The sequence below is a fragment of the Mya arenaria genome, chromosome 5 (assembly GCF_026914265.1).
Source record: "Mya arenaria isolate MELC-2E11 chromosome 5, ASM2691426v1".
NCBI lineage: Eukaryota > Metazoa > Mollusca > Bivalvia > Myida > Myidae > Mya > Mya arenaria.
The window spans coordinates 56609110-56681198 of NC_069126.1; the positions used below are offsets into that span (position 1 = coordinate 56609110).

At 34.5% G+C, this 72089-nt stretch overlaps 2 protein-coding genes and 1 long non-coding RNA gene across 4 annotated transcripts in view; 2 read left to right on the plus strand and 1 right to left on the minus strand.

The window, feature by feature from the left end:
* Window positions 1-17241: 17241 nt before the first annotated feature.
* On the minus strand, window positions 17242-31136 carry LOC128233460 (uncharacterized). The gene is made up of 7 exons (XM_052947137.1): window positions 31104-31136; window positions 25963-26005; window positions 25259-25578; window positions 24617-24723; window positions 22937-23168; window positions 22476-22588; window positions 17242-18240 (listed from the first exon to the last, which is right to left on the minus strand). The coding sequence occupies exons 5-7, from the start codon at window positions 23148-23150 to the stop codon at window positions 17917-17919; spliced, it is 651 nt and encodes a 216-aa protein (XP_052803097.1). The 5' UTR covers window positions 23151-23168; window positions 24617-24723; window positions 25259-25578; window positions 25963-26005; window positions 31104-31136; the 3' UTR covers window positions 17242-17916.
* A 1370-nt stretch (window positions 31137-32506) lies between these two features.
* LOC128233912 (hemicentin-1-like) lies at window positions 32507-49365 on the plus strand. 2 transcript variants are annotated; one of them, XM_052947791.1, is made up of 14 exons: window positions 32507-32602; window positions 33479-33826; window positions 36040-36381; window positions 36765-37058; window positions 37146-37445; window positions 37657-37947; window positions 38051-38347; window positions 40712-40996; window positions 41266-41541; window positions 41812-42126; window positions 45536-45691; window positions 46361-46406; window positions 46520-46575; window positions 48075-49365. In XM_052947791.1, the coding sequence occupies exons 1-14, from the start codon at window positions 32512-32514 to the stop codon at window positions 48176-48178; spliced, it is 3201 nt and encodes a 1066-aa protein (XP_052803751.1). In that variant the 5' UTR covers window positions 32507-32511; the 3' UTR covers window positions 48179-49365. The 2 variants fall into 2 exon arrangements, with proteins under 2 accessions (XP_052803751.1, XP_052803752.1); XM_052947792.1 differs by lacking the exons at window positions 46361-46406; window positions 46520-46575; window positions 48075-49365 and adding an exon at window positions 43884-43930.
* A 19650-nt stretch (window positions 49366-69015) lies between these two features.
* LOC128236233 (uncharacterized) overlaps window positions 69016-72089 on the plus strand; it is a 4156-nt gene continuing 1082 nt past the window's right edge. The window contains exons 1-3 of the long non-coding RNA XR_008261297.1: window positions 69016-69155; window positions 69750-69875; window positions 71892-72089. The exon at window positions 71892-72089 is cut by the window's right edge and continues 1082 nt beyond it. This is a non-coding gene — a long non-coding RNA (uncharacterized LOC128236233). The remainder of the gene's footprint in view (window positions 69156-69749; window positions 69876-71891) is intronic.

The window sequence follows — 72089 nt, forward strand, 5'->3', positions numbered from 1 at the left end:
TATGACCGCTGCTTTTTAATATTGAAAACTATTCATACTTTGGGTCAACATTCACAGCTGCCATATTCTGCGAAGGAAACTCACAGAACGTATACTCAGCTAAAAAGAATCGGTCGACACGTGTTTGAAAATTGTTCTGCGAATAGAGGATAAGATTAGCAGTATTTTACTCGGCAAGATAAACTACAGGAGCCCTGTATTATAGCTTGTAACCGAAGAAAACTAACATTGGTATCAATCACAATCAAGGTCAATCTTCAATTGTGTTCATTGAGACTACGTCCATATGGCCAGCAGTCATCGCCCCCAGATTATTGCACAATTCTCTGTGAATACATGCAATACGATATTGAACGCATCTTTAAGACAATATTCTTGATAAAAGATTTACAGATTTGTGATTAATGAATGAAATGCCAATTCAATTTATTTACATAGGATCCGAGAAATTGACTGATTTGCAAAATTGTAGACGTCTTCCCAAAATCGGTGGGTTTATTAAAATAAGATTCCCACAAATGACGTTTATAACTTCGTTAGAGCTGCAAAAATTTTGGTATGCATAACACATTCCATACTTTTGTGGGGGGTTTCAAATAAAAAATGACTATTGTTTTACAGTATATATCGCTTTTTAGAGCGATTTGAATTGAATGTTTTGGCTTGCACGTTTTTGTATGGCATTGAGTTCTAGCGTTTATTCTTGTATAATTACAACTTTGAGCAGGTGCAAGTAAATGCTTAAATCCTATTGAATAAAACAACCTATGTGACATTCATTCATTTCTCCATGAAGCATATATAGAATCATGATATTAATATTCATAACCCGGCTACTTTCTTTTTGACAACCTATGACGTCACGTCATAGTAGAAAGTTGTTTACATTAGTAAGATCATTTAATATGTGTATTTTCCATCTTCAAAATATTTGGGGTTAAAATAAAGCACAATTGAAAACTAAACCTTTTAAAATATTGTTCTGGTTTTATGGTTTATTATCAATGACAATAATTTGATTGCAGAGAACTGAAATCTGAAAGTTCGTCTGCAGCACAGAGTCAACATGGCGGTTGATCTGTCAGATTTCGACATGTTGAAAGATCTTTTCGGTAGATTTGAGTTATTGAGCCGAATTGAGTGAGGAATCTGTTGCTGCTGCTGAGATTCCTCCAGAAATAGAAGAATTGATGAACATTTCTTTTGAAGATTTGTCTGAAATTACAAATGAAAATGAAAGTAAAATTGAAAGTTTAGATCTAGGTCAAGTAGGTTTAACAAAATATTGTCTTAGGCAAGGAATAATTGAAGATACATTTCAGAGATTAAACAAGTCGCCTTACCTGAATAGTGTTGTTAATCCGTTTTGGAAATGTTAAAAAAATGAGGAGTCGGCAGCTATAACTGTTCTCATTGTTACTAAATTCAGCTCCACGTGTCTCCACGATGTATTCATACGCATGGGAAGGCTACACGCTACTTGGGACTATCGAGTGATGAATTGTGGTTCTTGGATAATAGTTAAATAAGAATGACCTTTTATTTTTCAATGTTTTTATTATGAGTATTGAATATTATTTTTCTGCGTTTCATTGATGTATGAAGTGTCGGATAAATACATAAATTTATACATAAACACCTTTGCAAATGTATCTCAAAAGGTTGTTTGGGAGTCAGCCCTCATAAATGAAATTGTAAATGTTTATACATCAGGTAACGGTATAATATATATTGAATATAACGTTTGTGGACAAATGATACTAAACATTGTACATTTGCATTTTTAAATGGAACGCCAGTTGAAGTACAGTAAAAAGCTTCCAATGTGTAGGATTTAAAATATATATATAAAAAGACCAATTCATGTCGACGCGGAATCTCATATTCTTGCAAAATGCACCGGGGCCAAATCAATATTTTTGCATTTTTTAAACCGTATGTGCGGGAAAGCCGAAACAGTTGCTTCATGTGGCCGTTTAAATCACAGGTACAGAGTTTAAGCAAAGCTTATAGAAAACCAAAATTCTTAGTACACAATAAAAAATAGGCCAGGTCGTGGTAATTAAAATGATTTAAACTCCATTAATTCCTATGACAACCAGACTTATGTCTACAAAATGTTTGAATATGTTTATGAAAAGACCATCTTAGCAAAGGGTCATGATAATTTTATTCGAAACTTGGTTTTTGAGTTTTTGTTCGTTCTGAATATCATTATGGACTGTGAGAACGGACTTGCAAAGATTTTAATAGCTGCCTTGGCAGATATTCGCTTACACCTTAAATCTGAGTTTTAGACTTAAGACTCAAAGGTGAAACTTTTATTTTTTTATTGTCAAACTGATATCAGATGGGCCATTATGTTAACATTTGCTTGATTTGTGGCGAATAACTTTTTGAGAAATAATATATATTGAAGATAGTTTGTAACATATAAGAAATCACATATTTTAGTTAAACTCAAGATGTTAGCGAATATGAACTTTGTGCACAAAATTCAACAGACTTTTACAAGTATACTGGGTTTTTTTCAATTCTTCGACCTATTTTGAACAGTATACCGTTTAGATGACTGACTTCTTTTTTTACAATAAAAATGGGGTGGTATTAGCCAATAAGAGTTACAAAGAACCCTACAAGAAAGTTTCAGCTTTATTTCCAAAGACTAAAGAACATTCAGAATGTTCAAACAAACAACTTTTGGAAACTAGTTCGCTCTAACATTGATTGTATATTTCCTTTTTGCTTCGTAATGAATGTAATCAATTCTAAATTCTAAGCTTGTCAACATGTGTCCAAATGATCATTGATTTGACCGACAATAAACTGAATTACTTATAAAGCTGGATGAAGTAGCAGTATTTAAAAACATATTTTGATATTTACAAAAAACGACTTGAACGTTTTAATTGAATGTAAAATATTTTAAGGCAATTGTCCAATGAAGCATGGTCGCAGAGAAATGACAATTATATTCCAATCCATTTCTTTTAGGCTAAAACTTATCAAGAACTGATTCTCGTAGTACAACATTGTACTGACTAAAATCAACTTAAGATTATTAAAACTGGTAAGGTAAGCGAAATGTGATAAAATACGTGTATGTAACTTAAAGCTTATTTTATTTACATCGTTTTACAAATGTGTCCCAATTATGCTCGTCAGTAGGGTGATATGATAGGGTTTGATCTTTGTACATTTGGAGAAACTATAGTACCCGAAAGAATGGTGTGTTAACATTAATTATCCTAGGGATCCTCGTAGGGAGGGCGCCAAACAAGCAGACTCACATGCGCATGCTCACTATATATGTATGGGAGTATGGTAAAAACTTATATATAACGACATATAAATAGACAATACAATATCCAGATGGATTTCAATGTCGAGCTAGTAGCTTCCCTTCAACTATACTGCCTTGTACGTCACATTAGCTACACTGTTACGTTACTGCCTTGGACGTCACATTAGTTACCCTGTAACGTTACTGCCTTGGACGTCACATTAGCTACCCTGTAACGTTACTGCCTTGGACGTCACATTAGTTACCCTGTAACGTTACTGCCTTGGACGTCACATTAGCTACACTGTTACGTTACTGCCTTGGATGTTACATGAGCTACCCTGAAACGTTACTACCTTGGACGTCACATTAGCTACCCTGTAAAGTTACTGTCTTGGACGTCACATTACTAGCTACTCTGTAACGTTACTGCCTTGGACGTCACATTACTAGCTACCCTGTAACGTTACTGCCTTGGACGTCACATTAGCTACCCTGTAACGTTACTGCCTTGGGTGTCACATTAGCTACCCTGAAACGTTACTGCCTTGTACGTCACATTAGCTACCCTGAAACGTTACTGCCTTGGTCGTCACATTAGCTACCCTGTAACGTTACTGCCTTGGACGTCACATTAGCTACCATGTAACGTTACTGCCTTGGACGCCACATAAGCTACCCTGTAACGTTACTGCCTTGGGTGTCACATTAGCTACCCTGTAACGTTACTGCCTTGGACGTCACATTAGCTACCCTGTAACGTTACTGCCTTGGACGTCACATTAGCTACACTGTTACGTTACTGCCTTGGATGTTACATGAGCTACCCTGAAACGTTACTACCTTGGACGTCACATTAGCTACCCTGTAAAGTTACTGTCTTGGACGTCACATTACTAGCTACCCTGTAACGTTACTGCCTTGGACGTCACATTACTAGCTACCCTGTAACGTTACTGCCTTGGACGTCACATTAGCTACCCAGTAACGTTACTGCCTTGGGTGTCACATTAGCTACCCTGAAACGTTACTGCCTTGGACGTCACATTAGCTACCCTGAAACGTTACTGCCTTGGGTGTCACATTAGCTACCCTGTAACGTTACTGCCTTGGACGTCACATTAGCTACCATGTAACGTTACTGCATTGGACGTCACATTAGCTACCCTGTAACGTTACTGCCTTGGGTGTCACATTAGCTACCCTGTAACGTTACTGCCTTTGGTGTCACATTAGCTACCCTGTAACGTTACTGCCTTGAACGTCACATTAGCTACCCTGTAAAGTTACTGTCTTGGACGTCACATTACTTGCTACCCGGTAACGTTACTGCCTTGGACGTCACATTACTAGCTACCAGGTAACGTTATTGCCTTGGACGTCACATTAGCTACCCTGTAACGTTACTGCCTTGGGTGTCACATTAGCTACCCTGAAACGTTTCTGCCTTGGACGTCACATTAGCTACCCTGAAACGTTACAGCCTTGGACGTCACATTAGCTACCCTGTAACGTTACGGCCTTGGACGTCACATTAGCTACCATGTAACGTTACTGCCTTGGACGTCACATTAGCTACCATGTAACGTTACTGCCTTGGGTGTCACATTAGCTACCCTGTAACGTTACTGCCTTTGGTGTCACATTAGCTACCCTATAACGTTACTGCCTTGGACGTCACATTAGCTACCTTGTAAAGTTACTGTCTTGGACGTCACATTACTTGCTACCCGGTAACGTTACTGCCTTGGACGTCACATTACTAGCTACCCGGTAACGTTATTGCCTTGGACGTCACATTAGCTACCCTGTAACGTTACTGCCTTGGGTGTCACATTAGCTACCCTGAAACGTTACTGCCTTGGACGTCACATTAGCTACCCTGAAACGATACAGCCTTGGACGTCACATTAGCTACCCTGTAACGTTACTGCCTTGGACGTCACATTAGCTACCATGTAACGTTACTGCCTTGGGTGTCACATTAGCTACCCTGTAACGTTACTGCCTTGGGTGTCACATTAGCTACCATGTAACGTTACTGCCTTGGGTGTCACATTAGCTACCCTGTAACGTTACTGTCTTGGGTGTCACATTAGCTACCCTGAAAAGTTACTGCCTTGGACGTCACACTAGCTACCCTGTAACGTTACTGCCTTGGATGTTACATTAGCTACTCTGTAACGTTACTGCTTTGAACGTCACATTAGTTCCTCCTAAACCGCTTGGCCAATGCCAATAAAACGTAATTGGAGTGTTCATTTAAAAGTCTGGTTCTGAATTTCTTCAATTAAAATTGGTCCATATAGAATAATTATGGTCATGTCAACTGAAAGAAAATAATTTTCCCCTTAGAAATCGCTGGTCAGATGTCCTAATAGTATAAAGCAATAATCTCATTTGATAGTTAAAAAGTGGGTCTCCATGGGGTTCGCTTGTTTTTTACATTTATGGAACATTTGGAGTTCACTTGCTCTGTATTGCAAATGTTCGGTTTTGTAGCTTTATTAGTTAAGGGACTAAATTTATTTTAGTAATTGTAAGCTAAGAATAAGTAACTTTTAGTAGCTAAGACTACGTAGCTATTCTTAGCTTAGACTAAGTAACTAATACTATCTAAGACTAATATCAAAAAAGTGTGTTGAAATGATGAAATTAAGTTTAATCAAGACTATGCGTATTCAGTGAATTGTAGGTCATTCATATAATTTATATATTTATCGTCTGAAATATATCATAACATTGTTTGAATTACTTTGTAAGAGGTATAGACACTGCGTAGACTTGGCCGAATTATGCACAACCATGTGTGTTGCCTTTCGTCGGGAGCTTCACTATACGTTTGAATAAAAATCGCTTATTTTGCAGGCATAAGCAACCTGGCTTACAAGGAGCATTTGGTTATCTTCCCATTTGAAGTGTAGGGCACTGACTTCCAAAGGTTATGAGCCAAAGGCATCAATGATATGATATATTTCAGACGATAAAATACGTTAAAATGTAAATACATGTGTACCATTGTGTCAAGTTAAGAATTACACCATACAACGTTTGAAGTGTGTACGTTAACATAACATAACAAAACATTCCTCGAGTGTGCACGTCGACATTTCTACAGTACTTGTTTGGACGTTTTCCATTTAAATCCTGCAATAAAAAGCATTTTAGAATACTTATACACTCGTTATTATGGAGAAGGCGTCTAGTTTGGGACGTTTTCATAACAAATACGTCAAATATTTGTATGTTGGCATGCCGTGTTTGGAAAATATTGTTTAATGTTCTCAAATACTTTAAAGTCCTTTAAGGTAAAACATTCCGAAATACAATACAATACGCATATTTCCGGAAAGCTTATGAATTGGTGCAGACGGTAGGCTAGGTCTCGAATTTAGAAGCGAGTTTATAACGTAGAAATATGCAAATAATTCGCCTTGCAATACTTCCTGTGTGTTCGATACCATTTGTGTGTTACGTGACAAAATTGTTTTCCCACACTGAACTAGATACCAAGTAAGGTACAATGGCAACTACCCAGACAGCTAAAGACGTCAAAATCTTACTTGATCATGTTTACTTGACTAATATTAGGTTGATAACGGACGGGAGCATTTTTCATAACTACAAATTTTCGGAAACCTTATCTCCAACTATCCAACCGAAAACTAATTGCCCATTTAATGTTAGCTATTGGCACGAATTCAGAAGTCGCTTATCAATCTTGCTTAAATAAATAGAATTGTATTTAAAATAACAATACCCTAGCATACATTTGTCTTACATCAAATATCATCGTTGGGTAAGGTCTAAACAAACACATACCACACAAAACTCCGTGAACACCATGTTGGCGGATTTATCTCACGTACCCACTTATTTATATTTAAACCCTTAAGTCAACATAGGAGGAAACAAAAATATTATTAAATTTAAAGATGCACTCAACATCATTAATCAAATTAGAACTTTGTCCTTACATATTTTTTCCATGTTTAGTATTCTGAACACAATTCAACTGCGATTGATTATAAATGATTTTTATCGTTTCATGTGATCATAAACAAATTGTTTACACTTGCTATTACGGTAATAAAAAATATAATGTCGTTGGTAATAACTCACTGGAGACTTAAACCAAATAACGGGTGCTTTACCATACATTTATGAAGATCTCATTTAAGATATATAACACGAACACAATTGTGCAAAATGTTTGTTATATGCCGTCTTCGTATGGGTTCGGATCTTGAAAGTAATACCCATACATTTAAGAATCATTTTTGTAAATCTAGATAATCTTCTCGATAAAAAGGTTCTTCTTAAATAAACCACTCTTAAGGGCATTCTAAACTGCTTTTAGTGTGTGTTATAAACAGTACCTGGTGGTCTTCTTTTAATATGGCGTCCTTCATAACACTTCCTAGTTATATGGGTAGTTTTAAGATACCAGTTGGATTTTATTTATCTGTATGGCATCAGTAGATCATACAATATAGATTCTGCGTAACAGACTCACTGACAAAGAAGTGTTTCGGAACACGACATACAAACATATATTTAATGAAGGTCCAGCTTTCAAAATTGCGAACGTTGTCAAAACGCCGGGGTCATTGTTTAGCGATGTGTCTTGAAAATTAAAGTGTCTAGAGAAACACGCTACTACCATGCCTTACTTATTTTATTCCACGACATATTGAAAAAGGAGATAAGGAGCTGTGTGTGTGTAATTGTTGTGTAAATGAGGTGGCAATTTTAATCCAGTTTCATGAACATTCTTTAAGGGGCCAAACAGAAATTGAGCCGGCATGAAATATTATGGCACGTACATTTTACCTTGGACTGTGACATTGACCTTGAACCGGTACACCAGGCGTGTGGGTTTTACATATCGTGCAAATGTGGTTAACATTTTACCCGAGTTTCATGAAATTCCTTCGATGGGTTTGCAGATATGACTAGAAAACTTAAACTGCAACCATGAACTTGAGCTGATAATGCCAGGATTGCCTAATAGTGTCTGAAATGTGGGTTCTGCACGTCGAACCGATGAAGTGAACATTATAATCCGATTTTCATGAGAACTTATTTAAGGGGTTTCTATGGGTCGAACATATAACCTTGAAGATATGCACATGGGTTTATGAGTTATGGGAAAGACATATAACATGTATGGCTCGAACAGTTCATCTTGAACTGTTACCTGGACATTGAACCTGCCTGGAATGTAAGTTCTATGTCTCGACGTGGTGAAAATTTGATCGGCGCGCGTGAAATGTCCGTTCTGAATGTTGTCTTGATATGAAAATATGACCAGACCTCTATGAAAATCCTTTAATTGGTTTAGAGATACAGAGCGGATACGAATTGTGACTTTCAGACAAATGGATGGACATCCGTGCTTTGAAAAATATGTCTCTCTCTCTACCACCCCCCACCCTTCCAACGCCCCACACACACATATTATGAGCGGAGACAAAATCGAGTCCTTAAGATTTAAATAGATGATTCATCTAACGTTTGCGTTCATAAAGGCTTACCTTGTGAATGACGAAATTTGGAGTCCAGACCTCAGCAGTAGCGAATTTAACGGTGTCTATGAATCTATTGAATTTAGTTCGCCACATCATCTGCTCATCTGTCCAACGAATTCTAAAGTAGCCAAGCATCGAAAACCTTTGTTCATATGTGTCAAAGTCAATCAAGCTGACAGGTACAAACTAAGTGTTCACATATAATTGATGTGTTTGATTCTGAATCGGTCTTATTCTGTGATCATAGTTCTTAAGCAAACGTCTGTATAATAACATCGCAACGTCAAATTTAGTCTGCCGAACCCGTTTTAACATCGGTGCTGAGGCTTTTGTTGTACTTGTAACTTCAGTTGCCGACGACTGAAGTAAACTTAATGAAGTATTCGAAAGCGTATGTGGCGAGGATGCAAATTTCTGCAAATATATGAGTTTTCGTCGTTTTTTCAACAACACTGTTTGTAGTGCTTGCAGGCGTACTGTTTGTAGTGCTTGCAGGCGTACTTGTCTCAGTTTTCATACTTTCTTCGACAGAAGTTGCAATGTTTGTAGTACTTGATACGGATGTCAAGTCTTCAACTGAACTGTGCTTAGTAACTTAAGACGTTGTGCTAGGAGATGTATCTGTATGACCAATCGTCGTCCCTTCATTGATTGTACTCGTCGATCCATCAAAAGAACTTTTAGTTGCGCTCTCATGAAGAGTTGGCTTGGTTGTCGTCGTTTCCTGAATTAAAGAGAGGATTGTGCTTACAGGAATACTTGGCTGGGTTGTCATCTTTTCCTGAATTAAAGAGAGGATTGTGCTTGCAGGAGTACTTGGCTGGGTTGTCATCGTTTCCTGAATTAAAGTTTTGGTAGTGCCTGCAGGTGCACTTGGCTGGGTTGTCGTCGTTTCTTCAGTTAAAGTTTTGGCAGTGATTGCAGGAGTACTTGGCTGGGTTGTCGTCGTTTCTTCAATTAAAGTTTTGGTAGTGCTTGCAGGAGAACTTGGCTCGGTTGTCGTCGTTTCATCAATAAACGTGTGTGTACTGCTAGTAGTACTTACAGGCGTAGTATACATCGATCCGAGATGCCAAGATAAGCTCCGCCCCCTTAGATATTGTTACTATGCGCCCCAAGCGTAAATTCAAAATGGCGGCTCTCGCGCTGTTACGATAGCATCAGAATCCGATTCTCTCGCGAAGATTTCGGACAATATATCAGTTAAATATTTACCAGATCAAGCCAAATTATTGGGAAAGGTGTAAGAAAAGGGATTAAATTACTTTCTACAAGGTTATATTCATGACATTAAAGTTTTGGAAGAGGAAATATCTGCCATGTTACCGCGAGATGCTGGCCTTCAATGAGAAAAAAAACGACAAGCATCATATGTTAAGTGTCGATGTGGAGAGGGATTCCATACGATATAGGTATTGCTCATGAAAACCAGGGTATGTGAATTTCCAATTGTATTTAACAAATGTTATAATACTAGTAATTTTATTCTTAAATATACATTATGTATTATAAGCAATTTTGGATCGCCATGTATTTTACATTTCATGCCTTAATACGGAATGCGAAAAAAATATTTTCAAGTCGTTGAGTAGAGAAAGAAGTAAGATACTGTATGTTGTATTTCAATTTATTGGTTTTCATATTTCTAGTTACTGCCTCGTTTTAGACATTTAACATCTGGAAAGTCAAATGATACTTCATGGGTCGGTGTAGGATAAACACATGCCAATTTCACAGCATGATATCATGCTTTTGTTTTGATATCTTGTCAACAATCTCTGTTTTCATTTTTTATAGATTGAGCGGTCATTGTTCACACGTGGTTGGCTTAATCAAGTCACTTCAGGAACTCAAGTTGCACAACTTCACCCATGTTCCTGATCAACAAAGTTACACAAGTATTCCCAAACAATGGAATGTGCCAAAGGGATCAAAGATCAAGCCAGTTCCAGTGAACCAAGTCATAGTAGCACAGTCGGAAAAGGAAACCTGTCCTTTGCCAGATAGATACACAGACCAAGTTTACAAATTTTAAATTTAATTAAATAAATGAACTACAAACACACAATTCACTTTACAATGCTTTATTCCAAACATGAATAAACTAACAGTTATTCATTTATATCAAAGAAGCAGAAATAAAATCATATGATTCCTGTATAATATTTAAACAAATTTTAACTCTTGCTTCTTTGAGCAGAACTATATGGACATTTGCAGTTTGTTTAAATTCCCACCAGTTGCTTTAAAATCTGAATTTCACAACACTTTGATGAAAGTGCAGACTGTTATTCTTCAACTTGGACTTCTTTTTGTGACAAATGTTCTTTTAGGGAAGCATTCTGAGCGGTAAGTGCAAACATATCCAAAGGTGACGTCCCTGAAAATAAATGCATAATAAATTTTACATTTAAGACAAGATGTTTAAAACTGACTCCTACCATTTCTCAAAGAGTGTGGGCATACCTCTGTTTGAAATGCAGCACCTATTGATTTACCGAAAGAGTTCACACCCTTAAATACCACACAACCTGTGAAGACCCAAGTAAAACAGAACTGACAACATGATCATAGGCATTGTTAGAGTTTTGGTTTCACTTACATGGACATTCGGTCTGTGTTTCTACTCCTGGTACAGTGTCTGCAGGATCCTGGACCAGCTTTTCTCTGAAAGAAATTGTTGTTATGTTGATATATTCATATGCAAATTTACACAAAAAAAACTGTAATTTCCGTGTAATAATGTTTTCTTCAGTCTTAAAACTTCAATAAAATGTCCGGTTGTAAACAGTTATTGCTGCTGTGTTTGTGGGTAAAGATGGCGGACGGGACTCGGTGAATAATTTGCAGCTTTCTCATTGGTCAATAATGATTAGTTTGATTGACAGGTCGGATCGATGTATTTGACTTGGTTGTCGTCGTTCCTTTTTTTAAAGTGATGGTTGTGCTTGGAGGAGCTATCGTTGTCTTAGTTGGGGAAGTTGTTGAACTCGATGTGGTCTCTTTGTTATAATAGTAACAGTAGTGATTTTCTCAAGGCATTTGATTTAGTCAGTAGACATAAATTGTTTGAAATCCTTTCATCTAATCGTGTATACGGTAGATTATATAAATCCCTAACAGCAATGTATACTAAAGTTAGAGCCAGAGTCCGATCTAATAATAACATCATTTCAAACGAATTTGATTGCCCAACCGGTTTAAAACAAGGTTGCCTTTGCTCTCCGATATTGTTCGTATTCTTTGTCAATGAGTTTGTTAAACAAATAGAGAATAGCAAACTAAAAGGGATTCAGCTCTACCCTGATTGGCGAGAAATATTATGCCTACGATTTGCAGACGATTTAGCTTTAATGACTGACACTGTAGTAGGCCTTCAAAGAATACTTACCAAACTATCAGATTTTACACAGGAGTTTAACCTTACAGTCAATACTAAGAAAACAAAAGTCATGATCTACAGAAATGGGGGCACACAAAGGAACGATTGGAAGTTGTAAACGGATTCCCATATGTTGGTGTTTTCCTTTCACAACAACTATCATTCCCAAGAATGGCAAATGAACAGGCAACTACTTGGAAGCGAGTACTTATTTCGTTGCTATCAAAACTATACAAATTTAGTCAACTTAACCAAAAGTCGTATTTTAAGATTTTTGATACAAAAATAGCGCCAATATTAACATATGGTTCAGAATTATGGGGAACTGAAAAACGTAACACAATTGAATCTGTCCAAATATACGCGTGTAAAAGATATATGTATGTCCCTCAGAAAACATCAAACATAGCAGTTCTTGGTGATTGTGGAAGATTTCCGATGTATATACAAACTATGAAAAAAGTAATAAAATATTGGCTTAAGATACTACATATGCCAAATGATAGATTTGTGCGCCTTGTTTATAACATGCTCAAATATATGGACGAACTGGGGCACAGCAACTGGACAACACGGGTTAAACATATATTAAATGTGGCGGGGTATAGCTATGTATGGAAATATCAACTGCTCCAAATTGAAAATATATTCTTGATCAACATTGTGCAAAGACTTAAAGACCAATACATGCAAGATTGGACAAGGTTAATATCAGACATGCACCATACTTAAATAATATAAAAATAAGAAAGTTCTTTAGCTAAGCTTAGGTGTTCCGCCCATAATTTAGAAGTTGAATCAGGCAGATATTATAATACTCCCTATGAAAATAGAATTTGTAAAATATGTCAATTAGAGGTTGAGACTGAGTACCATTTCTGAGGATCAAATATCTCCCCAGCCAGCAAGTATTACAATAATCCGAACATGCATAAATTTCATCTTTTACTGAACACAACAACAGATAGCACTGTTAATAACTTAGCAATGTTTACCTTCTATGCCTTAAAATTGCGGGAAGAATTTGTGAATAATAATTTACCATAACAGTGTTGAAAAACACTATACTGATATATATTTATTCATAACTATATATAAGGTTGTTCTACTTTGTACATGGTATTATATGCACATTTATCACTACATATATTATATGCCAATTAATATTCACATGTAACTTGTGTTCACCATTCACCTGTAATTGTCTCATTTGTGTTTGTTTGTACATAATGATTGTTTTGGGCCGGTGGCCTTTATCAAATAAATGATTTGAATTGAGTACGAGTAGGTGTCTGACTTGTAGCTGTGGTCGTTACCAATTATGTCTTCAACATAGTAGTTGTTGTCTATAGGTATACTACTAATGGTCATTTCACCGTCTCCTTTTCCTCCTCCACCTCCTTTTTTCGAATCATAATAAAAATCGTCCGCCACTCTCAGGCGCCATACGCATTCATAACTACACTTCCACCACCACCACCGCCACCCTTAGGCGCCATACGGATTTCTGTTGTAATTATGGGTAAAAGTAAGAAACTCAAAATCATGTTTTTTGATGTACAGAATTTCAGTCTTTGAAAAAATATACAAGGTTCCTTCATATAGTAACCTCACCAAACATCATATCGAGGATAATACTGTTAAAAGACTTGTCTTAGAAGATTTTCAGAGAACGAATATTGCTGTTAACCTATTTGACAGCAGTTTATATAGGAAGTTTGTAGGAGGAGTTTCGATTTGGTGTAACTAGACAAAGCTAAGATGTTTGATTATGAATTTTTAAAAGCGCCCCTTGGTATAAATTAATTCTGGACAATAGCCGACAATGTTGACGCATTGGTCGATGAACAGGCCGAAACAAATACACACAACATGGGTCATCGTTAATTGTTTGGCTACTGAGCTGGTCTCAGTAGCTTCATTGTATTATAATATAGAGGAACTTGTAATTTCGAACACAGTAAGTATTTACTCTAATGTCGAGGACCTCCATATATTTAAACAGGTATATGTATTGTGTGTAAGTAATTGTAACTTTAATAATTCGTTAAAACAAACACTTCGGGTTCCATACTTCAAGTTATAATTCAAGTTTAATTAAACAATGACTTAAAATATATACTTATGAGACAAGTGCGCCAGAACTAAAATTGATATGAACTTGATTAAAAGCAAATATATCGACACCTGACATACAACAGCGGAGGAGTTAAACATGTAATTATGGTCTCAACCTCACATTTGAAAGAAGAGAATTAACAACGGTTATAGATAGAGCATTATTATATAATTATGAATTACGACGCTACCATAAAATGACATCATTTTATATTTTTGATATATTTACAACTAATGTAATTAATATAAAAAATTGTGCCGTTACGTCATAGATTGATAGAGAATATTTTTGTTTCTGTTTCTTTTATGCCTATATTCGGAGTTTTTTTAAGTATTTTTAATTGACGTTTTTGAAAATAATGTTATTTACACCGCTACCCGTGGGACGTCCCTCACGCAAAATTATACCAGATGACGTAGCGGTGAAGTTTCTATTTCTTGTTCGTTGAGAAAAAAATCTTCGATGTTCCTTTTATATTTCGCTCGTTTAGAAGTACAGCCATTTCATAAACATTGATAAATTAAGTTTTATTAATGCATCTTTGTTTAAAAAAAATAACGAAAACAGGTTTATTTTAAACAGGACATGAACACATTTTATTACGCCACCATTTATTGAATGAACATTTGAGAGGTGGAAAGTGTTAGCAAAACAATTGCGGATACTCATTGGATATTACACCATTTTACTTAGTTTTAGAGTTTGTTTCATGATACATGGGTATCAAATCATCTCACCGTCAGAGACCAGTCTAATTCGCTTGAAGACAAGTCGATTTCCAAGAAAGAGTGACGACCACGCTAGGCTGTTGACAAATTTTGAGGCGGGGGTGGGGTAAAAGAATCATTAGTTTATCTGTTAATTGTCATGTGAATATTTCCGGGAAGTTCGTATTACGTATTACAACGACAAACAGTTCAATCTATATTTGAACGATGATAAAATATTATATTTCTGTTCGAGCAGTTGTTTTGTCGGTAAAATAGGGAAGCAGATTCCACCCAACAACTTGAGTTAAGAGTAGCATATGGTGATGACACTTAAATAGGATACTTATGTATATAATGAGGTACATTTTGATAGCATTTTGGGTCAGTAGGTTCAAAGTTGACGGAGCTGTTAAAGAATAAAATGTTCCTGTTTAATAACGTGAGTTAGGATTAGCATAATTCGACGGGTGAAAGCGAAAAGGTTCTATCTGCTTGTTTATTTAATGTCACTTAGAACCTTTTCGCATTCACCCCTCGATATACACTCGTATTGTGTAATGAAGCTTCAAATTAACTTAATTTAAATAATCTTAAATTTGATGAGGTCTAGGTAAAAGTCGTTGTTACAATTTATCAATAGAACAGTATGTACTACATAGTTACTTAAGTAAGGAAAAACTATACAGTGATAACATGAGTTATTTGCTGAGCTGAGGTTGGGCTAGTAAAAGGTGGTTAGAAGGTGCTTTTGTTAAACCAAAAAGAAAATCAGTTCCTACTCAATAACTGTGTTTGGAATGATGCATCGTGATGGAACTGCTAAGCTGGCTTTTGTAAAGACGTACCTTTGGATTGCTTATGGAATAATTTGGTCAAGGCTATTGCCAATGTTTTAATTATTTGACAAGTGTAGATATTGATATGGGTATAGTTTGATTGACCCGTGATATGTGACCTTTTGGACGAGAACACTGTTACAGTACTCAATAGTTAAAGTATGTCAATTAAGAGTTACCTTTTATGATATAGCTACCTAATTAAAATGCTTAACGCAGAAGTTACTTACTTAGCTACAGTCACACCAAACCGGACCGAACACGGCCAACACCGGATTAAGATGGAACACCCCCCAGAGATTTCTTGATCCGCAGGTGATCCGGGTTGGTCGGGGTAATATGAGTCGATGGTCCCTGGACGGTCTCAATTCCTCTCAGTAACTGTATAAGCTATTTTGATTAACCAGCTGAATAAGATGAAGTCTGCTATCAAAGCAATATGCTTTCTGTATAATGTTTTTTGTTTTTATTTCACAACCCTTTTAGTTAAAAGTACGAAGAAACTAAAAACCAAAACGACAATTACAAGTAGTCAGCGCCCTTCTTTTTTATATTTTCCAAAATATAGCTTTAACTTATGGACCAATTTAGAAATTGCAGAAAAATGTTTTCCACGTTGCACGATAAAAATTAGTACAGTGGGTTTTTACAAAAATGATAAGGTACTTTAATGTAAAACTTTTTCAGTGACATCACTCGTGACGTCACACAAATATATATTTTGAACTAACTGTTTCTGTTTTTTCGTGACATTAAACAGCTTTTCAACAAAAAAAGTTACTCGTGGTGTGTAATTTTATGCAATAATGGTTAATACACCTTTTTGCGGTTGTTACCATCTGCAAAGGCCCTCCAAATGGTTTACAACCCTCGCGCTACTAGTCGGACTGTAAACCATTTTGCGGGCCTTTGCAGATGGTAACGACCTCAAAAAGGTGTAATTACGCTATATTAATTAATAAAAAAATGTTAATATGTAATCGTAATAATAAAGCAAACCTGTGTTGTGTTATATTATGAAAAAAATAAATAAAAAAAAGTTGTAAAAACGGTTTATCTGTGAGAGTGCAGCTTTAATATCGTGTGCTTACTTATGCTGTATAGACACCTTGCAGGTCCAGGAAACAATGAATTATTGTAAGTATTTACACTAGTTTTCTCTTAATCTAAGCCAAGCTCGCGTTTAATGTCGGTAAAAAGGGTACCTCATTTTTTTATATATAGCAAATGTAAATCAAATGTACAAAAAAATTAACACTAACACGTATTAAATCCGATTGATGTACTAGCGGTCAGTTGATGTAATTTAGCATATAGATTACCAGTTTTTCGTCTATCTAATCTTTGTTAAATGACACACTTTTCTTTCATCCACTGCTATTCATTTATTTTGGAATCTGATTGGAGTTAGAAGACTGTTCAAGAAACAGTAACCATATAATTATACAGATGTTGTGAAAGGATTGTTTAGCTCCATCGACATGTCTGAGATTGCAACGCCCATTATCAGATGAATTGCATTAAATAATCATAAATAATTATATATTCAAAAACATACATCACTATCTTAATACTAGTTATAAATACAAGACTGCAACTATTCCAAATATGTCGAGTTTAGTGCATTATTATAAAGCGTATTGGCTCAGCCTCCACGCTTTGGCTCCAGCTCCCTGGCTTTGGCTCCAGCTCAACCCAGAAAAGGTGTATAAACATGCTTATTCCGGTAATCGGGCGGTCATTTTTATTCCCGACAAAATAAAAGCACTCGATAATACTGGCTTTTTCTTAAATGTAAGCTTCTTGAGTGAAATTCAGCTGAAAATTGGTGAAAATGTTCTACTTTCGTTTGTAAACATTGATGTGTTTGATGGGAGAATCGGTTTAATAATTCCATAAACAATATGTTTACAAAATAACCCAAATACGTGTGAAGATTAAAGATATTTGTATGGCACTGCATTCCCCGATCTCTCAAATAAGCCCTCATAATTGTGATATTAGATAAAATAACGAGTCATACTAACGTTTTACGATGATATCCGTTCTTTTGCTCTAGCTCGGAAGTGTCATTGGCTCCTTTTTATACACAGCTCCTAAAAGAGCTGGAGCCACTGTTTCGCATCCGTGTGTACATAGCCGACGCAACCGATGATACAATGTATTATCTCTTAAATCGGAGTGAAAACTGATAGAGGATACACGATTTTGCTCCTCCTCCTTTTTCTTCTCCTCCCTCTTCTTCTCCTCCTCCCTCGTCATCCTCTTCTTATTCTCCTCCTCCTCCTCCTTCTCCTTCTTCTCAGGCTCCTCCTTCTTCTTCTCCTCCTCTATTTTCTTCTCCTCCTCCTCTTCCTCCTGCTCTTTATTCTTCTTATACTTTAATAAAAATAGTTGTTTTAGGTATTAATTCAAGTAGAAATGAACTATGGCATTCAAACAGTGACAGAAAGACAATCTCACATTTCTATGAATGAACATTAAATTTGTACATATGTTATCATTTAAAAGATAAGATAGTTCAAGATTGAATCTTCATAGTATGATAATTGAATCAGATCATTGGGCTTCCAAGTTTTAGACATGTAAAAGTAAAAATATGTTTAAGGTTTAAACTGAAATTCTATTGTGACGTCTTGTCGTAAATGTGTAAAACTACACATCTTAACGATTAAGTTAAGCGATCCCATTTGCGGGAAATGTGGGTAATGTCATAAAAATGGTTATCAGTTTAAAACTTAATGACTTAATATGTACGGTTACATAGCAAGTATGTTGCAGAAATGGTGCTTGGGGCAAATTATTACAATTAAAGGTGTATTATGTCAATATATTTGAAGTTTATGCCATTTTTCAGATAAGTGATATAAATATTAAACTTTCATTTATCCAATTGAAATAGGAAATATTATTTAGCATAAACAAAGATTATTGAAAAACGTCAGTGTTATACACAAGAGATGCATTAATATTGCAAATACCGCTTAAAGCTGCACTCTTACAAATTTACCGTTTTTCCAACTTTTTTTTATTTTTTGTCTTGGAATAAGCAAACTTTTGCAAAATATCTGCTATCCAGTGACAAAAGATCAGATCGCCGATTTTCATATTTCCATTCCAAATTCAATGTTTTATGGCTTAAACCGTTACTAACGGTTTAAGAAAAAAACTTAAAACAACAATTTTGGGACGGAAATATGAAAAGCTGCGATCTGATCTTTTGTCAGCAGTCTTTTATCACTTGTTTGTAGATATTTACGAACAAATTTGCTATTCCAAGACAAAAAATAAAAAAGTTGTCAACACGCTCAACCTGTGAGAGTGCACCTTTAAAACGGCGAGAAAACGTGTATAAACATGGTGATTCTCAAGCTGCATCAAACCGGTTAAGTGTCTTACAATTTACATATTCGGCCCCGACTTCAACAGTATGTCTATCTGTGATACGCTTGAAGAAAAAAATCAATAATGCAGCCAATATTGTTTTCCGGAAATTTTATGCATAAATGCGGAAGAAGTAAATATATCCACAAAGCCTCACCTACACTAAAATGTTATATATGTCAGTAAGAAACGCTGGTCTATTTAGTTCAATGTTTATTAAGAGAATATACCAATGTACAATTGCGTAATAAGATTTTGATATACTCGTGTATCAACAAACTATGGTAGTCTTAATTGAACACACAAGAATCTTTATCGTGTTTTCAAAGTTGTGTTGCTTTACATTATGTCGAAATTCTAACATAAAGTTCTGTAAGTATGATACTTAAGACAACAAATTTTGCTGTAACCATGCTGTCACGAAACTGAGACTACGACGACGAACGCTTAATAAAGAAGATTCAAAATGTACTTACAACGACATGAAAAGGCATTATCGCTTTACAGGACTTATTAATTCTGACATATTCCGTATACTATTGATTCTACTAAAATGTTTCACTGCGTTTTCTTTGCACTGTTTTTTAGCTATTGTGACTGACATTGTTTGTTTACTGTTAGACTAATACATTCATTCTTACAGAATATTTACAGTGTAAGGCATAATTCATTCTGTATATATTGCACGCATTATTTTGAAATATACGTTGTCCATTAAATATTTTCATGAAATAGAGAAACGTTTAGGCTAACGAACTCTTTAGTCTTATAACATTTCAATACAATACAATTTCTTGTCTTTTTTCAACTGAAAAGGCTTTACATCATCACAATTTTCGGAAAAAGAACATATAGTACTGATTGGACAAAAGCGTTTTGTTTTCCAAACAAAGACAAACAAATGAATTCTTAATGAATCAACGAGTGCGAAATTATTTGTTCTTAGTCATGAATATCAAAACACGAGCCTCTGCATATGAATAAAGCACGATATAACCGTACAAGGTTATCAGTAAATATCAATTAGCACTGTGTCATTATAATCTTACCGTTTCGTTCTAATAACTTGTACGTGTAGTCTTGATATATATCACGATAAGTCGGTGACAATAATTAAAAGGCACGTTATGCTTACAGTCGGATGGCTCCTATATCATCCCATACTACGAAAAGTAAATGCATTTTAACGAAGATAATTCGAACTTAATACCTATGGCTTTTTACAATTGAACTCTGATCTTGACAGCAATAACCGAATAATGGTATCTGGAAGTGTTTTACCGTAGATATAACGCCGTACATTAAAACACCTTCAAAATGACTACTGGTATATGTATAACTCATTTTCGTTATTTTGTACGTGTATACTTTTGTGGAGAACCATTGCACGGAGAATATTATTTGGAGTATTTAGTTTATGTATGTATAACTATTTTATTACAAAAATACATGACACATTGACGTGTACATATTGCTTATTTTTCTCTCTTTTAAAGCTATTTTCATAATGCATGTACTGAAAATGATGCTTAAACTAGAGTCTGTGTCATTTACTGTCAGTGGCATGTTAAATATCGCCAGTGTTGATGAGTTCTACTTCTTCTGGAACTGTCATATATATGTATTTGCTAGGTAATTTCTAATGCAATCGTAAAATAACTTGTAATATTATCATTTAATAAACACTATGCGTTTGTTTTAAATGCATATATAACGGTCGTAAGACTGAACTCACATTATTCAAAAGGTATATTGCAAAAAAAAATGTTCGATTAGGCAAGAATATATAAATACTACATCTTACTGAGAGTAATAGAGAAAAATAAGTTTAGACTGATTGATATGCAAGATTTGTTTCAATTAAAATTTCATTGAACCGACCGTTTCGTTTAAACGAATAAAAATATTTATCTAGTAACAATTATTATGAGCAAAATTTTAATATAAATAATACATATATTACTGTTAAATTGGACTTCCTAGACGTATGTATATATGGACAGCACGTGACTTTAGATTATATCATTCAGTTGAATCACGCAACTAACGATGTGATGACAATATGTTATTTTTCAACATCATTTCACGAGAGGTATAATATAATATATTTAACGTTGTTTTGTAAAATACGGATATATATTTGCACGAATACCCAGCTTTCTACTCGCCCAAATATATCCCGTATTGTACAGGACAATGCTATATAACTTATCTATTCTCAAAGGGATTGAACACAAGATTGGCACCTAAAAAAGTTTTTTTTTCTGTAACGAATCTCAGGACAATTATTTAATAAAATGTTTTACTCTTTGATATCATAATTGTAAAAAACCCATACCAAAATGCAAAAAAATCGAGGCGGAGACGGGGTTCGAACCGTTGTCGCCAAAATTGCAGTCCAGTGCTGTATCCGCTGTTCTACGAAGGCTTACTTTAAACAATTGGAATATTTCGGTTATATACCTAACATGGTCATATCACGTGATAACATCGACTAGCCAATCACGCGTAAGAAATGATTTATACTAGGTAAACATACCCAATAATAGTTTTAATAGATAAATACGAAAAAACTGCGAATAAAAAATATTTGTTAACAATGTGGTACTTCAGTAAGTAAGTTCCAATGCATTGTACACATCGATACCAAGTGTATGACAATTTTCTTTTTTTTCGGTGTTTTATCATACGGAGTACAGTCCCTTTAACCTCAACTATTCCAAATATTTAATGTTTTAATTAAAACATTTTCACGATGTGTTTGTTAACAAACGACAATCATGTTTATTTCAGAGGAATAATGCCAATCAAACTTAAAAGCGTCCGTCAATCCCGATTTCCATTCGGAGCCTTGAAACGCGTTACTGTTTTTATCGTTGGTTTAATATTGTTCGTTTGAATCGTACACTTCGGAAAATATGGATATTTGTTCGCACGTTCGTCTATTGTACGGTCACGTGATGAAAATGAAGAGTTTACGATTGGACGAACGTATAAAAATGTAAAGATTAATTTCGAATACATAATATTATTATGTTGATGCAACGGATATCGCATGACTTGAATTGATGACTTCACGCAGTATTAAAACAATAATAGCGGAGATACATTTATTATTGCAATTTTACATCTGCAGACGAGTGCAAAAATCGTGTATGCACCTGTATGAATTGCATAAATTATCCCTATATACAAATGTGTTTACAAAAAGGAAATGTGAACTAAATTACCTTATATATACAGCATATGATGCCTACAATGCCTCCAATGCCTAAACATATCAAGACGGCAATAACACCTATTTTCCACCCAGCAAAACTTCTTGCTGCTGATTGCGCCAACCCTATAACACAATTTTGGTTATTTTGTTTAAATAAAATAGTTTAATGAATAACAGTTTTAAAACCATATAGTTTACAAGTTGTAGGGCGTGCGTTGTTCATCGTTTCGACCGCACCCCTTCAATTGACACATGTACTACTTAAACATTTAAATCAGTTTTTATATACTCCAAAATATATTCAATAAGCTTAACTTGAAAGAATGTTCACATGTAAACTTTCTTTGAAAAAACAACAAACCCTTGTCGTTTTGTTTTAAGGCAATGGGAACTATAATACGATCTTTACTCTAGACAAAATTATCATCTAGAATTATCTAGCTTACCTACTATACAATTGTATTTGCTTACCAACTGGATACTGCTTTGAAGACCTCCAGACAAGCAGCTTATATGTAAACATCGGGTGAACGATTTTTGCCTCGACGAATAAAAGGGATACACTTGTTTCGCTAAAATTAAGTCCAAAAGTAAAACTTTGTTCCTGCGACATATCACAGGTTACGTTAGAACACGATGTGCTTCTGATCAAACTGTTATACCTTTTCAAATCTTCAACAGACATCTCTTCCAAAGTTTCGTTCTGTAATAAAGAAAACACCAGTAGTAGTAACTGAGTACCTAAAGGGCCTAAAACGGAGCAAGAGTTGATTTGAATGACTTATATGTAAATTTATTTTATTTAAGTTTTAAGGTCCAATATATGTATGAATTATAATTCATACGTCCTTTTCAATACAATTAAGTGAAATAAGGAGCTAAAACGTTTTGGACTGCACAATTGTGGCTTATATCACAAACGTAGCCAGATATCACAAAAGTATCTCTGATACGTCAGCACAACCGCGGCTAAAATGACGTCATTTATCTTTACATGACGTCATCTGATAAACAAGATAATGTTTAAATACAAGAACAAACATTCTAGCACACCAGATAGGCATTTCCGGTGATTTCAGCCGTGCTGGAAAACTCCATCTGGCATCCCCCCATGCCAGATGAGTCACGTGCTGTGACGTAATACTTTCAAATCAATTATTAAACACTAAATGTAACCATAGTTATGCGATTTCAATAGATGAGTCCCATTAACATTAACTTTACAAAAATATTCCTTAAAAACAAAACAAAATAACCCTTAAAGACGTGAGAGCGAAGAAACTTATTGACGTATGCAGTGAATACAAATTACTGCGCGTCATGACGTCAGTAAACATCATCGCACGCGCTTTTTGGTGAAATGTACAAAAACGCGCTTTCTTATGTATTTTCTTCACAAAAAAATGTTATTTAAGGTATGCTAGAAAAAATATATATCATGTGTGTCCGTTCCGGATAGAAAATCCGACCCTCGGGCACGCTGCGTAGCCGGTAACTCGGCAAGCCTCGTTACCTGGCAACGCAGGTGCCCTCGGGTCGGATTTTTCTATCCGGAACGGTAACACATGACAGATATTATTAAGAATAAACAAGAATTAATTGTACACACCCGCAATAAAATATTAACAATTATAAGACATACACTGTATAAACTTGTTTTAACTTTATATATTCTGTAGCAACAGTTAGTATACTATTTATTTATTAGTTTATGAAAATGAAAAATAAAATAAGATAAGGACAGCTACCCACTTAATCCCGGTTACTGCGTTTATAAAGTACGGAATAAAAGTGTGGCAACGTTTTTGAGATTGGCCACTGTTGTGTACATACCATGATGTATACATGCTGTTACATGTACTTAAATGTTCTACTTCATTGCTCATTATAAACCAGTGTTCATATATATATATAGGTAAAGACATCAATCACACAATTCATTCCTTAATAAACAGAGAAATCGAGAATTGTAATGCCCGTGTTATCTTGTAAAGAGCGTTTTGCGTAAACTGTAAAATCACATATACTAAGCTATACGGGATTTCATAGCAGAATCTATTGGCACAAAGATGATAGCACAAAATCAAACTACAATGAAGTGCCAACAGTAAAAACTGGACAAACCGGCCAATGTTGCATACATTCACTTACGTCAACTGTGTACCACGTTACTTCCAGATCGGCGAGGAAAACACATGCAGTTGAACTTGACAACTCGTTTTCCTTTTCTTCAGCAAAGTAGAAATCGTTATCAAAATCTGAATTCAAATAAGACGACAAACAGTTACGAATTTTAGTTCAATCCATGTGCTTGCATTAAGGACAGAAGACCCCATCCGAAATCCCATTTAAATCTCCTTATTTCGTGAATGTTTTGACAAAAAGCGCCTTGTTATGTGTTATATTGACGACGCGTGGAGCCGATGAGCCGATTAGCCTAGTACTAATTTAGAGAGTTGGTATCTATAGTATCGTTCGTTGAAAATATATCTTTCTTAGGTTTATAAAGAGGTTTGTAATATCGTTTTCAAAAAATGTTATACTTAATATAAATATTTTTAAATTCTCAAATCATACTCAACACCACTTCAACACTGATCAAAGTGCCGTTTTAGTATGTGACTCATTTGGAGTCCCTATGTCATCACGGTGAAATTCCACGGTTGACGCGACTTTAATTTTAATGATTGCTTGGTTGATATATTAAGCCGGTGTTCTATATATCAACACCTTCATCTTAATTATTTTTATAATTGCATCCCAGTTAAATCCATTAGAAATAAAGAGGTTTACCTTTCAAGAAAACATTGACAGTATCGGTACGCCCTTTTCTACATCAACACATTCATATGAACCACACAGATCCGTTGTAAAATGGCTGACCGTTTCCAAAAGGTACTTCCTTTCTGATGGCACAGTACTATTATATTCAACGGTAAGTCTTGGGTCACTAATACTACAACCGCTACTTAGTACGCATGATGTAAGCTGACTCCCGCTTTTTATAAACTCCACGATAGCATCCACATTGTTGGTGCATGTAACAGACAGCTTATCTGTGTACGCGAAATAAAGTCTTTCTCCTCCGGTAATGTTTATATTTGCATTACAGACTGTAAGAGAGAAATAACACATTTCAATACGGATATTAGTGGCCTACAAAATACATGTGTAAAATATCGTAATTAAATGTTTTAATTGTTCATTTTAATAAGTTTTAATCCGAATGACAGACATACGTTATGAATATTTGTGACATTAACATGCATATCATGGACGAATCACGTTTTCTGAACAAGAATTCTGTGAAAAGGATGTCATGCCTGCTTGGAGCGCCGATCACTTTTCTTGTTAAGGCAATCATGACCATTGTATGCCGACGTCGATGAAGCGGACTATTATGTCGGGATATATTCTCGTTATGTGTCTGACATACTTCGCATGTGACATAAAAATCGAAACAACTGTGTTACGTTCATTTCAATATCTCTACATACCGTGCACAGCCATCATGACGACGCATATTGGTATGTTCATCATCTGAAAGCATGGACGGAAACTCGAAACATTATGATTTACCGATTAAAATATACGGCATTCAAAATGTTATGCAAAAGCAATACTCTAAACCACTAAGGACAAAGGAACAAATGAAAACCGCCATATATAACGCATTTCTACTACCGGTTACTTTTGCATCACTTTTGTATCTGTACAGGAAAAAGCCTCTTTGTGTTGTATGTTTTTCTTTCTTTTTTAATAAAAAAAAACATGTCATGTTTGATTGCAAATGTTCCGAACATACGTGAAAAATAAATGCCTTGTGAACTACGAAGTTATAAATATACATTACTGACGCAACCCACGATGGATGTACACTCGTTTGAATGTGAAATCAGCATAACACCTAACATAAATGGTGAATGTATAAGACTAGTCATGTTAAGTGACACCATAAAAGAGCGATTTGATTTTAATATTCCGACACGCAACATTTTAATAGTAGTGTACATCTACATCTGCTGAATGTTCCAGAAATCTCTTGGGGGATCAACCAAACCAGACACTAATTGAAAGTTTAAATTCATAAACGTACACATACGCATATCATTATGTTCGTCATATACGCCGCTAATCCATGTATTTCGATGATTGCTTATTTATTTTCACAACCCATTTATATACGTTTCACGGCCTCTAAATGCCAGCTCCACCACTTTACGGTGGTGCAAAGAAAAAGAGCTGTCGACACTTCCGTGGTGGAGCTGTGCCCTATGTTTACATGAACAAACGTGAGTATGATTTATATTTTATTTGATAATTTCATTTAACGGATATATTTCGAAAATCGGAGAATGTGATACCGTGTAAGAACACTTTTACTGTAGGCTGGTTACTATTTCGTTTAAATATTGTGCAAACTGTTGTGCCAGGAGCTTTTCTCCCGAATCGGACTTGTGCATATTTTGAGATCTAATTGCATAGCAAGTACATTTCGGTGCTAACACACTCCGTAACATTCTCACGCATGCAAACATAACTGTTATGTATAGTACCTATGCCGGAACACAACAAAACTAATAAGCACTTCTTAAAACGGCCGAATGGTTTTGGGCAAAATACGATTTTTAAAGAGTATTCTCATATGTGTGTTTGTCAAACAAGTGACCCTCTGGGCGTAGCCAATTTTGATCACAGGGGTACATTATGAGCTCCCTTAGTAAAGGGTAATTAGTCAATGCTTCATACTGAATGTCAAAGCTCTTGGTCTAATAGTCTTAGACAAAGCAAATAAGAAAGTCTGTGTAAAGCACTTGACCCTTGGAGTTTGGCCAGTTTTGAAGGTCTAGGGCACAATATAAGCTATTTTGGTACACGGACACTGGTATCAGTTTCATTCCAAATATCTTATCTCTAATCCTAGTTTAATTGAAAAATGTTTTACAACAAACTATCATAAAAATGTCTATGTAAAACAAGAACTTTTTTGGGCCTGGCCGATTTTATCTCAAGAGGCACAATATCGGCAAACTTGTGACAGGACCGTTTATAGTAACTACAGTCTCAGGTTTCGGAAAAGATTCTGGACAAGAACACTTTTTAATGATATTTCCTTGCGAAACGAGTTAGTTATGCGGTTTTGCCCACAATGCCACAGTATGAGCAAACTTGAAAGAGAAGCATTGAACAATCCTACAAACCAAGTATCTAAATTATCAGAAAATTGATTTCGGACATTTTGAAGCTGAAAACTCTCTTGAAATCTATATAGAAAATGTGACCCCTTGGGCGTGGCCTGTTTTGACGAGTATAATATCAGCATACTTGGTCAACTAGTAAATTTAACATACGAAATATGCCAGCTCCCAACGGAAGGGTTTTGGACAAAGACATTTTAATAAAATAGTCATATATAAGTAAAATCAAATGGACCTAAGGCTGTTGCCCGTTTTGCGTAAAGGGCTGTCATTTTTTTTTCTAACCATAACATCCATGTCTCATACCGTTTCGCATATTTTGCTGTCGTTTCCGGTTACATAGGATGGCTATCAAGGATAAATTAATACGATAGCTTGCTTAGAAATGACGTATTATATAGTTTTCAAAGTTTCATAGTTTGCATTACATTCAGAAAGCCATGGCCCATGTGAAAACATATCATATTCAGTATCTACGGGTGAATGCCTGGACAACAAAGTATTACCATTCTTAAAACCAAAATTTACTGTCACTTCATCAATTGAAAAACATCAAGCAATATAGCAAAATATTTAAAATAAGTTTGACATTTTTACGTTATTTACTGAATGACGATTTGATAAATGACTTATTGAAATAGATATTTGCATTGTAGGTCATCATTTGATTTAATATAAAACTTGTATTAGTGATAATAACATAATTAAACACTTAAATATATTTCAATATTATTCTTACCCGAATCAAATTCTACTATGTTATGCAATGTAACGCCGCAAAGCAGCATCCCCGCATAAATGTTTTTTTCGTTTATGCAGTGATATTCAACGCATAAACAGGGAGACTACGTTTATGCGGCGACGCTCAACGCATAAAGCAGAAATTGCTTAAATGGGACGCAGCTGTGCCTTTTTGCCACATAAAGAGGATTAACTGAACCATTTATTATAAAGATAAAAAATAGAGTTCTAATATTTCAACAAAAAAGATGGTGATGACGTTTATGATGATAATGATGATGATGATGATGATGATGATGATGGCGTTGGTAATGATGATGGTGGTGGGGAAGATGATGAAGGTGGTCGGGAAGATGATGATAGTGGTGGATGTGATTGTGGTGATGATGGTGGTGGTTGTGATTGTGGAGATGATGTTGGTGGTTGTGATGATGTTGTTTATGATGATGATTAAGATTAGGCCGTAGCATATTACTGTCATTTTGAAAAAACTACGGGAATGATGATGATGATGATGATGATGATGATGATGATGATGATGATGATGATGATGATGATGATGATGATGATGATGATGATGATGATAATGATGATGATGATTATGATAATGATGATGATGATGTATTCGATTATGATGATTATTAAGATTAGGGCGTAGCATATTACTGTCATTTAAAAAAAAAAATATAACTCCCCTTGGAGTGTTCACATCTACATTTGTTTGGTTACAGATGACTAGTGCATAAAAACACAATCAATGAAAGAAAGACGTCCCTGATGACCCTATATCAGTCATCTGAGTCCTCGTGTTCAAGTGCCCAAAACTAATGTTGTGTTGAAATTTTTGGAAACAATATTATCTTCAAAAGTTTTCCTTTCGTTGCCCTAATAACCAGAGATATACGCTAATGACCTAGACGTGAATTAATTTCACAAACGCACAATTACCAGTGGTTTTAACAAGTAAATAATTCTTAGCTCATCCAAGCACAAAGAGCATATGTGGAGCTATGAGGATTGTTGGATTTCTGTTGTTTGTCCGTCGTTAACAATTGACTTTTCTAGAAACGTTTGAAATGACGTTGAAAGTGCGCATTGTCAAGGGTACATGCCCGTCAGTCTGACAAAAAGGCTAGAATATAAGTAACGTCATACGACGATTCAATTTTCTGATTGTCCCAAATGACGGTGTTGTATGTGGTCGTAACATATATTCCCGCCTTTATTCTGGCCAAACGTCATTTCAAACGTTTTCGCAAAAAGATCAATTGGTTTGGTTCACATTTAAACCGATGTAACTAAATCTTTGTCAGAATTTACGTCTCGAGAACTCTAGTTCAAAGCTTGGTTCAGTGGACACAAAAAGCTTAGTCAAATTTTGATAAAACTTCATAAACCACTGTTGTACTAGTATGTGTTATGCGGCGAAAGTGTGCCTTTTTTGCTACATTAAAAAGTCCTGTTTATGCGTTGAAATTCACAGCATAAACGTGTTCGCTTTCGTTTATGCGGCGATGCCGTTACAATGTCATACATATAAACAAAAAAATGTATTTGCAACGAATAATAGTCTGTGTAACTACAAATGTGTGACTACAAATGAAGGAGTGGACTTATAACCACTATGGATACACATTACATATACCTATCAACAATAGATGTATATATATATATATAACAAACGTCGCCAAATATTTCATGAGAGTCTCTTTTAAAGCTAAACTTGTATCTGTAATGACCGTCTAAGGCCGGAAACAAATGTTGAGAAACGAAAACAACAATAAAACACAACAAAGGACAGTACAGCTCGGTACGGCGTAATACGTGAACAACGTTTTACTTCGTCTGGCAATTTGCCGAGTGCGTGGATTGGTCTGCAGTGATCTACGTTGAACTGCGTTTTAGTACCGGTAGCCTTGGATAACTACTTTAAAGCCGTAGTTGCTCGTTCCAAAACGACAAACTACGGATATATACGTTTGAGTACATATAACTACGTTTGAGTAAGTTCGTTAAACTACAAATGAATAGTTTTCAACCAAGGTGGATCAAAGTCACGCCTAAATGGCCATGGATTGCTCCAGTTTGTGTGCCTCTACGTAAAGCACTACCAGTCAAACAACAAATTGTGGTATTTGTGGCGGTTAATCATGTCATGATATTGGCTACAGGTTTTTTTCATGGCACTCCTATTTAAACGTTGAATAAGGCCGTAAACACATCTGTATAAATGCGAACTAAAGGAAAGAAGTTGCTTCCCCTAGACAATGAGCACAATAAACAATACCTACTACTTATTTCTTGATCTAGATTAAGACATCAAACAACTGATATATCTTTGTATTTATTAAGCTATGTTAAACAAGTGCATTGTCTTTAGATTGCATATCAAGTTTGCTGAATACTACAATATGCGATTTGCTAAACGAAAACTTATAAAAATATATTTTATTTATTTAATTAAATCAATAATTTAATATTAGATACAAATATCTTACATTATCATGAAATAAGTACTACTAAAATAAAACTTGTATACATGTATTCTACATAGTTTCCTTGTGCAAATTTAATGAAGGTTTCGTTTAGTGAAGACACTTGTATTGGTTATCTACAAACAAAGCTTCTGAAACTATTCGGTTTCGGTATATGATATACACGGTTTAAAGATCAAACAACTTTAAAATACAGCATTTTACCTTAAAGGAAGTAAAATCCTCCATTGTGTCAATATTGTAGAAGTAAAGGAAGAAATCGGGTGATCACGTGATATTGATTCAACTAACATGGTTTAAGGTAGCTGAATAGATCAGCGAATAACGCACTAAACAGTTGTGACGAGCTTTTAAATACTGAAACATCTAGGTGTACAGGTCCAAATAGTCATTCGATGTCTTTTTTAATGCAATTATAATTAATTTGATACTTTGGCAGTGTCTGCAGCACCTCAATAGAATGCTTTGAGAATAAATGAGCATGTAAAGTGCAATAAATTTCACATACATATTAACTTCTGAATACAATTCTTAGGGACTGCGTGTTTAAAAGATGTACTCAATTTAACATTATACATGTTTTAAAGAGAATGATTAATTGTAATTGTAAAACTGAAAAGGAATATTTCACCGAAAATGGCACGTTTTGGCTTTATCTTCGATATTGATCACAAACAAAATTAACGTCGCATCAAACATAGTCATAGACCTGGCATCGTCATCATCTTCGTCTTAAGCCTGTACAATATTTGTTACCCTATCTCACAGACCATTCAAGACATTCTCATTGAACTACGTACAATCCTACTAGTGGCAATATGCATATGTGTAGCAAGGCCTATAACTCAAGTTATCGTGCTAATTTAATAGAAAACATATCACACAGACAACAAAGCCTATAACTACGTAACCGATGTAGTGTAGAAACGACGTCGCTGACAGCCAAAATCGGAAACATTTTATTTATAGATCCAAAATCTTTCGCGACTTGTATCAAATTTATACTTTGTATCTGTCAACAAATATTCTTGTTTTAATATTTTTGTAAACTACTATCTATGCTATGTTCGCTATCATTTCAATTACAGTCTCATCTTTTTTTCAGTCGTCGAAGAACATTTCCAAACATTCGTATGATGAGGACAACATTATTTTGAATTGTTTAAATACGTTTCCAAATTTTCATGAAAAAAATATTTGTTTTAATTTAAAGTATTTCATGTTTTTGTGCTGATGAGGCATATATTCAAGTCCTCTTCTTGGCTTTACCAGATAAAGATAAGTACGATGTATTAAAACAGATATTGCCTTAACTATGCTAGGATACCTTTATAACTGTTGTCTTATAAACATAATTCCAATGTTACATCGAATGAAATTATATGCATAAGTCTACGGAATTCTGGATCTCGTTTGTAAGACGTAATTTTGTTTTCCTTGTATTTCTCGTAAACTTGTTTCAGAAATTTTTAATATAAATATTCGATTCTTAAATGTTCATCATATCATCTCTGGACTCTAGGTATAAGGCAATTTGAACTGTTCACTATTGTCATCTTAAACCTTAACATCTGCTCTCGTCTCCACATAGAGTTAAAACAGTTTAAATGTGATGGCTGTGAATATGGCGATGTTTACATGTAAGGATCATATTATCAATATAGTTACAAGTTTGTGTTTGTTGAATGTTCTAGCACAATGTGGTAAGTTAATCATATTTTCTTTTTAAACTAAAACGATGTATTTGATGTTTTCGATATTAAACACTATCATTTAATGGCAGTTTTGATAATAATCGATTTATCATGCTTCTGTATTCAAACAATGTGTTTCGAAAATGCTCAAAATCATTTTATCGAGAATAAAGAGGATTCATATACATACGCAGGTCTTGTAATTGTTCTTGATAATAAATTGGGTGCATTTCACTCTTGTACACAGTTAAGCAGTTATATGTTGATTCAAACACTATATCGCCTCTAAAGTAAGTCATATTCTCAAATAAGCATACTTATCCCGACTCTCTAGCGTATTTTATCCAAACAAATGTATGAAATCCCTCACATCGGCTCAACTAATTTCATATTGATAGGCATATTATCGTTTGATCTGTGTATGGGCTTAACATCATTTTTTTAACTAAGTTCGTTTCAAATTATTTGAAGGATATTCTGCTAAATTAACATGAATAAAAATGTACCAATTGCAATATGCCAGTTAGGCTCTTAGTTTGTGGTAGTATGTTAGTGGTAATATTCAAATGAACTTGCACCAAAACATGTTGAAACTATCGCAGTTATTTTAGATGAAAAAATAGTTTCAAAATGTAGAAAAATGGGGTTACAAACGAGTGCTTTAAGGAAATAACGTATTGGGATCATTGTAAAGGAAATATTTGAGTGTGTAGTTGTTATCAATTCAATGTGTTAAGTAGATTTGAAACGTCGAAATATTGAGTAATTGCCAAAAAAATGAGGCATACATAGAGTTGCACAATTTCATTGGACTGTGTTTTGTAAATAAAAATGCAGTATGTTATTGCAATTAAAGTTCCTTTGTTTTATTTTATCATTCTATAGGAGCCTACACGATCACTTTAGAAGTTGACAAAGCCTACATAGAAGAAAATCAAACAGCGACGCTTACTTGTACTACAGACACTGATCAGGGATTTATGCAGTTTCTATACACACCGTCTGCACGTGCTACAAACCCTACGGAAACAGCTGTTTACGTGATATATAACACAACATCAAGAGCCTGTTATATGTATGTCCTCAATAACGAAGTTGTGTCCGATTGCTCTTGTGAAAATTCCACACGATATATTTGCAACACACAGCCCCTTACCAGACATAATATTGGCGATGCTTGGTTCTGTCTTGGGGCAAATATACGCAGCAACACTGTTCATACAAACATCATAGGTGAGCTTCGTCCTTTTTGAATTTACCTTTAAACAGAATATCACTGAATTCCTTCAAATAGCGTTCAAATTGAGTTCTTTTATTTATTTTGTTAATAAACACTAAACATATACTGATATTAACTTGTGTTAATAGAACACTGTAAATTCATACCTAACATCTTCCAGTTTTTAATAAGATTGCTAACGATTATCGGCCAAATGAAACACTTTCTTTCAGTTTAAATATATATCATTAAACAACTTCTTATATAAATTTCTGTATCGTGTGCGGAGTGTACCGATCACCTGTACACTATTTTATTAAACTTATAACTAAATTAATTTATAAATAACAAAAGAAAGATGAAACTTAATAATAATTTTCCTCAAGGCTAAACCTTTTAATTGTATTAAAATGATTTTGATTAGGCTTCAAGGCGGTTTGGATTCTATATCGGTACTAAAAAAAAAATCGCCGTTCCAAGGCGGTACCTAACAATCCTTAATAAACATACCTAGTTTTTGTATACATAGCATGTATGCAATGTGCTTTTTGTGGAGTGTTGTGCTGTTTTTCCATGTTTCTTGTTTGTGATTTTTTTCTGATGTTCTATGTCTTTGGCGTTTACCCAGTGCCATTAAACCGGGTTTATGTTTAAAATTTTTGCTACTGAGCTTGTTTTCGTATAAATATTCAAACAGATAATCATAAAACAATTATGGAAACAGTTTTGAAGATAATTATCCTTGTGGATTCTTGCCTGATTGACTTATCAACAATGAATTACAAACTTTCCAAATCTACTGCTATAGAAATGGTCCCTGTGAATTAACAGAGAGCTAGGCATTTCTGGAAGAAACATTCTGGATGAGTTATAACTTATCTGTTTTTGTTACGTTGTCACTCTTTTCAAAATAAAACGCTTAACAATTATGAAATCAGATAGCCGAGCTTTCTCAGTATATACATGGAGGAAGGTTCACTTACGTTCACTTACGTTCATTACTACTACAAGCACTCTAGCTCTAAGTGCGCCCCAACTATGTCAAACCGGAAAGCAGAGCTTTCTCTGAAAGACACCCCAGTTACTTTATATTTTACTGACTGTTCCAAGGCGGTACCTAACAATCCTCGATATACTGTGTTTATATATAATATATGTACTGTGTTGTTTGTAGAGTTTTGTGTTATTGTTCCACGTTTCTGGTTTGTGATTGTTTGTTTTGTTTTCTATGCCATTGGCGTTGACCCTGTGCCATTAAACGGGTTTTATGTCTAAACCTTTGACAACTGTACTTGTTTCTGTATTTTTTTCAAAGTTTTTCACAGTGTCAATTCTGAACTTTTCAGAAGAGATAGTTAATAGTTAAGATGAGCAAGTTAAGTCGATTAATACCATTATATTTTTTTATGTTCGCTGGTCGGTAAATGCATCTAGAATGACAATATTATCAAAATTCGGCCTTATATGCGCCGCGTAAGGCGCTCGAGCAACTCTAAGCTTTCATCGGCTAGGTTAACTGGGCTTCGATTGGTTGAAAACAAAGAACATTTATTCGTTGCAGACAACATTCCGACCGGTAAAAACGATTTTGGCTTGCGAGTCATCGACAATTAAAAAGCTTATAAATAGTTAAACAAACAAAATAGCGATTTATACAAATTATTTCAGTCCTTGATATATTTCTTTTATATAAAATTAAAATGCTATTTACCTATGAAACTTCTAGTAGGACTCTAAACATTTTAAGACACAGGGTAAACGCCAAAGACATAGATCACAAAAAAAAAAAAAATCACAAACAAGAAACATGGAGCAACAGCACAAAAATGCACAAACAGCAAAGTGCATATATCCATATAAAAACTACGCATGTTAATCAAGGTACCGCATTTGAACGGTCAGTAAAATGTAAATGTAAAACCATTTTTTATGATTTATAATATAATATGTTTTGGCACATTTTCAGAGTATAAGTACATGCTTATATGAACAACTGCATCGTTCAAATAAAGCCATACATTTTCCACAAAACGTTTTAATAAGGTTAAATAACAAACAAAAAATGTCAACTTTTGTGTCGAACGTCAGGTATATATAGGTTTTATTATGTTAAATAAGACTCTATAAGACGTAAAACACTTAGTTTTGTATTCATATATTCACATTCGACCTCCCCTCTACGTTTCGTTAAGCAAGCTAATATGATAGGTGTAGAACTATATTTCAGTACGAATCCAAACTGCACAAATACTGGAAAACATAACAGAGCTGATAGATATACAGGAAGGCGAGTTGGTAAAATTAACTTGTGAATCGACTTTTGGTAATCCGGCTGCAAATATAACATGGTATCTTGACAACAAAACACCAAATGTTAACGATGATGATACGCTAATATCTTCTGAAACACAAATAACAGTTAGTGCCAACATAGACAGGACGTACAACACATCAAGTTTCCTAATGTTCAACCCCAGTAGAAATGAAGATGGCATGTCTGTTTATTGCAATGCAAGCAATATGGACTCCAAAAAGACATCAAGTAGGAAACTCATTTTGAATGTGACATGTAAGTTATAGGTTCTGAAAACAATAACAATGAGTTATTATTATTATCAAATGAATGTGTATTTTTTATATTGGTATTTCGATGCAAAGTGAAAATATGCTTTTTTTATTTGGCATGAATACAAATAATTGATCATGTTAGATTAATACTAATATGATAAGGCTACTTATAAACGTGTACTGAATGATTACAACTGCGTTCAGGCCTTAAACTCAACCATTTTTCTTGCACGCACATAATTAGTGCTAGACCCTTATTCAATAAAATATTAACGATTATAGAAACATTTCTTCATGTCAACCCGTACTCGTCCCAACGGTTTGAATTAAAACTGCAATCAAACTTTTTATTAATTTAATTCCTATCACGATCATTTCTTTCAGACAAACCAGATACTGGCATTCTTATAAACAACAATAAAAGTTATACCGACTTTTACATGATCCGGAATTCTCCAACGATTCAAAGTCTCCAATGTGAAGTTCGTGGTGGTAAACCGTTTGCGAATCTGACTTGGTCGTGCTACGAGGGAAATCAAACAAATGCCAACACTACTATCGGTGCAACTAGTAACATAACGTGGATTGCAGGAATCCATAATGAATCAGTGTGCATCTGCAAGGCCGCGCACATTCTTGGATGGTCAGATGAAAAGAAAATTCATGTTCATGTTTTATGTAAGTGTATATATCTATACGATATAAAAGTTGTCTATACTAATATATTATTACACATACCTATTATTCTATATACTTGATATTTAGATCCATCATCTGAGCCGACCTGCACAGTTGGAAAGACAACCGTTATCGGTGGAGCCGTTAATGTTACTCTAGCTTCAAACTTTACGATGACATGCACAAGTGATGCTAATCCAGAACCTAATATTTTCTTATGGAGTTTACCATCGGGACAAAGCGTGAACGGGCAGGACTTGTTTCTTCCTTCTTTTAAAAAGGATGACGATGGAATATACGTTTTGTATATTCAAAATACCATGTCACCCAGCATTGGATACAATATCAACGGATCAAGAAATGCCACATTTTCACTCCGTGTACACTGTAGGATGTATATCTAATATTATATAGTAACATCACTAACTGGTCGTGTATATGTGATCGATACCAATTTTACGATATAAATTATACTATTATATCATTTTTGTCTGGTGATGTTATACATCAAAAACATTGTAGACTTCTAAATTGATATGGTAAGAAGGCTTTTGTAAGCTTCGATATTATCATTATATGTGTAATCATTTATTTGTAGATCATCCAATGAAAATAAACTTTCGGTTTGGAAGCAAGGACGGTATTCTTATCAATAATACGCGTATCGATGTTATTAAGGACGACATCATTACTCTCGCTTGCGTAGCGGATGGACATCCTCTCCCAAATTACACCTGGATAGACAGCAATGTTGGAGAGTTATATCAACATTCGTTTACTGAGGATACAGAAATTGTTTGCCATGCCTCAAATACCCTATTCCCAACGGGATATGGAAGGCTTGAACAAGAAGTTATTACCAGCGCTGGACTCCAAGTGAATGTATTATGTGTGTATAATTTATATCGACTCCAGCCTGGATTTAATACCGAATACCGTTACATTTTTTGCATATATATTAAAATAGTTATTATGTTTTTATTTCATTTTAGATCCAGCAACACATCCCATATTCTTCCTTTCTACATGCACTAACATGAGCTTTGAATACATAAGCTTCATTAAAGTTGATATAGATGAAGCATTGCGCATAAATTGTTCTGCAGACGGAAATCCGTTACCAGCATACCTCTGGTCTGAAAATATACAATCAAGTCAACTTTACATCAAAAACGTGTCAAGAAATCATACCTCTGATTACTTCTGCACTGCTCATAACACCATGAAATCTTCATATGGAAAGAGTATTTCTTCATCGATGACCTCGAGTGTTTACCTCGATGTGTTGTGTAAGTATAAATAGAAAACAAGGCAACCGGTTTAACATAATGCTTTTAAGTTAGGTATAAGCAACCTATTCGTTTACTGTTCATCATCTACATCGCAACAATTTTTAGATTAATAAATTTGTCCTAATCTCACTTCAAAGTTCAAAATCATCAACTTTCCAGATTACACTTGCTCAGTGGTCGCTGGTAGTCAGACATTATACCACTACACCACAGTCGATTAGCCAATATTAGTCATGTTAAACTAATACATATTAATTTAACACATTTGTTTCGTAAGTAAAACAATAAACATTTTATTTTTCAAAAATAATTTAGATCAAAGGCATATTTAAATTAAAATTATGCAATAAAAGTAGATGATACATATGTATTATGAGTCTGTTGAATTAATTTATGTCAAACGCTGTTCACACGTCGCAAGGTCAGACGCATTAGATTAAAAACTATGACACAGAAATGCAGTAGGCACATACCGAAATTGGAATGGGTAGGACAGACAAGACGACCAGGTTTCAGCCAGAAGACGTCGCTTCGTTTCCTCATCAGTGGCATAGAAGCTAGAACCACCAAGTTCCGGATAGGAAGGGTCCTGGTCGACCATGTCAAGTTGTTACAATTTCAAATCAAGCGCTCAAAAAACTTTGATCTGACTTCCTTGGTCGCTTGGAAGTTTCGTTACCACACTACTTCGAACCAGTTATGAAAGCCTCAGAATTTTTTTTAAATAGTGTTATTCAATACGGACTTATTTTCATATTCGATGGGTTCGCTGCAGACTATACACCATACCCCCCTAACCCTTCAATTTTTTTTTTTTTGCTGTTTTGAAACTTTTATTTTTTTCATATTTGGGAAAAATGTGTAGGCACGTGCCTACAGTGCCTAAAGGAAGCTACGCCCCTGAATTTATAAAAGGTGTATCTAGTTGCTCATTGTTTGCTAAAAAGTAGTTTTGTACTTACTGGGCTTTCGGGCCCATTGAATAGTATATGTCCTCATTGTTCGTACATAAACATGCTTTAACTTGATTAGCAAACATAGGCTTAAATACACTAAAATATAAACATTTAAGTGAATAAAATGGTTTAATTAAATTCCAAGTAAATAAATTTCATATAGCAAACATGATTGCTTCATCGTAAATAAATCCATAGTCTACGGTTGAGCTCTCCTCTCATGTTCTTAATTGTACTTGGTTATTTTTTCACATGCTTATAATTTTGTTTCATTCGATTCCTCCATTTTTATGTGCCTGTTGCCATGTTTGATATTTGATATATGGTAACCATGTACGGACTAGGACTGTGTCGTATCGTATGGACATTGTTAACATTGTTGTCTCAAGATCATCCTGATTCTTCGCTATTGTTCAGTAAAAAATAAAAGACCTAAAATAATTATCTTCAAAAAACTTTTACTTGATTAATTTATTATTTGTATTATGACAGTTAAAATAGTTTATTGACTGCTTGAAATTTAATTACCCATATTTTATAAGGTATTTCATTAGGACTTCTTTACTTTAAGATTTTACTGCTGATATCCTTAGATATCTTATTATTTATGATGCATATAAATTGACTGGTGTGTGAATAGTGATTTAATGAAGAAGATGCACTTTCACTCAATCATGTAGTAGCTTCTTGTTACATTTTGGTCAATTACTAGAATACATATACCACTGCAAGTCTTTGGCAAGAATCTCCTATTAAAAACATCTAAATAAATAAATATGAATACTTTGTTATAGTTAAGATGAGATGCAGGTTGACAACTAAAACAAACTTTAGAGAATTCTCGTAAATAGATACAATGGATTACAATTTAAATTTCTTGCTGTGTTTTCAATATCACTGACGCTCGGTCTGTTTGTTAACGTGTTAAATGAAACAAATCACACAAGTATCTTTGTCAGCATGTGCTATCTGAAAGCATGTTTATTAAAAAAATTAAAAGTCATCTTTAAACGCGCGACAAGTAGAAATACTAGTAATGTTAGTAATGGTCTCACATCCAGAATGTATAAACTTTTCACTACAGCTGACGTAACGCATTCGCCCCGTACTGCATATATAGTGTAGTTCTGTATTGTCTTGTCCTTGGAGATTAAAGAATATGCTATGACACTTGTTGTTGATAAACAAAATGAAGGCTGATGTACTGGTGCGTTAACATGGCTAAAATGTGCAGTAAACAATGCACATAAAACTGAAAAACGTTGTGCTCAGGATCCAAATGCACCTTGTTGTGCCGAAACCTTCCAGAATGTATTTAAATGATTTGAATCCATTGTAGAAATTTGTTTTCAAGTTTGTTAAGGAATGCTTATGAAGAGAAAATGGTTCGTGTTTTTTATTTTAGATCCACCAAAAATAACAAACCTAAACAAAACAGTTGAGGTCCTTGAAGGTGTTAACTTCAGTTTTACTTGTGACGCTGAACCGGGAAACCCAAATGTCTCATCATTTTCTTGGACTAGTATACATCATCCTGAAAGAAATACATCGGGCCAATACCTCAAGATACAGAATATATCGCTAACCGACGGAGGTGTATTTACTTGCATTGTTCAAAATATATTGCACCCAACTGGATGTCCGAGAAAGATTGGAACTGATACAGGAAACGTTTATATTGACGTCCAGTGTATGTTTTTAGATTTGATGCCATATTATACCACACTAACACTATGTGATTAATAATGATATAACGGACAAACAGTAAATGCATAAGACATGGTCCGCTCTAAGCTCGATAAGAAGCCGAGAATAATTAATGTTATAAGTTTAAATTTTATGAAGCATTGTTTCAATCATTTCGTGTTTTCTTAACGGTCTAAGCTTAATGTTTGCTTTCATTGTAAAAAATAAGGTTTGCCATTTTGTAACTTATTTGTCATTCTTCGACCTTTTCAGATAAGGCGTCAATTCAGACGTTTTCTGTTCCTGATACGACTGTCCACCATGGTGACACACTTAACTTTACTTGTGAAGTAGATAGTTATCCAGCTGCTAATATCAGCATTGTACCACCTACGGGTTCCACCCTCAAGTTTATTCATGGAAACAATCGGTTACATTACAGCAAGAAGAGTTCGTGCTTACAGGACATGGGTCTGTTTTCGTGTGTGTCTGCAAACAAGTACAACCGTTTGCAGCCCGACAGGAGAAATGTCACTGTGGATGTGAAATGTACGTATTTATCATTTCTGGAAGAATGCACAAATCGAATGTCGAGGTTTCATTACAATGATGATATTATTTAACAAGCATGTATTTGGGCCACATTTCTGAGTTCTATTTATTCCATTGTCCAAGAAATGGTATCAATTGATTTTAGTAAAACCTTGTATTAATGATATTGACTTTTCACTTATGCAGAAACTATCTTTTAATTAATTTTAAGTCTTTATGTGTTAAGATAGTCTCATCGGTGAGCACAGGATTATGTTTTACATGCAGGTGCACCCATGTATAAGCATAATGAACGGCCATCGACAGTTGTCTCTACCATTCTGGGAGGGAAGGCAGTTTTATACTTTACAGTATTTTCGAACCCATCCCCAAGCTCTATGATATGGAAAAATCTTACAAATAATAAGTTACTCTCAACTGATTATTACGGATTGGACAGAGTGACTATAAACACAACGGATGACAACTCAACATCTGTCGTCACAATAACCAACATTGGATTGTGGGACTTAGGCGAGTACTCAGTCATTGCGGAAAATGATTTTGGGATTTTAAGAGAAACGTTCCGAATAGAATTAAATGGTAAGATTTTACTAGAAAAATTATAACTCTTCCGTACACATTTTATATATAAGTGAATTCCACTTCTCATAAATATTTCCGTTTTGCCTCTGAGATGTAGAAGACATCTATACATAGAGTCATTCTCAAATCAAATACACCAACAAAATCTAAACGTATATGAAAGTAAAACTAACAGTTATTATAAACAGATCCTGTCCGTGAGTCAATACCACAATTAACTTTACTTGAACATGCTAGGTAACCTTACAATTAAACAGTTATGTAGTCATATTTATATCAACAACTACAGAAACAAGCCCAGTGCTCTAAAAATTAAACATAAACCCCGTTGAATGGCACAGGACCAACGCCAAAACAGCAAAACAAACGTTAATAAACCAGAAACATGGAACACCAAAACAAAACTCCACAAACAACCACTACATATAAAACATACGGAACTAGGCTTATTTACCAAGGATTGTTAGGTACGCAAAATGTAAATTTACTTGGGGTGTAAACTAGTTTACACTTATTCTAACACTCCCGAAAAACATATAAACGTTAATGGTAAATTGTATCCATGTATGCCTTACCCTGAGAAACAAAAAAAAGGTAACACCCAAGTTTTTCGATGATTAATGATCCCGACTCCATCAGCAGACGAAGAAAAACAATACAGAGTACCTAAAGCAAACCTTTTTAATACAGTAACAGCTTTGAACAAATCCAACAAAATCTACCTAGAAAAAAAAAGCTTTAAACTGTGTAATCATGGAGTTACTTACAAAACATCATTTTACTTACTCTGGGAAAAAACAAAGATGAAAATAAGTAAAATATTCCGAGTAAACCAAAACGGCTGAAAATAACGGTGTTAAAGATAAAACAAATCTGAAAATGTTCAAATTTAAGAACTGAACGCTTCGTTATGAATAGACGCAATTTCGGAAAGAATTTATCCTCAATAAACAGAAAACAATAACACTTAATTCAAAGTAATGCCATTTTAACCATGGCTTGAATGCGATCCCAAAATTCCATCAGCCCCTTCCGCTGCTAAAATCAGTAAATTTTACGAATCTCTTCTTTTTTAAATAACCATATCATGTATAATGTAATAAACATGGATTAACTATACTGTTACCGTCATTAGTTTACCACGAGGGTTCAAATCATTGATATCTGTGCATATTCTAGCGAATCTAAACATCTGTATAAAAGCAACACCATATGATGCCTATCTAGGAACATTTCCGTCTAAAGAAGGGTAATTAAGTATATGATAATGAAATAAAAGACATCACGTTTATCATAAATTTTGATGTATAATTTATCGTCCTTAACTTCGAGTAGAATATTTCAAACGAATGCATTTAGATTGGTTTTATACGATTGATAAAGTTGCTAATGTGGAGGGCATATCGATTTAAAGTCTTATTATGTTTTAGTTGTGTATACATGTTTGTTTGTCTGTATATTCAAATGGCTTCGGTTAACCTTTTCACATGTTTAATTATCTCAATTACAAAAAGCAACATAACCGACGATTACTTTAAGAATATAAATTTAAATTTAGCGCGCACAACTTCATAGCAAAATTTCTGTATCACGTGACTTTCTGAATACCTTTTAACATTTTATGTTGCTTAATATATACTAATGCTAGATAATGACAGTAGTACGATATTGAATGGGTACGAATTCTCCGACATCCGTTTCTAATACACTTCTGACATAATGTAAATATTGTCATTTCTACTTTTATTTCACAGGGTTTTCTCATTTTTGGTTTGATTATGCTGCTAAACAAGATCTTCAAGTAGGTGAAATAATTTGATAATTTTTCATTCGAAAATACCCTTTTTTTTAGAAACAGGGCCCATTTTCTCGAAACTTCTTAAGGCTCTTATAACAGGATAAAGCTAAGCTCACTATTTTTGTCTTTTAATATTTTTTGTAATATTTACTTTTTACACTTTAAATAGGAATTATCTTTATGATAATTACAATTAACCACTTTTTATTGAGCAAAATCCAATTTAAGTATATAATTTGGCTAATTGAAAAAAGCTACCTAAGCCTGTTAAGGGCCAGAAGTTTAGATTATTGAAGTGAAGTTATATTTTCAAATCTTCAGTATTTCTCTAGTTATTTCTCCCGTCTATTCCGGCAATTGCTTAGGTACTTTTTGCAAAGCGCTATACCCCGCCCATTAGCATATAGTGAGTCACTGATCTAGTTTTGCATTTCGTTGGTATTTCTTTTTATTAAAAAATCGTATGAACCACGGGAATAAATCGGACATTGTATGATACTCTATCATATATATACTCACATTTATGTGTTTCTCTAAGTATTAAATCCTAAGTGACACTGAGGCTTAAAATGTTACCTGTAAATTCCGGATTATCAACGCTCATATAAAAAGACACAAGGATCAGGGCATCGAAATTCAATGCACTTGACAAATCGGTACAAGACAATAACCTTCAAACAACTATCTAATATAAATATCATCATTGGTAATTTTTGTGTAAGCAAGCTTGCCTTAGAATGGTCAGATAAATGAAAAAAAGACAAAAATCAATAAGAACGCTTATCTTCACTTTTGCCCGAATCTTTGTCAATATGTTTTAAATAGTAATATAAATTGCTACATGAAACCCTGCCAAAACAAGTACAGAAGTCTAAAATTTAGACATATAAACCCGTTTGGTGGCTCAGGTTCAACGCCAAAGACTTAGAACAGAAAAAAATCAATCACAAACGAGATACATGTATTAACAGCACAACACTCCACGAACAACACAGTACATGTATACTTTATAAGAAAACTAGGGGTATTAATCAAGGATTGTTAGGTAGCGCCTTGAAACGGTCAGTAAAATGTAAATAAGCCTAATCGGAGCCATTTTTATAAAAAAAAACATCGTCATCATATCAACGAGCATTTAAGCTGCAAATAGTCGTCAACTGAAGCATTATCTGAAAATGAATGCATGAAGCCGGAGCAGCTGTGCTGAATTCTACGAAGTACCATGGGATTCCATTGGTACCTCAATCATTTCATAGGCATTACGACGTTCACAAAATCAAGCCTAGTACACAAAGTATAGCAAAAAGGTTCCAAAATGTGCCAATACAAAAAAAAAACAAATTTGAAGGATTTGCCAAAACCTTCTTAACGGTAACACTTCTCATAAAAATCCATGTCTGCGTTGTAAACATTATTGGCAGCAAGAAATACATGTCCCAAACAATCCGATTTTGATTTTCGTTCAGTTGTTTTAAACTTAACTCAGCACAAAGGCACTCTCATGTGGAACTATTATTCCCGATTGTTCAATTTCGCTGTTAAAATAACTCTGAAAAAAACGTTTATAGTTCAGACTATATATTCTACATCGTTTAAATTTATTTTAAGATATCTCTGGACCTGTTGGTGAAAATTCATCTTCGACTCTTTCTAACAATGCAATTTGGATAGTGGTAGGAGTCACCATCGGCGCTGTATGTTCTGTGGTGATTGTAACGGTTCTGATATTGATGTTCCTTCACAGAAAACGCCAAAGTGGTTTTGGTGAGTATACCATACGGCATGTGACAAAGACAAATTTGTTATTTGAAGAGCTGTTTGTCTCTCCAAGTTTTTTTTATATAATTGAAAAATGTATACCTTGTCAACGACAATAGTATTCAATAGATTCTCATGTGAATGACGTAAACATACTCTTAAAGATATAGTATATGTTTAGATATCAACAAAATCGTTTGAGATATAGCAATATTTATGTGAAAAACTACAGAAACAAGCTCAGTAGGCAAAAGTTTAAACAATTAACCCTGTTTAATGGCACATAATTAACGCCAAAGACATATAATTTTTCCAGTTCTTGCCTCTGTGAAAACAATTCAGAGCTCACAGCATATTTATTATGATAATATTATACTATAAATTAAAGTCCAAATAACCCTGTCGCCCAACGTCTTTAAACAACATTTGCATTTAACCGACTTTTCAACTTGATTCTTTGGTATTACGTCACCTGACTTGAAATCTTCACAATATATTTGGTTCAGTTGTAATCATATGTAAAACATATTTCTTATGAAATCTTAAACAATAGTTTACTCAAACACGACTGATTGCCAGACCTGAACGGCTCGGTAACCCCAATCCAAACATTTTGCTATAAAAGGTTTTTAATTGTATTTCTAATAGATCTAATGAGTCATTTCTGCATTTCAGAACAAAACCGCTTGAAGGATGAAAGTAGTTCTAAAGAACAAGCGGGGTATATTTTAACGTTTTTAACTTACTTAAAAGCATACTTGTGCAATACAATGGTTTGAGTATGTGGTTAATATTGATTGCTCGAATATGTTACCGATATATTGTTCATTTTAGGTACGACGATATTGCCATGGTTCAAAGAATAACACCTAATGAATATAATGATCTTGGTATGTATGAGTTTCCTTTCAACTGGTGACACTATTCCATACAGTAAGTTGTGCATTTGTAATTTAGTAGGCATTCACTATATTCTGGTTACTTTCATAATTTGTAAACGTTACAGACGGCTTATTCAAGCCATACGGTTTGGAAGTAAATTAAAGATTTTGAATCCAATAGAACGGCCTTAGATCCACGGCCTTTCACCTGTTTGGTATAGCATCCATGTTTAAGAACAAAGAACTTGAATATTTACCCATCGAAATAGGGCTACTCGATTTATTTGCACATTATCATTCTCATGTAAACTTGATCTTGTATAAATAGAATTCGTCGACAAAAATAATAACAGCTACCGAGTGCGTCCGGGTTTATGTTTAAACTGTTTGCTACTGATCTTGTCTCTGTAGTATTTCACGTAAGTACTAATGATAACTAACAGATATCGTACAACTGAAACTCCTTTTCGCGTTTCAAGAAAAGTTCCTTAACTTTAATTTAAAAGAATATTTGTGTTGTCTCGAACATGCGTATTTGTAGGGGACCACTTATGGAGTGATTTTTCTTGCAAATTTGCAAAATGCCAGGATTCTTTTAATTGCAAATGAAGGTTGTGTTCCGAAACACCCTTAAAACAGCAAATGTGCATCACTAAAATTCAAAATAATAATAACTACTACTACTACTACTACTACTGCTACTACTACTGCTACTACCACTACTACTACCACTACTACTACCACTACTACTACCACTACTACTACCACTACTACTACCACTACTACTACCACTACTACTACCACTACTACTACTACTACCACTACTACTACCACTACTACTACCACTACTACTACCACTACTACTACTACTACTACTACTACTTCTACTACTACTACTACTACTACTACTACTACTACTACTACTACTACTACTACTACTACTACTACTACTACTACTACTACTACTACCACTACTACTTCTACTACTACTATTATTATTACTACTACTACTACTACTACTACTATTATTATTATTACCACTTCTACCACTACAACCACTACCACCACTACCACTTCTACCACTTCTACCACTACCACTACCACTACCACTACTACTACCACTACTACTACCACTACTACTACTATTACTACTACTACTACTACTACTACTACTACTACTACTACTACTACTTCTACTACTAATATCGCTCAAACTGATGCAAACGACAAGACGTTTCACAACTGTCAATCAAAAGAAATATGTTGCATTAAGTGTACTTAAAAATTGGCTTTAAAAATCTTAAAACAAAGCTAAAGTCAAATTAGATTAAAAGTAATATTCAACGATTTCGACATACATTTATGTAACAACATTGTGATAAGGATATGCTCTATTGTTATTGTATAGTTGTATGAAATTATAATCATATGAATTGAAATTTGAAATTTATACAAACGTAAATAATCTAAGAAAAATCACCATAAATAATATGTGTGTATGTTTTCAGACTTCAGAAGTACAAATGAAAAAAAGATGCAAACAACATTTCAGGACAGCGACGTATACGAAAATCTGACACTGGCATCAACAAAAAGCAGTGCATTAACATGAACTCATTTCATGCAATGGTGGTGTACAGATACAACATATTATTTTGTGACGTTTCAACAGGGCTAACAGTGTTTAATATTTGGCTTGCGGAGAAATGTTTAACTTGTTTACTTTTTATTAAAATGCAATAATGTTCAACGTACCTTCTTTGATATGTAAAATTTGGAATTTCTGTTTGTTGTTTGACTTTTTTCCTTATATCATTGTTTAAGGTTTAAACACGTTCGTTCAATCATGTGACTGCATTAAGTTTTCTGCATCTTGCGTAATAAGAAACTTTATTGAAAATGATTTACTTCCTCACTCTTCCTTGCAGTTTATTTTTCAGCATGTAGAATTATTGGTGTGCATGGCGAATGAAGCAAACACTTAAAATACCAAAAGCATATTGGCCAACCCATGCACAACAAAACAGAATTAAAAATGCGTCAATAAATCGCATTTGAAGTGAAGTGATATAATGTGCACAAACAAAGGACATGAAATGGAAAAAAACCAACATCTAGAGCCGATTTCCAAACACATTGTTACTATACGGATATTGTTATTTTGTGATATTTACACCTTAAATTCCATACCTTGTATGAACGGAGTTTCGGCAATTGTGATTATCATCTGATGAACAAAACATCTTCCTATATGCTCGGATCGTGAATGAGCTCGTTTGTATAAACACGTACATTGAAAATTGTTTATCTTGATAGTGTTTTTATTGTGTAAGCAAACTACGAAAACACAACATGTTGAAAAGTCTTAATTCACGATTTGTTAAAATATTGTTGTCACTAACATTTAAATTTTACCTAAAAAATTAACTATGAATTTTCCTGGGATGTTATGACCTTATATGACAGACTGATTTGGTAAGAGGTCCGTTTGTACTATTTACAGAATAGGTGAACATAATTATTGAACGATTTCTTTAATAAAATAAGTATTTTTAACAAATCTGGAAATAATAAATGAGGTAAATATAAGTATGGTTGCTTGATTACGGTCATTATCGGGGATAGGCATCGCTCTTGGACTGTAACAGTTATTGACTGCTGGACATCTGGTGTGAGATCATGACTTTTTACCAGTAGATATTTAGTTTTTTAAATCAGATACATTGGTCTACGTATAGTCTACGTTCACTTTAGTGCACTGACATTAAAACAGTTGTGATTAAGTTATGGGTTATTAAGTAATTTATTCACTTGTAAATAAATGCATACATTTGTTCGTAGTATTTTTGTAAATAAATTGTTATTACAGAAAGTTTTAACATAAACCCCGTTTTATGGTACAGGTTTAACGCTAAAATCATCGAACACAATAACAAACACTCACAAACCAGAACAGCAGCACAAAACTCCACAAACAACACACGACATATATAATAAAACTAGGGGTGTTAATTAAGGACTTACTGCCTTGGAACGGTCAGTAAAACCTGGGGTTTAAAGCTAATTTGTGTTTACATCATCACTTTTATCCAAACAATCCCGATTAAAGTATAAACGTACAATTAATAGCTAATCTTATACAATAATGCATTAACATTAACTTGAGAAAAAAAATAAAAATATAACAAATAATAATAAAATGGTAAGTAAACCAAAGTTCTTTTATGATGTAAAATTCAGAGTACCTAATCCAATTTCATTTGATGCAGTAAATATTTAAAACTATAAAATTCCACAGTCTCCAATAGCAAATAAAAGTTTAAAACTGTGTGATCACAAAGTATAATAGTGAAATGCACCACTGTTCTAAATCTGAGAACAAGCAAAGAATCAAGAATCAAAGGATCAAAAATCAAAATGTGAAGAAGGCTGGCTCAGTCCAATAATCTTAAAAAAATATTTCCCCTAAATTTGGAGTTGAACAGTCTGTCATGTCTTTATTTTGTCAGCATCGCTTGAGTGTCACGTATGGAACCCAAATGCACCTGAGTTTCCAGTTATGATCTATCACAGCGCGGAAAATACATATTTAACCAAAGTAAAGCAAACTAAATTACTTAAATACCGTATATAGCATGTAGATACCAAAGAGGGTAATATGTTAAACATTCTAATAATGGGCGGGTTGGGCAAGCATTTTTTATTTCGATCCGCTATTCACGAGGTTTTCTATAAAAGTGTGATTCACGATTCAGTGAACGTTTTAATCACGGTCCAAATTGTACCTTAATTAACCGTAAATATCGTGACCCAGTCCGTAATAGCTGCGAACGAATACTCCGATTGCTTAGCGGCTTGACAGACAATAATATAATTCAGTCTCGCGAAACTAATATTATTTATTTTTAATCAATATAGATTAACATATTTGACATTGTTTATCGATTAGTTTTCGTTTGTTTTCTTCTGCAACGTACATTTATAGTCATCTTTTTGTTTTCTTACATTCGTTGCCGAAACAATCTTTCGTCTCTGGACCCCATTTGTCTGCGCCAATAATAAAGCCTGAATAAACTACATAATTGTACATGTACTGGTGTTCATGGTGGCCCTCATGTTAATATTGGCTCGAGACACTCCTCTGCATGCGTATACGTGTATTGCTTTATCATAATACTTTTTTACCCGGTTTATCTTTCATATTATTTCTGCTTATTTATTTCCGAATTTTATGACAATTATTATAATGTCACCACAAGGCGGTTGCCTTATGAATGTATATGAAACTGTTATTTACTATAGGCGGTTTGCTTGTTGAAAGCCAATTGTCCATCTTAATAGGAATCACTGCACGCTGTTATATTTCTTTGTCCATCACGAGTGATGTTTCGGACGTATTTTAACTCGGGACACGAGAACCCTTCCCCAGCATCAACGGTGCATCAGCGTCGTTATAGTCTGTGGCACTTAGTTCGAGGACCTCTATGAAATCGGAAGAAACGTTAGCTTATGTCACGTTAATACATTTCCTAGCTATGGGCTTCTTTTAAGCAAGAAAAAGATTTTTTGAAAAGTTAATTTCCCTTTTTCTTATCAAACATATAACAATAAGCAACAGGAGTGTCATCGAATAATTACAATTATAGAAAACTATTTATGGAAAATACACATATGTCATCAGGTCAAGTTCACCAAAAAGTTTAAAAACATGTCCCCTACGAGCGTTTTTATCAAACGAATCTAAGATGTGCTTATATCTTTAGTATAAGATTTGTTATTATTATTACCAACGTGAACTTCTTAAATTATCTCATCGTACACAAATCGCAATTAGTATCGTACTTATTTTTTATCAAAGACCATTCAAATTTCGCCTACGGTCTAATTACTTCATTTATCCTTATCTCTTACGACCTATATATATTTCGTGGCACTCTACCTATTTATTTATTAAAACGTAATCAACTATTCATAGGCTATTCAGTATGAAGACGTCAAGTATCGTCTAACATCGCTATTTCGCGACGCTCATATATTACATGACCTACAACCTAAATTGACTTTTCATCTCATAACACACCATAAACTATGCATAGGCTAATTAGTAAGAAGACGTCAGATATTCTCTTACATCGCTAATTCACAACGCTCATCATTTGATGATTACAACCTGACTTTTCCGGAAACCCATAACGAATGCCACGTTCAGCAATTCCGACCAATAAAATCACAGCAGATTACTATTTTAAACAAGAGAGGAAATTTCTGAAACATTAATATGGTACCAGAACTATAATGCGTCAAACCAGATCACAATTTATACGTCTATTATCCTAAGAAATATTATTCGCGAAGAACTTTGCAACAAAAACAAACAAACAATGATTGTAACTACAAAACCAATATCGACAACAACATCACCACCATTAACTACAACAACGACTACTCTACAAATACAACCTCCAACTAACTACAGCAAGAACTACACTACTCATTACAGCAAGAACTACACTTCTTACTACAACAACAATTTTACTACTTAATGAAGCAACAACTAATCTGCTACTTGCAAGTACAATTGCACTACTAATTGAAGAAAACGACCACACTACTTATTAGTACAAGATCCTAAGACTTATGTCACCATTGATGTTTGCATGGTTTCCAAGAACATTTCGATACAAATAGGAATCCAAACGCACGAAGCAAGTGTTAAAATGTCATAGCTTTAGACAAAAAGCCACATTGTTTTCAAATGTTTTCCTTTCAATTGCTCAAAAATGGTTTTTATTTGTTTTATGAATAATTTGTCAGACGCAATTTGTAAAAGAATGCATTTTCTGAAGAATTTCAAATTTTCAAACGCACATTGGCATTTTCATAAGGCAAACGTACGTAGTCTCCCTAAAACGCACGTCGACATCTTTTAATAAGGAGTTAACGTATTTGTCGATAGTCTTTAAAACAATTTATTTTTTCTATGTCTAATGTTCATTACCATTGCGGTAAGATTAATGAATTTATATATTATTAGTAGTATTATCATAATGCTTAAGGTCATAAGCATTAGGGAAACGCTTTATGTAGTTTCAAATAGCTAGATAAACCGTCATTTTAAGTTTTAATAAGCGGTTGTTATCACGAGACAAATTTTTGATGAAAATGCCTTTACAGATGATATTCTTTTAACAAACTACAAATTGGGTTTTATGTTTTGCGAAGTAAATCAAGTGGCGCTTTAATAAATGAATGATATTGTCTGTTTCAGTGATGTCATTTGTGTGCCGTGTTTGTGGGAATGTATTGAAAACGGCATGGAGGCTGAAATTGCATGAGCGCCGCAATGACGGTTTAGAAACATTTCCATGCTTTTAGAAACAGTTTTACACAACGGGAAGCATAACGCGGCATATGTAAGTGTATGCTATTCACATGGATCCGAAAAGCAGCTTCTGTGCCCGAAATACATGCTGGAGTTCACCACACAGACGGACCTGAACAGGCATTGGCGAGGAAAAAATGGCACAATGCGTTACACGTGCGACAAAGGTCCTGAAGACTCTTATGGACTGCCACACTTGCGAGAAATCATACCAGTGCGCTGAATGTGGGAACGATAATAGAAGAAGAATAGAAGAAGCTTGTTCAAACAAAAGGCATTAAATACGCCAAATAAAACATCACATTTTAGGGTGCCGAGGGTGCAAGGTTTATCCCAACCCCAACGCAGGTTTTTTTTTCGGAAACGGGGTTACCGAGTATCCGCAGAACAACTTGCGGGGAATTTGAACCAATCTTACACCAGCGGCACTGGTAGATGCCTTGTCTCCCACATCAGTTAAAGAAAAAAGGTAAAAGAAAATATTCCTGGAGATCTTCTGTGCGCAATTAATATAATGTGCGTATATTGTAATAATTCGTGGTTGTTATGGATATGCGCGCAGTGATTCGCGCAGTGATTCAGATTATGTAAATAATGAAATCGTTCCTTTAATAGTTCTTAAAAAAGAACAGCGTTATTTATTTTTGAATGGAACGCGAAAACTTTTTTATGGTTTCAATTGAAGCGAGAAATTATCGATTTTGATTATTTCAATAGCCACGAGACAATGTTTCTTTGATGCTACAGACGACTGTTCCAACAAGGGAGGTAATTGTGTGAAGACAATTGAAATGAGTTCCATACGGGTACGTGTTTATCTTTGCACCTGGGAAAGAGAAGACTTTCCAGCACGAATAAAGTTTTAGGTCTACATAACTGAGGTGGAAGAAAGTAGAATCTCAGACAGATCATAACAAAAGTATTGTTTATTAATTATTCTTTATGTTATTTGATTATTTTTGTGATTTTATCTGATTATCTGTCATCGCTTTTATTGTCAATCATTTAATTCAATGCATCGCTGCAACAAATACAGTGCTTTCTGCGTCTTTCAATTGAACTCGATATCCTCCATAAGAACAATTGTATAGCATTTATATTATCCTCCTTGGTATATTTAAATAATTGTCTAATTCTGATGTGGTAAATCTTATTTGGGAGTAGGGTGCATCTTAAAGAACACCTATATAACTGGCCTGTCTACTCCAATATGTTTCTTCTAAGCATACAGATATATTTACAAATCAGCTCACTTTTAAACGTAAATAACAAGCGATTAAATTTGTCAAATGCTTGTTTCTCTCTTTCGTTAATATATTTATTAAACAGAACATATTGATTCAACAATATGCAAAAAGTTACTTGTAGTCACGCCTTTATCTATATGCCATTGATTTGTTCGGAAATGAATTGCGCAACAAGAGAATAAAAAATCATTATATTGCTTATGTTTCCATATGTTAGAGAGCAATATGAAGCAGAAAATGTCACACTGCCAGACTCTTGATTTTTATCATTAAGTATCTGTTTAATGGCTAGATTAAGCATACATTAAAGAGAACGTAACTTTTCCATGGTCTTTAGGTTGCTTAATTATAACCGATTTGCTTGTTTATTTCCCTTTTCTTAATCATTTAAACACAAACATATTCTAAAGCGGCGACTTGCACATCCATTCTCATGAAAAAAGGAATCATAAATGCATCTTTTGGTCTCAGATAAACCTGCTACCAGGTAGAGATCCGTGGCTTCTTGGCACATCAGAAACTGCGTGAAAAAACAAAAGAAATGTTCTACTCATAAAAGAACTACATTCACCTGCTGTTAAGTATGACAAAAGCCGGTAAACAAAAATTTGTATCATACATAACTCTCTATGTAATGATTGCATAAATAAATAGCGCAGAAGAATTAAACTCCACTTATTAAATAAAAATGTTTTTTGGGATTAGTCAGATTGGCTACTCATGTTTAGATTTTTCTTCCTACTTAAAGATCATATGTTTTCTCGGAAGTCATTGGCACGAGCAAGAATGTATATCCTTACAGGACCATTCTTTCGCCAGCAGATTATTGTCATTGTCATTGAAGGTCTCAGCAGATGAATAACATGGCTGGCTTGACCTTAAAAAAATCATTTGTGCTGAGTGTACTCAGTTTCTTTTCATCAACTTCATTCGTAGATGATATTTTCTGAAAGCAGCGGAAACAAACAATCTTCAAGTGGTATTAAACTAAATTATTTAGAAATGAAGCAAACAATATAATTTAATTCTTGTTACAGGTTAGAGTAATCAGTGTTATCGATGCGCGCATTCCTTTTCCCGATACCAGTCTATACTACCGTTACCAGTGTATCACCATAATATCTATCCGATGACGTCAGCTCTCACTTTGTTACTTCCCCTTTTCTTCTACGACTTTCGAAAAGGTAGCTCGTACACTTGTGCTCTCAAATCCCAGCCCACACCCTTGACATTATAAATTAAAAACAAAATGCATCAATTAAGTTCTCCAGCATGCCATGATTTTAGTTCAGCATCCGTGTGTATAGAGGTTATTGTTATCCATAGTTGGCAAATATTACATTCAGTCAAAACTTCAAAAAGTAAATATGCCTTTGTAGGTTAAATACCGCTGTTACCAGGGTATATCTGCTGATTGTGTTAAGTGTACAATACGGTGCGTCTTAATGGTGACTCTTGGAATGGTCTATCCCAGTCAGCAAAACATATGGTACACATATGGGTTAGCATGTGGGCAACCCATCTAGGACCTACATGGGTTTTGAAACAGGGCATGTGGATCGCATTTGGACAAGCTTGTGTTTATACAAAAGTGTAATAGCAAAATGGCCTATAAATGTAGATAAGATATGCTCCCCTTGCAACCCTTAACAATATGAAATTTTATGGCAAAAGTTGGAGATATCTCATTATTACATTATTGTGATACATTTTTCAAACGAACTACATAACATGTCACACGACGATGTGTATATGACAATAGAATCGATGCATACAAATAGTATACAATCAATCTGAAAAGCGGTGACAAATATTCTGTCAATTTTTGAGTCATAAACCCGAATCTCTTTTGGTAAGTAAAGAAGTCAACATTCTACTATGGAAGCATCGAGGTGACCATTCCTCGGTTGTTTTTTTTGCCAACCTCACGACCTCGAGCCCCGGAAAGCCTCTTCTGGATGGCCTCCTTTATTTTCTTGCGAGAGCGTGTTGCTGGGTTCAATTGTAGACATCCTGTAAATAGTGTTAGTGGATAGATGAATATTATTGAAAGTTAAAAGAGTTGTATCGAATACCAAACTAAGTCAACCAGACTAAAATATGTTTTAATGACAACATGTGAGTTACGTCCAATCTAGTATTCAAAGAGGCAATACATGGTCTTACTTGAAAAACACGTAACTTACGCATTATTAGTATTATCATCATAAATTTTTCAGAAATACGTTCTGTAATTGAAATACCAAATAACATGATAAAGGTTCGAATGGTACTTCAGTGAAACAATGTTAACACGTTTTATCACAATTTTGACAGACAGTACATTTCATAATTATATCAGATAGGTTACTAGTATCATAGTGATTTGCTTTAATCAACACAGTGATTAAGTTCATAGGAAGGACTTTGATTAGTCCAAATTGTAAAACGCAGATTCGATGTCAAGCTGACATAATATGTGTACCCTTTGCACAAACATGGTTAAGATATAAATTACCCGGATACATCCCGGATCAATAGAAACGTATCAAATACACATTATACTCGTTAAGTAGTTATTGCAAAATACAGCATATAACTTGTGATAGTAATCTATCACGATTCTAGGCGTTCTAGGTTTCAAAGAAAATTGACTTTTGTCATGGCCAATCGGTTTGGATGATAATTAGAATAACACATTTCTGTAACATTTTCATATTTTATTACAAAAATTATACACGTGTGAACTATACCATGGTTAAATAGGTCAAAAACACCCTTTTCTTGACCTGATACCATGAGACACACTTCTCGTTACATTTTACTTGTCCTTTTTATATTAAGAAAACTAATTGGATAATATTCAAAAGTGTCAATTGTTCTTAAAATTTAAAAAAAAGCAAAACAATAATTTGTACAATGACCTTGTTTAGAATTAAAATGCCATTTTATCGGAAACATTAATCATAATTAACACAAGGCAGTTTGAGTATTACGGAAATATGAAACATAATTTTCATTAAGAAGTTTGAGTATACCGGAAATATAAAGCACGGATTACACAAAGCAGTTTGAGCATATCGAAAATGTGAAACATGGTTCCATTAAACCGGGTTTATGTTGAAACTATTTGCTACTGAGCTTGTTTTTAAAGTGTTTCGTATAAATATGGTCTACAGAGCAGTATGAGTGTAATGGCAAAATGAAACACGATTTACACAGAGCAGTATGAGTATAATTGCAATATGAAACACGATTTACACAAAGCAGTATGAGTGTAATGGCAATATGAAACACGGTTTACACAGAGCAGTATGAGTGTAATGGCAATATGAAACACGGTTTACACAGAGCAGTATGAGTGTAATGGCAATATGAAACACGGTTTGCACAGAGAAGTATGAGTGTATTGGCAATATGCAACACAGTTTACACAGAGCAGTATGAGTGTAATGGCAATATGAAACACAGTTTACACAGAGCAGTATGAGTGTAATAGCAATATGAAACACGGTCAACACAGAGCAGTATGAGTGTATTGGCAATATGACACACGGTCAACACAGAGCAGTATGAGTGTTTTGGCAATATGGAACCCGGTTTACACAGAGCAGTATGAATGTATTGGCAATATGAAACACGGTTTACACAGAGCAGTATGAGTGTATTGGCAATATGAAACACGGTTTACACAGAGCAGTATGAGTGTTTTGGCAATATGAAACCCGGTTTACACAGAGCAGTATGAGTGTAATGGCAATATGAGACCCGGTTTACACAGAGCAGTATGAGTGTTTTGGCAATATGAAACACAGATTACATAGAGCAGTATGAGTGTATTGGCAATATGAAACACGGTTAACACAGAACAGTATGAGTGTTTTGGCAATATGAAACACAGTTTACACAGAGCAGTATGAGTGTATTGGCAATATGAAACACGGTTTACACAGAGCAGTATGAGTGTATTGGCAATATGAAACACGGTTTACACAGAGCATTTAGAGTGTAATGGCAATATGAAACACGGTTTACACAGAGCAGTATGAATGTATTGGCAATATGAAACACGGTTTACACAGAGCAGTATGAGTGTATTGGTAATATGAAACAAAACATGGCTTACACAGAGCAGTATGAATGTATTGGCAATATGAAACACGGTTTGCACAGAGAAACATGAGTGTATTGGCAATATGAAACATGGATATATGAAACATGGTTTACACAGTAAAGTTTGATCGTTTTGGAAATATGAAACACGGTTTACACAGAGTAGTATGAATGCATTGGAAATTTGAAACACGGCTTACACAGAGCAGTTTGAGTGTATCGGAAGTATTCAACATGCTTAACAAGAAGCATTTTGATTTTTTTAAATATCAAACTTGATTTATACGAAGCAGTTTGAGTAAATAGGAAACAACGACGTGGTTTGAAGAAGCATTTTAATTGCATCGGAAATATGAAACACAAAGCAGTTCATAAACTAAAACATATCTGAGGCAAAAGGTTAACCAATAACAAAATTGCTTCCTTATATAAAGAAATCACGTATGCAATATAACACTGACACCGTCTTGTTATGCTGCCTTGCAGTCAAACCCCATATGTTTTGTTGTAAAATGTCCTCTGTATAACATATCATATTCCCAGTATCTGTATTTTACATCTAAAGAAAATTCGCGCCTCAGCTTTTTGCACGTATTAGCAAACAATACTTAACTTTATTTTTAGCTTAAGATTGTATCCAAAAATCATTTGTTTCATTTGGCAAATGTAATCTGACTCATATTTACTATCGGTAAATACAAAGCCTTTTCAACAAAAAATTGCACTGAGACAACTTTCCCGGGCTTATATTTGTCCACGGATTTAACAATTTTTTCTTGATTTTCTAGTTAAAGTTATAAATGTTGATGTGTCTTGGATCTTTAGTTCCATTTAGTTTAAGACGAAATGAATGTTTCGTGGTTTAGTTCCGCACTCAGGATTAGCTATGATTATATGTTTATTATATAATGTACAAACAAATGTTTTGTTACTTTGGAATGAACGTTTCCATTGGTTACAAGCATAAATATTGTTGTCAACTTTTAAAACTAAAAAATCCTCTCCCATAGTGTTTCTCCGATTGTCATGTCTATGATTTTAAACACGAAGCAAGTATCTTCCACAATCAGCCGAACTTCAAGTTGTGCAGAATGGTTTGACATGTTAGCAAAGTCAAGTTTTGGTATCCGCTCACACTGGTCTTCTGGGTCCGTAGTGTTCTGGGGGTTCTCCAAAGGGGAACGGTACAGGTACACCTTCAATGAAACTTTCAAATTAGTGTGCAGTTATGCAATAAACATGACGTTTTACAATAGTCGATTGATATATCGAGATTTATCACTTGCTTCCGTAAAGTAAAACACAATATAGCTGTATGCAAGGATGGAAAAACTTTTTTACCTCATATCAACTGATAAGTATACTATGTGTGTATATCATACAGTCAAACCTGTATAAAGTGACCAAATGTGACCAAAAAGAAAACCTGTCGCCTATGTTTTATAACGTTTAAAGCGTACAGTACTTCAAAACAAAAATTAACACGTATACAAAGTAGACAACAGTTGTCACGCACAAAGTTGAAATGAGTGAAATGTTTATAAATTAACACTTTCAAATATTTATCTGCAAACAGCAACTATAATTTAAAACATTCACTTATATAATTGTATAAACGTAGTTAATAAAGTTCTTATACACTATTTCGGCGCACGCCAACGTCAATTCACGACGTGAAAATAGTAGATGTGATCTATTTTCAAACGATTTTGTGCCTTTTTTGGTGCTATAGCCTTCTGTTTTGCCTTTACACCCGTAAATTAATATAACATACAAGAACTAGGTAGGTTTCAATCTTTTAAACTTTTCACCCACTAAAACGGCCAAACTCCCTATGATCACTGCCAATCAGAATCCTTATTTTTTTCTGCTTGGCCTTCTTGCCAGTCTCTTGTTTTCCCGAAATTCCGTTCTTATTTGTCATTACATTTAAAACAAGTTGTGGCAACATGAATATGCTCTGTAGAGTTTTTTCTGCATTTTACGCTGTCAGCTCTTTCAATTAATTCTCACACTTAAAACAAATATATTTCAGATTTCTCTGCGACACGTTATCGTCCAACGTTATCATTTCGAGCTTTTTTAAGTGTACTGCTTCTTTAAATAACAGCGTTTTAGAAATTTAACCAATGATTTGTTTCGCACAACTCATTGTGTTATATCGACATTTCTAAAATAAATGAAAAAAATAAAAACCAAACAAAGTAATTATATATGTTTCTATTACAATCTAAGAAATACATGTTTTGTCATAATTTTTTGGATCAAATCATTGTACATAACATTTTAAGCATAAGTTGCAAGTATAATGTTGCATTAAAAAAAAAAAAAAATAATTAATATGTTCCACGACATGTATATATTTGTCGATAATCAAGTATATGCATGAAACAAATTATCTGAACTTACCAACACACATCTATTTGATATTTAAACTTACGAATAGTTGACGGAGCCATGGATATCCAATTTGTTCAGAGAAAACCTGTCCGTAGTGTTACGTTTGTCCCTTCTCTATTAGTTTTTGGAACACACCGCGACACCTGGCATAACCTTCATCATCAAAATACCTGAGGCCTTCTTGGTGCACTCCCTCCTTGAATGGTGGATCAGTCCTGATGCCATACGTAAAGGGGGCTTTACTGATCAATCTGTCGATTAGTAGTCTTTCTGGTGTTGTGTTTTCTATTGCATTAAAAGTCGGATCGTTCAGAAATTTGATATCCTGCTTGTATGAGAATACAGCTTGGTGTTCTCGGCCAGATTTCGTGTCAACTACTTGAATGATTACCCCCTTTTCGGTAAAGATGAGTGTGTACTGAAACTGTACTTCATCAGGCCAGCCTTCAGTGGGAGGTTGGACCTGTATTGTGGTGGCTACTTCAAGTCCTTCCTCGTTTATATCCTGTGGGTTTTCAGATGCTGATCTCATTAAAACGATTTGATGTTTTGATTCTTTCTTTCGGCGAGAAAAGGCTATTGACTCACTCCAGGTGCATCTATTGAAAACACTGACCCGTTCCCCCTTTTGAATCAGAGTTTTAAATACATCAATGCGACATTTATTCTGATCTGAATGGAGTTCCTTATTATATTCTATGGCGACATAACCATACGTGAAGTCTGATATAACGGTTTCTCCTTCTTTACAGGCCAAACTTCTTAATAGCCCTATGTTGTTATTTTGAAACTCCTGTTTTATTCTTTGTTGCAAATATGTACTTTGATTTACTGATACGTAACATATCAAACGGACCTGATTTTTAGGTAATACATTTTGACATAAAGCCACATAATCGTCCAAAATCTGTTGCAGCAATTGTTTCGACAAAACTATCGAGAACGTAGCACCATTGTATCTCACAGAATCTCTATACAAAGAATTGGTAATCAGGAAATCAACTGACCTGTAGGAATCACATGCCTGCTATTTTTCTATCAAATGTTGCAAATTCAAAGTAAAATCCCCATCGGTAAAATCGTAATGTTCAAGTTGTTTATTAAACTTTGCGCAATAACGGTAAAATCTATGTTTATGTTCCCTTTTGTAAGAAGCGATAAATTCCTCAGGAAATAGTTCACAGAGAAAGTTCTCAAACAAATTCCTAATGGATCCACCATCGATCTCGGTCGTGTTCCTTGAATTATTGCACATTGTGCCATCATGAAATATATCATATGAACAGTTTTCAACAATTCCATCCTGAAGATAAACAAGTGAAATTTTTGTAGACTCTCTCTTATATACTAAATCAGTTTTTCTTGTTTTCCATGCTTCATTTAGTGCTAATACATCAGTTGAGAAAACTAACCGACAAACGTCATCGTTTAGTCCAGCATTTTTTGAAGCTTGCATGATTTTATCTCTGGCATAATCATTTGTTCCAGCTGGCAACACAATAACCCAACAAATCTCTCGTTTTTGACTTTCGTTATGGAAGGTTTTAGAAATATACAAGTTAACTTCCGCTTTATGGAACATAAAGGCATTTTGTGAAACTTCATTAAATATACTTTTTTGCCCCGCAAGCCTAACAACGATCTCCCATTCAATCCTTGGTTTATGCTTGCAAAAGAATAGTATTGTTGGGTTTCACTGTTGCTTAACTTTAATTCAGCCTGGATTCCAAATCTTTTAATGGTTCTGTTTTTTTTAGAACATAACTATAGGGGTTTTGCTCAGATGTGTACACAATTGGCTCTTCACTTTCTTCAACTGTTGCGTTGATCGTGTGCCGGGTGTAAGTGTTTGCCAATTCAATTACAACTACTGCTTTCTTTAGTTTTAATTTTCGACTAAAAGAATTGCCCATTCCGATTTGTCATATTTATGACTAATGCGTGTTCATATTATACTGTTTTATTTTCCCTTGAGCACATATAACTCCTTTTAATATATATACATATATACACGACTGATCGACAAGGCAAATGTAAAGTGTCATTTGTGATAACTAAAGTGGTTAACAGAGAGGTACTTGCACTCGAAAAGATTAGCATAAAAGTTTCAATGTCTAAATAAAAAATGATACATCGATAAATAAGATAACGAGGTATCTAGATTAAAATTTGATGTTCGTTTGATAAATAAGCCAGTTAATCGAGGGGCGTAGGTAGACTAATATTGAAGTGGAGCTGGGTTTGTAACGCGGGTCCTTGGACATTCTACCCGGACATGTTTTACCAGTTTGCAATAAGGTGCGTTTTCCACGATATCTTTAAAATAAACAAACGAAAAACAAAAACTGTTTTACTTTTTTTAAGCCAACGGCGGTCTAAAAGTCGTCACATAAACAATTTAATTGTATCGTTCGTTGTGGCAAATAGATCGGCTTCAATGTTACAGTCAATTCATCGAATGCCAGTGACACGAGACACTCTTGGGTGATGACAATTTTTATCGATTTCTGTGAAAGGTCAGTGCGGGAGAGGTTTCCGACCAACAAAATCAATTAAATGTGAGAATATCCCGGATTCTGTGAGAGGAAGGTTTAAACTATTAATTTGAGGGTTTATACTACTACTTCTTCTGCTGCTGCTGCTGCAGCTGCTACTGCTGCTACTGCTACTGCTACTACAACTACTTCTACTACTACTTCTACTACTACTTCTACTACTACTACTACTACTACTACTACTACTACTACTACTACTACTACTACTACTACTACTACTACTACTACTACTACTACTACTACTACTACTACTACTACTACTACTACTACTACTACTACTACTACTACTACTACTATTACTACTACTACTACTACTACTACTACTGCAACAACAACTACTACTACTTAAACAACTACTACTAGTACTGCTACTATTACTACTACTACTACTACTACTACTACTTCTACAACCACTACTACTACTACTAGTACTTCTAGTGCTACTAATACTACTACTACTACTACTACTACTACTACTACTACTACTACTACTACTACTACTACTACTACTACTACTACTACTACTACTACTACTACTACTACTACTACACTACTACTACTACTACTACTATTACTACTACTACTACTACTACTACTACTGCAACAACAACTACTACTACTTAAACAACTACTACTAGTACTGCTACTATTACTACTACTACTACTACTACTACTACTACTACTACTACTACTACTACTACTACTACTACTACTACTACTACTACTACTACTACTACTACTACTACTACTACTACTACTACTACTACTACTACTACTACTACTACTACTACTACTACTACTACTACTACTACTACTACTACTACTACTACTACTACTACTACTACTACTACTACTACTACTACTACTACTACTACTACTACTACTACTACTACTACTACTACTACTACTACTACTACTACTACTACTACTACTACTACTACTACTACTACTACTACTACTACTACTACTACTACTACTACTACTACTACTACTACTACTACTACTACTACTACTACTACTACTACTACTACTACTACTACTACTACTACTACTACTACTACTACTACTACTACTACTACTACTACTACTACTACTACTACTACTACTACTACTACTACTACTACTACTACTACTACTACTACTACTACTACTACTACTACTACTACTACTACTACTACTACTACTACTACTACTACTACTACTACTACTACTACTACTACTACTACTACTACTACTACTACTACTACTACTACTACTACTACTACTACTACTACTACTACTACTACTTCTACAACCACTACGTATACTACTAGTACTTCTAGTGCTAATACTACTACTACTACTCGGATACATAACATGCTTCGGATCTGTGAAATAAGTACATTGTTATTACCAATAGCCTGATAATTAGTAGATAGTATTGCTTAAAATGTGTGTTTTCGGTCCGTTATCGCGGTGCGTTAAAACGTAAAAACCCGGACGTTATCGGTAGAAAACGTTTATCATTCAGTAAATTCACGTGCCGTTATTGACCGGCGTTTTGTTTTACATCAGTGCAATAGGCCCGCATCATAACAATAGACGCTAAGCGCCCTGGTTTCTGACCGAAAGTGAGTCCACGATGCAAACTTTTGCACAAAACATATTTCTGTTCTGGTCTGGTCACATGTATAGCTGTATACATATGTTTAAGAGATGAAATCAACAACATTTAACTTACATATTTTCTTCTGAGTTGTCTTTTCCTGGCAAACGGTGGTGACTTACTAGACAGTACTTTCTGCAGTAGTTTTGACTATTTATTTGCTTTAAAAGACTTCAATTAAGTCTAAAACCTTTAACTCTTCACATCTTTATTTGTTCTGTCGATTATATTCAGAATAAACTGATGCTGAAGATGCTGTACACTTTATCCAGAACATTTTAAAATAATTCCGGTATGAGTTGCCAAAACATACAAATGTTAAATTAGGAATACATCGTTAAATAATCGATTACCCGATAGCTATTGTGTGTAAATAATCCAAGTAATCCAGTAAATTTCTAAAAAACAACACTTTCCAATCGACTGAACACTGAACAAAATGGCGTCGAATCATAAATGCAACTGTCGAGATATGTTGCGGCCCTAATCGAGCTTAAATTTTTCAATGACATCACTCTCGACGACACACACGTACCTGTTATGGAGGTTATTTTGAACTAAATGTTTTTGCATTTTCGTGACATTTAACAGCTGTTTTAAACATAAAAGGTACTCACTGTGTATATTTTATGCAATAATAACGATAATACATCTTTTTTCGGTCGTTACCATCTACAAGGGCCCGCAAAATTGTTTTAAGCCCGAGTGCGAAGCACGAGGGTTGTTAACTATTTTAAGGGCCTTTACAGATGGAAACGACCGAAAAAGGTGTATTAAACCAATAACAATTAGCCCCAAAGAGAGCACATTCTTACTCCTGATTATAGAATAAAACATGTTAAAATTCTATTTACACAACAATCACTATTAAAGTTATAAAATTCTGAACTTCATTGTCATACTTTCCCATGTTTATTAAAGTAACTTACAAGGCATATCTTCATTTTAACATTGAACATTGATCTTGCCAAGGTCAACAAAAGCGCCATGAAGAGAACGCATTCGCTTGTCAGTTTTTTTTCTCAGTCGAAAAGGATAACTCAATACAAACTAAAGCCAGGGTTATGTTTCTTGCTGTACAAATGCAATTTGTCCCTGGCAACTTATATTTTCATTTTTGTACTAAGTAAACAATTTTGAATATTTTAAAAATCATGGGCCGTCGCCGAAGCTTCTCATTAAATAAAAGAAATAGCGCTTTAGGATTGCTGAAAGCCGGTATACGCGCTGCCGACGTCACACGTCGTTTTAGTGTTCATGAACGGACAAGTTTTCGTCTGCAAGAACGATTCATTCAAATGGGTAGCGTTAAGGACTAACCGCAGTCAGGCAGACCTCGTAAAACGACGCCACGCATAGATCGGTACAAAGTGACGTTATATCGGCGTCATCGTTTCATGGTTACCCGGAAGATCGCAAATCAATTGAGAGTTGCCATTGGAATCGGAATTTTGATTTTCTCTGCACGTAATCGTTTGAAGGCCACACGACTTCGTGCTCACCTTTACGTTGGCATTCCGCTGAGTGCGCGTCACTGTACAGCACGTCTAAATTGGGTACGCCAACGTCTTGGCTGGATAAGACGGCAATGGAACAGGATCGTTTTCACAGGCGAATCCAAGTTTAATCCACAAGGGGCAGATGACAGGTTGTGTGTATGGAGACGCAAAGGTGAACGGCTGGATCCTGCTAACGTCTTCCAACGTGATAGATACGAGGGTGTAAGTGTTATGATATGGGGCGGAATTTCACAGTGGGAAATCAGAACTTAAAATAATACGTGGAAATCTCAAAAATGATCCCAATTATGGGGCAATTATTGTTCCCGTCGTTGCACCGTACAAAGTCAATCGTAATACTGGCGTTCTACAGCAGGATTAACGCTCGCTCTCACACTGCACGTTACACACAAAACGTTTGGCGGGATACAACATTTACACTCTTGATTGGCCTGATCTCTCACTGATCGAGCATATGTGGGATTATCTTGGATGTAAGGTACGTAACAGACAAGACGTCAATAACCTTCAGTACCTTGAGCGGGCTTTAAATGAGAAATGGGCAAGAATACCACTTTACGTTATTAGAACACTAATTCACAGCATAAGACGTCGATGTGTTGCTGTGGGGTGGCCACAACAGATATTGACATTGACAGAATTTTTCATTCGGACCCCTATGCTAAATATGAAGTGTAAAATACAATCAGTTGATATAGTCTGTTTAAATTATTTACAAATGTTCGATATTTAATAAACTTTGGTAAGTCAAATGGTTTTATGTTATAGTTATTTTTCCGAAAATTACTTCACAACGTAGAAGTACTGACTACACCTTTTCTTCTGAGTATAGATATCTTTGATAAGTGATTAAGTTTCTGTCCTAGGTAAAAGACTGCATGATGCCTGCAGCCCTGACATGTGCCAATGCGTATCACAATACCAAGATTTTTTTATGTAAAATAATTTTATTTAAAGATGCACTATTACTCCCGCATAAGATTTACAACAATAAACACTTTTGGTTTAAAATTCCAAAGGATGAATACTTATCGAAAACAATGATTCTAATGAAGTATACCGATATTAATTCTATATAAATGTGCATAAAACACGTTATTTTTACCTTATGAGACTATAGTAGACCACAGTTAATCTTTAGGCGTTCACCAATCATTTAATATTTTTGCGCTTTCTGCTATTAAATACACCGTTAAAATGTTGTTATCAGTAATGAATATTTTCCATCAATGCATTATTTTGTAAGAAGTTGAAGGTTTATCAGTCAAAATGTATGTTTGTAATACACGTGCATGTATTAATTTTGAATAAGAGTGTCACTTTTACAAAAATGAATGCATATCAAAATTCAATAAAAATCAAATCTTCATTCATTGGCTCTCGATACAATTAAAACAAACACACATGAAGCTTAACGTTTTGATAGCATACAGAAGATAGTTAATAAATTTCTGTATGACAGGTTCATATATGATATTTAATTTATTTTGGGAAATGCATTCTATTTCATTAACTTTATCCAATAACACTTTAAGACCAATTCCATTTCTCAAGTTACTATTTCTTATCCAGCCGTGTATTGCTTACCAGGAGGTGGCACCCAATATCGTACCATTTCTGTCGATATTTTAGTAACAATCCCTCAATCAGCCGTGCTTTTGTTGACAGGCGTTGACACAACTTCCCATCCATCTTTTTAGTAACAAACTCTCATACAGACACGTTGCTTGGCGACAATTGGACAACGTTATCACTGCCTCTCCGTCCATCATTTTACAATCTCTCTAAGACATCCAACCTGCACCCGATTTTTCCATCGTTTTTGGTATTAATTATTCTAAATAATAAAACGTAAATACATATCAAAACATTGTATTATCATAGAAATATGCCGTGTAGTGTGTTTGTTTGTTTGCCAATATTATTCATATTCTCTGTTAATGAGCATACTTCTTAATATTTTAAGGACTGCTTTGGTACCATTTGATACCTAAAGTATAAATTTCCATATAAATACCGTATTATGGAACAGCCGATTTGTCGATGACGAAAAGTAACGAACGCAGTAAAGTCCTACTCTGGTGAAATTTTAGTGTACGGCGTTCACGCGCGCTCAATATTTATACGAAAAATTATATATATTTCAAAATGATTTCTAAATCTTGTTCCTGATCACTTTGGAATAAAACGAGTCTTATTTTTAAACACCCTTATACTGAATAAGGCTCAGCCGACCTTAATCTTTTTCCAACCCGTTATAAATACCTAGGAAGTGAATGTTTTAGTCAATTCGGTCAAAAACAATAAGCACTTTGATAAATGTATGCCGACTAGGCACGTCGACATCATTAAGATTGCATATATACCCAAGCAATGCATCTGTTCATCTTTTTGAATTGACAATTTAAAACTTTGTATCTATGCATCCATGGTCCGTTCAGTAATAATAATGTAACCTGTGGTATCTAAAGCATATCTTTACCCTAATGTAAAGTCTCATTAAGTACCTATCTAATAGAAACATGTAGTGCATTATTGCATCAAGGTAAATACCTGATATAAATGATTTAAAAAAGGAAGTAAAATTTACTTTTGTATCTCAGCTTTGTTGAGACATGCCTTAAATGATATATAATGTGATATCAGTGTTCAACTTGACAGTGTAAGGAAGTGTTTTATTACGTTATTTTTATTGGACTATGAAGTCGTTTATGATATGGGGCATCTTAACACTATTAACGACAGTTGGTAAGTCGCATTTTTTAAAAGAAGATTTTAAAATTCCAAAGGATGAATACTTATCGAAAACAATGATTCTAATGAAGGATACCGATATTAATTCTATATAAATGTGCATAAAACACGGTATTTTTACCTTATGAGACTATAGTAGACCACAGTTAATCTTTAGGCGTTCACCAGTCATTTAATATTTGTGCGCTTTCTGCTATTAAATACACCGTTAAAATGTTGTTATCAGTAATGAATATTTTCCATCAATGCATTATTTTGTAAGAACGTGAAGGTTTATCAGTCAAAATGTATGTTTGTAATACACGTGCATGTATTAATTTTGAATAAGAGTGTCACTTTTACAAAAATGAATGCATATCAAAATTCAATAAAAATCAAATCTTCATTCATTGGCTCTAGATACAATTAAAACAAACACACATGTAGCTTAACGTTTTGATAGCATACAGAAGATAGTTAATAAATTTCTGTATGACAGGTTCATATATGATATTTAATTTATTTTGGGAAATGCATTCTATTTCATTAACTTTATCCAATAACACTTTAAGACCAATTCCATTTCTCAAGTTACTATTTCTTATCCAGCCGTGTATTGCTTACCAGGAGGTGGCACCCAATATCGTACCATTTCTGTCGATATTTTAGTTACAATCCCTCAATCAGCCGTGCTTTTGTTGACAGGCGTTGACACAACTTCCCATCCATCTTTTGGTAAGTCGCATTTTTTAAAAGAAGTAAACAAATTACAAGGGTTGATAATTTGTTTTGTTTAAATTTATCTTAATAATTGATATTCCTAATACCTATTACAAAATGTCAAATCTGTTTAGATTCACAGTTCAGTTTTTCCTATTTTTGTAAGTATCCTCTATAGGTCGGAATGAAAGATTATAAGTATCTTCCATGGCCGAGAGTGTAAGATAGGATCATCCCGATCCGAGCGGAGGGTGTTTTGCGGAAACGAGGTTTACCGAGAGTGACTATGGTAGATGCTTTTGCTCCCACCTCAGTTAAACAAAATTAGGTTAAAATTATTTTCTACTGGAACTCTTTTGTGCGTAGTGAAAATAAATGCGTATGGATATATGATAATTCGTGGTTGTCATGGATATGCGAGCAGTGATTCAGATTATGTTAATAGTCAAATCGGTCTTTAAATAGTTCTGAGGAGATAAAGCATTATTTCTTGAAAGGTGCGTGAAAACTGTTTTACGGTGACATTTGAAGCGAGAAATAATTAATTAGCATTCTAAATATTTCCAAAAGACAAGGTTTCATGATGCTACAGACGACAGTCTTCAACAAGGGAGATAATTACAATGTGATGGCCATTAAAAAAGGAGTTCCATACGGGCGTTTTATCTTTGCCCTTGGGCAAGATGAGAATTTCTAGCATGGTTAAATTTTTGGATCTACTTATTTGAGGTAGGAGAAATATGTATCCTAATCCGAGAACAGGATATTCTAATATCCGAAAGGCACAACAGTCTAAACATAGAGGGATGTAAACAAGTTGCAATGTCCTACCAGGTAAAATTAAACATGTAAAGAAAAGAATCTGTCACCGTTTGCATCGATAAATGAAAGTATAGTTGAACACCACAATTTGCAATTTGGCACTCATCATATGTTGTACCGTTCTTAGTAATTTCATTTATGTCTAGTAAAATATAAAACAAAATCTTGCTTTACAGTGAGCACGTAACATTGTTTGAAATCAATTTTATTACAAAAATCGCAAATCAGATGTATTGTCCGAATTCGAAGTCAGAAATACGTTCTCGAATATACAGGCGAATCCACTTTTTTTTTCAAACGGCGGAAGTTTAAACTTACAAATACCTAGGCGTTACACTCTTGTACCAGCTTCTGTCATAAAGATATTTAATCAGTCACTACCAAGACATGGCAGCGTGTTTACCTCATCCGAGCATTTAAAAACGTCCTTAATCGCGCGTTTTGAAGTTTCATATGCAGCATGTATAAAACTGTTGGTAGAATAATGATGCAAAAGTTGTTTATGAATATATTACACAACTAAGCTAGGGCAAGTAAAGTATGAGGCGGCTCGAATCATTTCCTGTGCAACAGGCTTTGTTTTCATATCCAATCAATACATTAAGACAAGACTTGAATTTGTAAGGAAAGGAATGCGTAAATAAACACTAATTTTACAAGATTACTACACCTGTTTTTTCCATATGTCTCATGTTGTCTTTTATTTTATGTATAACTGACACGGCTAAATCTTTGATCATGCCCAAATGTTTATTTGTTCTCTTTCTTCATCGATGTAAAACATCGATACGCGGAAAATAACTTTCCTTGGTTCGACTAGTAGTGAACACTAAAAGGTTTATCACGACATAACGTTCTCTGGAATTGAACAAGAACACTTCCATACCAGACTCTGAGCTTTTGTTGATAACTACGTATAAATCCCGTCATTATAGCGTACATCATCGACCAATGAAATGATTCTTACAAACTGAAAAGTCGCAAACTTTAAGCCTGGATCGAAGTCTGTGCCCACAATAAAATACAAAGGATACAATAATTATAATATCATACACACGACATAAAAGTTTTCAGTGTTGAACTTATATGATACAGCAAAATTAAAAATCACAGCGGCTTCTCGAAGGATAAGAATCATATTGCACTAGCTTTGGGGGCTTCTCTGCAAGGAATCGAATGCTCTAATGCAAGCATATTTGAATTTTCCAGGATGTTCAGATGTCGTCAGCTTACCGACAATTTGTAACGGAATATTCGACTGTTACACTCACGTGTTCGACATTGAATGATGTACGATTTGTGGATTCTTCGATATGAGAAAAGCGTAGTGAGAATTGGATATTTAGAAAATAAATGTACTTCATTCATATACGATCCCGTGTCCAGCTGTTCCTGTTTGAACCTCAC

Excerpts from the sequence above, each read along its gene's own strand:
- LOC128233912 (XM_052947791.1), top strand. The coding sequence starts at position 32,512 with ATGGCTGTGAATATGGCGATGTTTACATGTAAGGATCATATTATCAAT. Across the intron at positions 37,059-37,145 it reads AATTCATGTTCATGTTTTAT|ATCCATCATCTGAGCCGACC; the intron begins GTAAGTGTATAT and ends CTTGATATTTAG. Across the intron at positions 41,542-41,811 it reads TGTCACTGTGGATGTGAAAT|GTGCACCCATGTATAAGCAT; the intron begins GTACGTATTTAT and ends TTTTACATGCAG.
- LOC128233460 (XM_052947137.1), bottom strand. The coding sequence starts at position 23,150 with ATGTCTGTTGAAGATTTGAAAAGGTATAACAGTTTGATCAGAAGCACA. Across the intron at positions 22,589-22,936 it reads TTCAAAGCAGTATCCAGTTG|GGTTGGCGCAATCAGCAGCA; the intron begins GTAAGCAAATAC and ends ATTGTGTTATAG. Across the intron at positions 18,241-22,475 it reads TCATATGCTGTATATATAAG|TATAAGAAGAATAAAGAGCA; the intron begins GTAATTTAGTTC and ends TTTTTATTAAAG.